The sequence below is a fragment of the Oncorhynchus masou genome, chromosome 13, assembly GCF_036934945.1.
Source record: "Oncorhynchus masou masou isolate Uvic2021 chromosome 13, UVic_Omas_1.1, whole genome shotgun sequence".
Classification (NCBI taxonomy): Eukaryota; Metazoa; Chordata; class Actinopteri; order Salmoniformes; family Salmonidae; genus Oncorhynchus; species Oncorhynchus masou.
Window position 1 is genome coordinate 37,376,955 of NC_088224.1, and position 58,759 is coordinate 37,435,713.

Here is a 58,759-nt window from a genome sequence, read left to right on the forward strand (position 1 = left end):
TAGAGACCACAGCTAACTCTGGTGTGGAGAGATAAGAGACGCATAGAGACCACAGCTGACTCTGGTGTGGAGAGATAAGAGACGCATAGAGACCACAGCTGACTTTGGTGTGGAGAGACAAGAGACGCATAGAGACCACAGCTAACTTTGGTGTGGAGAGATAAGAGACGCATAGAGACCACAGCTAACTCTGGTGTGGAGAGATAAGAGACACATAGAGACTAACCTAACTTTGTTGTGGAGAAATAGGAGACGCATAGAGACCACAGCTGACTTTGGTGTGGAGAGATAAGAGATGCATAGAGACCACAGCTGACTTTAGTGTGGAGAGATAAGAGATGCATAGAGACTACAGCTAAATTTGGTGTGGAGAGAGAGATAAGAGACACATAGAGACCACAGCTGACTTTGGTGTGGAGAGACAAGAGATGCATAGAGACCACAGCTAACTTTGGTGTGGAGAGATAAGAGACGCATAGAGACCACAGCTAACTTTGTTGTGGAGAGATAAGAGACGCATAGAGACCACAGCTGACTCTGGTGTGGAGAGATAAGAGACGCATAGAGACCACAGCTAACTTTGGTGTGGAGAGATAAGAGAGGCATAGAGACCACAGCTGACTTTGGTGTGGAGAGATAAGAGACGCATAGAGACCACAGCTGACTTTGGTGTGGAGAGATAAGAGAGGCATAGAGACCACAGCTGACTTTGGTGTGGAGAGATAAGAGAGGCATAGAGACCACAGCTGACTTTGGTGTGGAGAGATAAGAGATGCATGGAGACCACAGCTGACTTTGGTGTGGAGAGATAAGAGATGCATGGAGACCACAGCTAACTTTGGTGTGGAGAGATAAGAGATGCATGGAGAGCACAGCTGACAGTGTGGGCTTAGACGGAGGTAATTGAGAGGAACACTACAGTGTAGTAACAGATTGATCATTGGGGAGGGACAGTGCCAGTCTATTCATTTGTTCTCGAAATAGGGAGGACATTCTTGAGCATAGCCTTTGTATTTATAGCTGCAGGAGAGACTCCATAACGTCATTGACGTGTTGTGAAGACCTTCATCTCTCAAGAGATAGGAATTTCACGTGTGAGGTAAGCGAACTGTCAAGCAAACTGCTAAGTATGAAAGTATAAACGTTTTCATAGTTGTTAGACAAATGTTTGACCATCCTGACGCAAAATTGGACTGGTGATCTGTCAATTGTCTTTTTGTAATGCGACCTATTGTGGCGCAGAATGGTCTGTGGTTGGATTATAGTTGCGAGTGCGACTGATTACATAGCGCACTTGCAATAGGTCTGTCCTGCTTTGCGTGTCTATGGGAGTGCCAGTGCATCTCACACACCCACTGGCATTTCTTTCACACGCGGAGTGGTGTGGAAAGGGAGAGGGACCACAGCTGGGCATAGCAGCGGAGGGAGACAGAATCCGAATATCGCTAACCAAGACGCTCGGCTCTTCAATTTCACCTGGTATCATTTTCACGTCATACAGAGCAACGCTTATTGCTAGGATGCTTATAATTGTATATTACACATAAAACGGCCCCTTTAATTCGTTTTTTTGTGTGTGAGTGTGTGTGTGTGTGGGGTGTGTGTGGGGTGGGGTGGGGGTGGGGGGGGGGGCGAATACAACTTGGCATAGGTATTCAATGAAACCTTGCCTTCTCACGTATTCCTATGCCGTTCCTCTTTTAAACGACATCTGATCATTTATTATTAGAGCAAAAGCCAATTGTGTCAGGAAGAAGAGCGTTTGTTCCTCAAATTTGTCGAGTTACAGTTTCCTCTTCTGTTTTTATACTACAGCCTACTATCAACTATTCGGCTTTGAATCCAGCCTAAAACAGTTTCATCTGCTGAGGATACCCGACTGACTGAGATGGGGGTAAGAGCTATTTCCATTCTAATTGGTGTGCGTAACAATGAGTTTATGAATGGGTAGCTGTAACCTATGTGGAATGTGTAACGCTCCTTAAAGATAATAAATATCATATTAGAATGGCATAGTCCACTATAGTATTTCGATGGCTTGTGATATCATGGCAAATTGGTGTGACTTTACTTGCATGACTGTTAAACGTGTGCAGTGTAGCTATTTATGTCTATGTTGATTCAATACAATTGCACGAATTACAGTCCCAATTCCTTTAATTACTGTCTATTCTTTCGTTACATTATATTTTCTTGCCATGTGTGTGTTAAATAGCAACATTACTGACTTTGTTATAATCTGCTATCTGCCCTGTTTTCCGAATTGCACCCGAACCGATCCGCGACACACTTCCACTCTTCTCCTCTCCAGACGCCAGTCGGTGCGTTATAATGTAGTTACTGGGAGAGGGGAATCTGTTGTTTCATTCCTGTTCCAAAATGGACATTAATAACGCTAAACATATGTAGGCTATCGATGGATGGACCTCGTGCCAAATTGAAAACAAGCTGTTCTCTAAACCCAAATCCCAAATTAGCCTGATGTTTTTTTGGGCCATTCACTATTTGGATACTATATTCCATTGAATTTGAATGGTGCATATAGATCTTGCCAATAAGAATTACAATATTTAGGCTAGGCTACCGAAGAAAGGCAATTGTGATGCAGTAAGGATGGCGGACAACTTTATCAATCCTCGACATCTCATTTAAACTTAAATATGTCTAATTCCATTACATTATGAGTCTGGTTGTCATAATTTTGTTTCACGTTTTGACCCCTTGCTTTTATTGCACACTGATGGCCTCCGTGATTGTAATTTGGAATTGATGGAGAGGCGACGGGGACATATTCAGAGGGTGGGTGTGGGATACTAAATGCCGATAGATAATATTTGAATTTTCGACCACTTGTTTTATACCCATCCTACAGAGTAATATTTTAACTCGCGGAAGCTGTGAAAGTCGTTGCTTATGGATATACCGAAAGGGAATTAGTGGAGAGGTTCGGTTGGGGTACCAATCGGCGCAGACAGCTGCGTCAAAATGGATGCCCAATTCCCCATTTCGATGTGGGTTAGGGAGGTTGTCGTAGCCTAATAATCAAACATGCCAGTGCATGATTCTAACAGAAAACCTTGCTCATTTCCAGTGGCGATTTTGGCATATAAATCTTGGTGGGGCAAAACAAAATTATGTGGGATGCATGCCAGCAAAGCCACAACACTAAATAATACATTAATTGCACTATACCATTGCTACACCTGGCTATCAGGGGAGCCTTCTCTGGCAACGAAACAGTTCATTCAGCCTCATTTACTGCCCATTAAAAATAAATAACTGATATGGCTGACTTGCTTAAACAAATGTGGTTTCTACTGACAATTGAGATGTACACGCTATGTCATAAGGGAAGACAAGCAGATGAGAGGCAATCTGTAATTTTGATTAAGACATTCATTTTGAAATGTACAGTGACAGAATTCAGAACATGGGCCGTTCTTATAGTGTTCTCCCTGTACACCAAGTCAGAACCGTAGGATAAATAAAGGGGGCATTTAAGCAGACAATGAAAGCTCTTAAAATATTCAATGATTACATTTCTCAAAAACAGGTTATAGGCTTCATGTGCACCACTAAGTCAGAACAGGCGAAATAGGCGAAATTAAAAGGTGAAAATAGAGTAATTTATTAGGGTGAGGCTACTAACAACTTACTACACAACATACACTTAGTATTACTTTCTTAGCTACAGTATACATAGAGTTGAAGTCAGAAGTTTACATACACTTCGGTTGGAGTCATTAAAACTAGTTTTTTAACCACTCCACAAATTTCTTGTTAATTAACAAACTATAGTTTTGGGAAGTTGGTTAAGGACATCTACTTTGTGCATGACACAAGTCATTTTTCCAACAATTGTTTACAGACAGATTATTTCACTTGTAATTCACAATTCCAGTTGGTCAGAAGTTTACATGTATGTATGTAAACTTCCAACTTCAACTGTATCTCCCTGGCATATTACATAATTTATGCAGCAGCATACAATACATGTTTGGACTCACCTTGTGATGAAGCCACATGGTCCTTGGGCAAATTCGTGGGCAAATTTTATCTTCAAACTTTGTCATCAACGTCCGACATTTCTCTGGATTTAAGGTGCTTTCAAGACAACTGGGAACTTGAAGAAAAAAAAGTTGAATCATGATGACGTCAGTGATCTCCAGGTAATAGCTCTAGAAAGAGGGCCGAGTTCCCAATTTACAATTCTGAGTTGGATGAAAGTTTAAAACGTATTTTCCCAGTCGTAGCTTGTTTTTCCAGAGTTCCCAGTTGTTTTGAACTCACTAAAGTCATATTTTGCTGTTCCAAGTTAACAGGGGTTTTGAGCGCGGCATAAATCATGCTTTATTTACAGCATGGCCAATTTTTAACTAGGAAAAGATACCCTTAATCTTAGACTTGGGACCACACATTCACTCCACTGATTCCTTCCAAACCACTCATTGTTGAAGTTGCAATTTCCAACTGTGATGTTTATGTCCAATGGCCGATGAGCACCGATACGTTTTATCTGTAATTTATCTTCCTTATTTCTCTTCATATGACGAGGATTAAAAAGGATTTGCCAGTAGATTGTCGACTTGATTCATGATGATGACTGCTAGCTAAGATTTTGAAAGTATGATGCCAGTCCAAAGCTTCTGTAGATATAACGTGATTTGACATCATTTCATCTGTGGTCAATGAAATTGAGCCTTCTTGGATGGGCATTTCTAATGTAACTCTATGGCAGCACCCAAAAGGGGCTTAAATTTTCGAGCTCTACCCTTAGACTTGGCGGTGACATAGTGTCCCCTTGAGTGACAGAACACTGAGGCAATCACGGCGCCATGCCCCGTATTTTCTGCTACCTTGCCCCACCACCACAGAAAGCACTGAGCTAGGCTGAAACACCTGCATTTTGGAGCTGCCTTACTCAAGAAAACATAAAAGAAACCATGTTTGTATGCGGCTTTATTAACTCAATGATATACAGTGCCTTGTGAAAGTATTCGGCCCCCTTGAACTTTGTGACCTTTTGCCACATTTCAGGCTTCAAACATAAATATATAAAACTGTATTTTTTTGTGAAAAATCAACAACAAGTGGGACACAATCATGAAGTGGAACGACATTTATTGGATAATTCAAACTTTTTTAACAAATCAAAAACTGAAAAATTGGGCGTGCAAAATTATTCAGCCCCCTTAAGTTAATACTTTGTAGCGCCACCTTTTGCTGCGATTACAGCTGTAAGTCACTTGGGGTATGTCTCTATCAGTTTTGCACATCGAGAGACTGACATTTTTTCCCATTCCTCCTTGCAAAACCGCTCGAACTCAGTGAAGTTGGATGGAGAGCATTTGTGAACAGCAGTTTTCAGTTCTTTCCACTAATTCTCGATTGGATTCAGGTCTGGACTTTGACTTGACCATTCTAACACCTGGATATGTTTATTTTTGAACCATTCCATTGTAGATTTTGCTTTATGTTTTGGATCATTGTCTTGTTGGAAGACAAATCTCCATCCCAGTCTCAGGTCTTTTGCAGACTCCATCAGAAAAGCAGGCCCAAACCATGATGCTGCCACCACCATGTTTGACAGTGGGGATGGTGTGTTCAGGGTGATGAGCTGTGTTGCTTTTACGCCAAACATAACGTTTTGCATTGTTGCCAAAAAGTTCAATTTTGGTTTCATCTGACCAGAGCACCTTCTTCCACATGTTTGGTGTGTCTCCCAGGTGGCTTGTGGCAAACTTTAAACAACACTTTTTATGGATATCTTTAAGAAATGGCTTTCCTCTTGCCACTCTTCCATAAAGGCCAGATTTGTGCAATATACGACTGATTGTTGTCCTATGGACAGAGTCTCCCACCTCAGCTGTAGATCTCTGCAGTTCATCCAGAGTGATCATGGGCCTCTTGGCTGCATCTCTGATCAGTCTTCTCCTTGTATGAGCTGAAAGTTTAGAGGGACGGCCAGGTCTTGGTAGATTTGCAGTGGTCTGATACTCCTTCCATTTCAATATTATCGCTTGCACAGTGCTCCTTGGGATGTTTAAAGCTTGGGAAATCTTTTTGTATCCAAATCCGGCTTTAAACTTCTTCACAACAGTATCTCAGACCTGCCTGGTGTGTTCCTTGTTCTTCATGATGCTCTCTGCGCTTTTAACGGACCTCTGAGACTATCACAGTGCAGGTGCATTTATACGGAGACTTGATTACACACAGGTGGATTGTATTTATCATCATTAGTCATTTAGGTCAAGATTGGATCATTCAGAGATCCTCACTGAACTTCTGGAGAGAGTTTTCTGCACTGAATGTAAAGGGGCTGAATAATTTTGCACGCATGACAATTGAGTTTCAGTTGTACAACCATTATGCATCAGGTGAATCTATGTTAGTTAAACATTGGCGTATACTAGAGTCCAACATTTACGTTTTTATGGACATCAAAGTAACACTTTCTGTGTAACCAAAAATCTCAATACAGAATTGTAAGTCATTCTACAGTTAGATTCTAAGATGTTTTTCAGATTGAGGCATGGTTTTGATGAAGATTTAGACCATGTCTAAAATTCTAACATTGCTGCAGGTATCTTATCATCATTACCAATACACAACCATACAGCCCCCCCCCCCCCCCCAAAATAAATAAAGTGATGACATTGCATTCAAAGTTGCTTTCAAATGCAGTGTTGTGTCAAGGCGTTGGTGACGGGGGGGAACTCCTTGTATGTATGAGTCACCAGTGCCAGTGAAGAGGGTGATTATGGGCCGTTGAATAATGCAGTCATCTCATCTGCATTGATGGGACCTCTTGTTTCCTGCATGTCTGGTTTCCAACAGCTGTGTGTGTGTGTGTGTGTGTGTGTGTGTGTGTGTGTGTGTGTGTGTGTGTGTGTGTGTGTGTGTGTGTGTGTGTGTGTGTGTGTGATCCATTCTGCTCTAATGTACGTCAGGGATCAGGGACATCCAATAAACCATGTCCTAGTAGTGAAAGGTCGTCATTGATTTCCAAGTATGGCGAACATGACATCACTTCCTGTCAGAGGTGTGAAGACGGGCTTTTACTGGTTTTCCATCAGGGTAAATAGAACAGCTCGGTGATGCATGAGTTAAAAGGTGGTCAGTTAGATTAATATTTCTTAACAGTCCAGGGATTGGCTGTTGCCAGGAAACCTGGCTCATTTGTGGCCGGGTCTGTCAAGCTCATTCAGTTAATAGTAGCCATTTTGGTCAGTGTGTTTGACCAGTGGGCTTTAGAGATATGAGGTGTCTTTAGGGATCAGTAGGATTAAAGCACGAGGAGAGATAAGTAGGATTTCTAGAAGTGAATGAGTGAAGTGAAATGCCATTCAACCCATATGCAGCCCAGTCTTAAAGCACAGTCAAACAGCGAGGGCGCTCAAACGTCAAACGTCATACGCTTAACGCAATCACATGCTGAACACGATCAAGTAAACAATGTACTTACATCAATGTATCTCATTTGACGGAAGCCCCTACCCCACCACACTGGATGAACCGATCACAGGAGAAAAGAGAGAAGACAGATGGGTGGGCTTCTGGGTAGGGGGCAATGTAGGGATGGGAGGGGGAGGATGGATGGATGATGGAGGGGGCGGTGGGGCGGGTCTCCGGTCAGTGCGCGTCAGTGATTTCTAGATCGATCCACTGATCGGCGTGTAGTGATGATCTGCTTCTCTGTGGAAGAGAAGTCTGTGGTCTACAGGATCTAGTCTGTGGCAAAGCACTCTGAAATATTCTAGAGCAGGTCTGCACTGGTACGGAAACTGTACTTCCTCTTTCTTGGGTATCAACACTTGGTTAAACACAGCTTCTGCCACCCCGTGGCCCATTTTCTAGCCTGTGGCATAAATTCTGAAATTGAATTTGACTTAAGGTAAAGTTAACTATATTTCCATGGTTCTTGGATATTACCATTTGTTGTGTAGGAAATTAAAGATTCAACAGCTTTAATCTGCAAACTTGTCGGCTACAAGTACCATAGGCTACTGCTGGTGCATTGGGATAAGGCATTATGCTCAGCCCAAAATCATAGTGTCTGAGACAAGGAGTTCTGATCTAGAATCAGGTCCCGCCTTTCAATGTAATCTCATTCATCAGGATCTAAAACTGATCCTATATCAGCACTCATACTCTGAGAATTTGTTCTTAGAAATTCCTCAGGTTGAGCCTGTACCAAAGTGCAGGCAGTGGTTAGTGCTGAGCAGGGGTCCTTCTAATGAACAAGTCGGGCTAGTGTGTGCCTGAGTGGAAAGACTCTTGGGCATCAGCCTTGACTGTGAATGGATGTGTAGGCTACACGTGTGTGTGTGTAGTGGGCTGGGAGCAGAGAGGGAATAGCCAATGGAATTGAGCGAGGAACAGTCAATATCATGAGTGGATGGTTGTATATTCAATTGTCTGTATTGGTGCGTATGTTATGAACGCACAGAATGACTGGGTAAAAATGGATGTGTGTGAATGGGTGAGTAAATGACTCAGTGACTGGGCTTGTAGTGCTGGATTTAGGTTCCAGTCTGAAACCTGTGTTCAAATCCCACCACTGCCACAAACGGTATGTGGCTTTGAGATGAATCCCAACATGAGAAAGGTTTACAGAGCTCAAAGTTTCCCTTGAATCATGCACTCCTTTCAGAACCATTCAGCTCTTTGTGAGCAAGGGAATGAGTGAATACATGCAAGTGATAGAAGATAGGGGAGAGAAAAAATAGAGTCGAAGGTGAACGTGATTAAGAGAGAGAGTGGTAGAACACCAGAATGATAGAAGAGAGAGAGAGAGAGAGAGGGGGAATAAAAGAGAGTAAGGATTACTATATTGTTCAGTGAGTTTGTCCTATACTGTAGTAAACAGTGGTAATCCCATCTCCTGCTCCAGATTTTCACACTATCCCTCCTTTATGACAGATGGCTTACAATCACATCACTCACTCACGCACGCAAACACACACGGGGACACGCTCACACATAGAGCTTCACACCGGCCCAACATCATACTGAATCACATACACACACACTAAATACTTCATATACGAATAAGTAAAGGTACACATACACACACACTAAATACTTCATATACTAATAAGTAAAGGTACACATACACACACACTAAATACTTCATATACGAATAAGTAAAGGTACACATACACACACACTGTATACTTTATATACGAATAAGTAAAGGTACACATACACACACACTAAATACTTCAAATACGAAATAGTAAAGGTACACATACACACACACTAAATACTTCATATACAAATAAGTAAAGGTACACATACACACACACTAAATACTTCATATACGAATAAGTAAAGGTACACATACACACACACTAAATACTTCATATACGAATAAGTAAAGGTACACATACACACACACTAAATACTTCATATACGAATAAGTAAAGGTACACATACACACACACTGTATACTTTATATACAAGTAAGTAAAGGTACACATACACACACACTGTATACTTTATATACAAGTAAGTAAAGGTACACATACACACACACTGTATACTTTATATACAAGTAAGTAAAGGTACACATACACACACACTAAATACTTCATATACAAATAAGTAAAGGTACACATACACACACACTAAATACTTCATATACGAATAAGTAAAGGTACACATACACACACACTAAATACTTCATATACGAATAAGTAAAGGTACACATACACACACACTGTATACTTTATATACAAGTAAGTAAAGGTACACATACACACACACTGTATACTTTATATACAAGTAAGTAAAGGTACACATACACACACACTGTATACTTTATATACAAGTAAGTAAAGGTACACATACACACACACTGTATACTTTATATACAAGTAAGTAAAGGTACACATACACACACACTAAATACTTCATATACAAATAAGTAAAGGTACACATACACACACACTAAATACTTCATATACGAATAAGTAAAGGTACACATACACACACACTGTATACTTTATATACGAATAAGTAAAGGTACACATACACACACACTAAATACTTCATATACGAATAAGTAAAGGTACACATACACACACACTGTATACTTTATATACAAGTAAGTAAAGGTACACATACACACACACTGTATACTTTATATACAAGTAAGTAAAGGTACACATACACACACACTGTATACTTTATATATAAATAAGTAAAGGTACACATACACACACTCTTACACCTACCATTACAATAACAGCCATACTGCACAACAACACCTCACACACAATATGGCCTAGTATCTTGGTCGCTATATCATCTTAATGATTATCAGTCATGGCAAGTGGATTCTAATAGAAACCAGAACGCAGAATAACAGGATGTTGGTGGTTTAACAGCAAACCACGAGATATGCTAGTTTACCAAAATAGAAAACAAACACAAACCGTTGCCATAGCAGACAAAAGTCTGGATTAAACCTACAGATAAGACCCCTCCCAAATGTCCCTTCTCACCCCCTCCCTCTGCCTTTTCAAAACTAATTTGAGAGCAAAGGGATTTAAGTGGATTATCAGCATAGTCAGTCAGTGGTAGGCTAGGCAACTGAGGGGTTTAGTGGATGACATTTTGGCTCTACTGTGGAGGACTGTGGAGGACTCCTGGGGTACTTCCTGGTTTGTGCGTGTTAGATTCTGGGAAACAGAAGCAGATGTAGTAGGAAGATGAACCACCAAAGGCTCTTGTGATGCATATCTTGTAAAATGTCAAGCTGGGGGATTTAGCTCTGATACAATGATTTGGAGTCGTCTCATAGGACAGGTTATATATCCATATCTGCAAGCTTTTGAATCTCTCCCCTGAGTGGCAATGTCTAGTCTTTGATCAAGCGATGCAGACTGTAATTCAGCCATGAAATGTGGTTACCTTGTGGACTGCACAAGATGGATACAATGTGAATGTATCAGGGATGAAACCCAAGGCCCCGCTCATGGTGTGTTTTACTGTCTTACTGCGATTGAATAGAGACCCTAAAGTTGAGACGATACATTGCCACTTGTATATATTAGGACCATATGGCACAGATAGGCACATACAGTGCATTTGGAAAGCCATGATGTGGTCCAACTCCCCAACCGGCTCGGGGGGCAAAGGTCGAGTCATGCGTCCTCCGAAAACATGACCCGCCAAACCGCGCTTCCTATAACACCCACCCGCTTAACCTGGAAGCCAGTTGCACCGATGTGTCGGAGGAAACACCGTTCAACTGACGACCGAGGTCAGCCTGCTAAGGCGCCTGGCCCGCCACAAGGAGTCGCTAGAGTGAGATGAGTCAAGTAAAGACCCTGGCCAAACCATCCCCTAACCCGGACAACGCTGGGCCAATTGTGTGCCGCCCTGTGAGACTCCCAATCACGGCCGGTTGTGATACAGCCCGGGATCGAACCCGGGTCTGTAGTGACGCCTCTAGCACTGCGATGCAGTGCCTTAGAAATCTGTTCGACTCGGGAGGCCCACCATTTAAAAAAATATTTAATACATTTGCAAACATTTTTTAAAAACAACTCATTTTGCTTTGTCAGTCTGGGGTATTGTGTATAGATTGATGAGGGAAAAAACAATTGAATCAATTTTAGAATAAGGCTGTAACGTAACAAAATGTGGGAAGAGTCAAGGGGTCTGAATACTTTCCAAATACACTGTACAAAGACATAATGTATGTGTGTTTCTTTGAAGAGTGTAACTGCTTGTTTAAATCATTTTGTATGGTATTATTCCATCTGTCTTGGGTGTCATTGTACACTGTGACATTTTCAAACCCATCCATAACAACAACTTTTGGTCATGTAGTGTAAAGAGGCATGTAAACACACACATGCACACATAAGGCAGATAGTTTAGTAGGTCTATCATTGACCAAATCTCCTCTCAGGACGTTCCTAGGACTTGCTGTGGTCCGTAGTCTCCCTGATCACCATGGCCCCCTGGAGCCACAGGGCCACTGTCATGCGCTTTCCATAGAAACGACCATGTGAGGTCCCGCTCACTGCTGCCACTGTGGCACTGTACTCTCACAAGGCTGGCATTGTCCACGGAGGAGAGAAAGAGGGAGGGATGTGAAGAGAGTTTGGGAGAGAGAGAGAGAGATGAAAGGAGAGAAAGAGGAAGGGATGTGAAGAGAGTTTGGGAGAGAGAGAGAGAGAGAGATGAAAGGAGAGAAAGAGGAAGGGATGTGAAGAGAGTTTGGGAGAGAGAGAGAGAGAGAGAGAGAGAGAGAGAGAGAGAGAGAGAGATGAGAAAGACACAGTAAAATAGAGGGTGGGTGTGGAGGGAGTAATTGAGGGAGGGAATGGTAGAGGAAGAAAGCATGTTTGGGTGCCTTTTCATTAGGTAGGAAATCATTAACTCATCACTTACAGTTAAATAGGGAGCTTGAGGCAGTCTTAAGGGAAACAAAGCAGCAGAGGCAGGTGGGTCGAGGTGGTTAGATTCATTGACAAAATGGCGCCAATGTTCCAAAGTGACGTTGCTCACTGTACGCATTTACAAAGTTCCCACTTCAGACTTCAATATTTAAAAGAAAAAGCCTTCAATCAGGTTAACAAAGAAACAAAAAAAGATTTACCGCGAAAGACAACGGGCGGGGTCTACCTGGCACGAATGCAGCCGTTCACGCGGAGATACCAAGACAAATAGGACAAGAAAATCCCAGTAATGGGTGTTTACCGGGAATACACTTGGTCACTCCTTGGCCCATACCTTGTCTCAATGACAGGAATTCATTTTAATGTTGGGAAACATAAACATTTTCAACTGGGAAATGAAACGCTCTCAAATGGTGGGAATTTGGATAGTTTCACTACCTATAGGAGACGCCTAGTAAGGTCGCCGAGTTTTAAACCATAACCAATTGGTCCTGATTAGACAAAACCTTCCATTCTGGACCATGTTGTACACACATCCTCCTGGCTGTTATCCTTTGATCCTTTTCATGTGAAATATACAAAGCTAGAGTGGAAAATATTTAGGGAGCTTTGCCCAATCGTATAATTACGGCAGCCTTGCACTTCAATCTCTGTTTGCTTGTTTGATTGTGGCCTACACTCAAGTAGCTAACAGTGATATTGTGGGTTATCTGAGTCCATGAATTCCTATGTAATTGTGGCTTTGGCTTGTGGTGCACGTAGGATACCAGCTGGCACCAGGAAGCCCACTTCACTGCCATAGTCAAAGTTACTATGGCAGCATTGAGGCATTTACAGCCTAACATGGTGGTTTTGGGATTAGCTGACACACACCGTTTATTAGCCCAACCTTTTTCTATGTAAAATATGGACGAGTCAGGGATCTGTGTTCTGAGGACTCTCTTTGTTTGTCTTGCAGTACGGACGGTCAGATAGCTACCGTGTGGCCACCACGACGGAGAAGGATGAGAAGGAGTCCCCCAAGAAGGCGGACTCCAAGAAGGCGGACTCCAAGGCAGACAAGAAGACCAAGGACATGGAGGAATTGAAGAAGGAAGTTCCCTTGGTATGTGGTGCATCATTCCTACTTCCTGTTTCCTGTCAGTGCATCGTGGGCCTAGAGCAGTGTGTCCTGCGACCGGCACTGGTCCCTGGGATGTTGCTAACTGTTCCCTCAGATGGCTTGCTGAAACCTATTTAGATTCATCTAGGGTGCGAGTTTTAGCCGAAGAAGAAAGGACCATAGCTTGCCGGACACTGGTATAATAACAGTTTGAGAAACACTATCCTAAAGAGCACCCACTGGGCACAGACGTCAATTCAACGTCTATTCCATGTTGGTTCAACGTCATTTCATTGAAATGACGTGGAAACTACTTTGATTCACCCAGTGTGTTCCCAGTGGGCGGTCTTTATGTGTTCTGTTTGGGACAGCGACAAAGTTGTTAATAAATGACTTCTCAGATGTTTGGACAATGGATTTTGACAGCCTGTATTCCTGAAAATCTATTTTATTGTTGGCAGTAAATTCATCTCATGGGTGTCAAGCAAAGGAAATAGTTTTTTTGTTGTTGTTGGTACGAATAGTAGTCTCTGGCGAGAGGCACTTCCAATATAAACTAATCCTGTTTGAAGAAGATTTACTCTGTTCTGAGGTGTACCAGTATAGCTTCCGTCCCTCTCCTCGCCCCAACCTGTCTCCGGCGTTATTCACAATATGAATTTGCAAGAATATAGTTAAAACTAGAGATTTATTCAATGTTTTCAACTTTTCTCTTTTAGACGGAACACAAGATGTCCATCGAGGAGGTATGCCAGAAGTACTCTACCGACATAGTCCAGGTAAGTTCATCGCCTCAAGACTTTTCCCAAAAACCTGTTGGGGCTTTTAAAATGAAACATGTTAGAACATTAATGGTAATATCAGTTGTCGCACACAAATATCAGCCAATCCCTTTCCCTCCTCTCTCACCCCCTCTTCAGGGTCTGACCAATGCCAAGGCCGCTGAGTACCTGGCTCGAGACGGCCCCAACGCCCTCACGCCTCCCCCCACCACCCCGAGTGGGTCAAGTTCTGTCGCCAGCTGTTCGGTGGCTTCTCCATCCTGCTGTGGACCGGCGCCATCCTCTGTTTCCTGGCCTACGCCATCCAGGCCGCCACCGAGGACGAGCCCGCGGGAGACAATGTGAGTGACAGATCCCCCCCCCCACAACAGGGCCACCATTATCACTTGGCAGGGGACAAATGGATGCAAGGTTAAAGATGGCCTTTTGGGTTCAGCTTAATGTAGTGTTTCCAAAACGTAGCATTAGGATTCAACTTGGGAAGTTGTGTCTGGTTCTTGCTTGGCACTAAAATATTTTGGAAACTCTATGACTTGGCAAACAAGGAAGTGTCTAGTGTTGAGATGAGTCAGAGTCCCATGTGTTCCTTAGATCCAGCTATATGGTTCAACCAACCCTAAATGAATGTGAAGTATAGACACCATCTAAAATGATAAATGGTTAAACAATATTTCTCTCTCTCCTTGCTCTCTGTCTCCAGTTGTACTCGGGTAATACTAAATAAGGCATTTGAATTTCCACGAATTTCATTGAATTTATCAATGATTTATTTCCTATCCTATGTATGTTCCATGAATTCAAAGTCAAATTCAAATTATTCTGCATCCTGTGTACTATTTCAATCAAAATTCAAGAACTGAATTGGAATTGATCAGCCATTCTCAATTCAATTCTGAATTGACCCCAACCCTGCATGGCATGTGGCATTTTAGATCCAGCCATATAGTTCAACCAAACCTAAACAAATTAAAAAGCTCGCCACCATATTAACATGATCAAACAATGAAGTTAAATTTTTCCCCAGCAAACAGTGAACGTTCCTGCAATGTTAGGCAACGTTCCAACGGAGTCCCAGTTTGGTTTTCAGATCACTTCAGCATGACAACATCCCACGAATGCTTTTAAAATGTCCTGGGAAAATGTTATCTGATAAACATTAGTAGAAGGACATAATAGTTGTAAAGAACGTTTGTATCAAATGTTCCAATACTGTTTTTCTTTTTTAATTAACATTGTTTGCTGCGTTCTCTCTCCCCAGTTGTACCTGGGAATCGTTCTCTCGGCAGTCGTCATCATCACCGGCTGTTTCTCCTACTTCCAGGAGGCAAAGAGCTCCAAAATCATGGAGTCCTTCAAGAACATGGTGCCCCAGGTAAACAAACCTCTTCTTAGACCTTTGCCACCCTATCCTATTGTCTCCCTACATTCCCAACCGGTTAGAGCGGGTATCCTCAACTGGCGGCCAGCAAGCTGAATTTGGCCCAGCAGTTGATTTTATTTGCCCCCTCCCCAAGTTTTCTGACCCCAAACATATATATTTGTTTAACAAAATCGCGACATAAAAGACTGTAAAACAAATCAACTCCAAGTGATTTTAATTCTGGAAATGTCTTCCAAAGTATTCCCACACATAGTTTAGAGATATGTGTGATCCTATACAAATGTCGGCAAGGTTTAAGATGATCATGTATTAGTCAAATGTTATAACTGTTTGGGCATCTTGCGTTCAATTTGCAGTGTAACAAATGATTTATAATCATGTTCCCGGCCCCCAGGCCATCCTCTCTCGAGAGAAAAAAACGGCCCTGAATCTAGTTGATGATCCCTGACCGTAGGACTCAGTGTCTGTAATACTCATTCCAATCCTATTAGTCTCAATCATATGTGTTTTACAAATGAATAATACAAACTTGTTTTTCTAGATGACGATGGGTGGGGTAGTTGTGGCAGTGACTCAAAATAACCTTTGACCCTTATCCATATGTTCCCCCTCAAAACACACGTAGCCGACAGGGTTTTGGCCACTGTAACCAGTGGTTAGTCTATTCTATTCTACGTCTTTGTAAGTGAACATGATGCATATGGTCATTCAGTGGTGAGTTAATAGCTGCTCAGACATCGGCTCAAATGTTCAGTCTCTATGTAGTCCATACGTACAGACCATAGGTACACATTTTCTATCCAGAGTCTTTCTATGGCCAGTGTCAATAGTCAGTCAATGGTTAGTTGGTTACTGTACGGTCTACTATTTATCTGCCTATCTCTATGAAATTATATAGTTAGAACATAAAAACCATTACTAGTTAGTTTATGGTCAGTGATAGCGTTTAGTGGGTTTTACTGTTACCCCAGTGTTACACCTGTATGCATAGTCACTTAATGGTTGGTTCATGGTTCCTACTTCACCATTGGGGTTTCCTCTATCCACAGCAAGCGCTGGTGATCCGCGAGGGCGAGAAGATGCAGATCAACGCTGAGGAGGTGGTGGCTGGAGACCTGGTGGAGGTGAAGGGAGGAGATAGGATCCCCGCCGACCTCAGGATCGTCTCTGCTCACGGCTGCAAGGTAAACCTACACACACAGACACACACACACACACACAGCATAGGTTTAACTATCCTTGTGGGGACCAAAACATTTATTTCCATAAAAAAAAATATTTAAAAAACCTAACCCTAATTCTAACCCTACCCCTAATTGTAAACCTAACCCTAATTCTAACCCTACCCCTAATTGTAAACCTAACCCCTAAACTTAAAATAACCTTTGGAGAATGTTCCTTGTTTTACTATCCTTGTGGGGACTTTTGAGGATTTCCTGTACCCACGAGGATAGTAATACAAACTGATCAATACAAATGGATCACACACACACACACACACACACACACACACACACACACACACACACACACACACACACACACACACACACACTACACTACACTACACTACACTACACTACACTACACTACACATTTTACATACAAGCTTTTTTGGATTTTGTCCTTCTCCTATAGGTGGATAACTCCTCCCTGACTGGTGAATCGGAACCCCAGAGCAGGTCACCTGACTGTACCCATGACAACCCCCTGGAGACCCGCAATGTCGCTTTCTTCTCCACCAACTGTGTTGAAGGTACGGTCGCCTTGGCAACTGCATCGTCCCCATCCCCCTCTTCCTCTTGGCCCATTTCCTTCTTCTCATCGCCATCATCATCATCATCATCATCATCATTGCTGTCGTCTTAACCATCATTGCCCCTTCACTCTACATGTCGTCTTTCCATTCCTGTGTTTTCTTTCTGTTTCCTCTTTCTTCTTCTCTTTATCCACCTCTGAGCGGGTTTTAAGGTGGAAAATGCTGGCTGCCATGGCAACAAGTCACCCACCATTTTAACAAGCACCCAACCCAACGCCCACGCACACTCTGTCTCGCTCTCCTTCTTTCTTTCACCTCTCCCTTCCTCCCTTCTTCTTTGAATTCCCCGGCTGCTCCCTTTTCCCTTTCCATCTGCCCACAGCGCTTCGTCTTTGAGAACCCTCCATCTGGTGTCAATATTAGCTTAGCGTCCACTTATGGCTCAGTGGTCTAATGGAAGTGTCAATAGAGGAGGAATGGAGAATATTCAGCCAGTTCAGCTTTGACCTGCGGTAAGAGACAACTGCAGAGCATATATTTGTTTTTGTTTTAAGGCGACGTCGGAGGCGTAACTGCGTTGGAGCGGTCGAATCCACGATCAGCATGTGTGTTAATACCTGCCGCGGACATTGGATGCATTAGTGAAACATCCCATGCGGCCATGTTGCAACGTAATCCACACCTCGTTTCGGCTCGTATAAATACTTTGTTGACTGATTTTTCTCAATTTGAGTGTCATTATTTTTTATAGAGCCTACACTTTCTCTTTGGAAACTTCTAAAAGCGAGTGGGATGGCTGTGGCTTCGTGACGATGACCGCGAGAGCAGCCGCTCACCGGTTTGACAGCTCCAACGCAGTTACACCCCCAACATTGCCTAAACAAAAAAAAACGATGATATGGAATGCAATTGTCGGTTACGGCAGGTTAACGCTGATCTGATTGACTCTAGGCCTTGGTTGTCTGATGAAGCTAAGGCCAGGCACTGGTTACCTGTAGGCCCCAAATATACTAAAGAACTAGGATTTACTTCATAGAATGGTATATGCCGCCCCCGTGTGGTCAGAACAGTGTATGGCACCTGCATTGGTGGCGATAAGAAATACTTCCGTGGCATTTCAGTAAAGAACACTTCAGCAGTTCAGTATTATATTTTTTTGAATGATTACTTTCGGGACATTTACTATAAGGGAGTGATACAAAAAATGATTATTAAACACATTTGATTTGCACTTTGAGTTTTTCCTCAAAGTGCTTTTCGCTGTATGGGGGAACTCATCATTTTACACATGGCACCACAAGTGGCATTCCTAATCTTTGACAATACACCAATTTAACATGCAAGTAAAGTCATCTAACGTCCGTCTCTTCTCCCCGCCATCACCAGGCACGGCGCGTGGCATCGTGGTGTGCACCGGCGACCGTACCGTCATGGGCCGTATCGCCACCCTCACCTCCGGCCTGGAGTCGGGCAAGACCCCCATCGCCAAGGAGATCGAGCACTTCATCCACCTGATCACAGGCGTGGCAGTGTTCCTAGGCATCACCTTCTTCATCCTGGCCGTCTGCCTGGGCTACACCTGGCTGGAGGCCGTCATCTTCCTCATCGGCATCATCGTGGCCAACGTGCCCGAGGGCCTGCTGGCTACTGTCACTGTGAGGGGATATTTTGGTGGATTTTAGTATCGTGTTGTGTGGTGTGGTGGATGGCGTTGCGAGGGGAAGTTGGGGGGGGTAGTGAAGAGTGGACTGTGTGTTTGTCTGTGTTCTGCTTTTTCCTCTGTGTCGGTGTCTTGTGCTGTACCTCTGTGTCTGTCTGTCTGTCTGTCTGTCTGTCTGTCTGTCTGTCTGTCTGTCTGTCTGTCTGTCTGTCTCTTACTCTGTGTGTTATATCTCTGCGCTAATATTTCCATGTGTTCCAGTATCGCTGCGTGGTTATCCGTTATCTGCGTGGTTATGTCTGTAATAATAGAGCCGCTTGTGTCTTCTTGATGGTTGTGGTGGTGTATCTCTCTTCTCTTTCTTCTCTCTCTCTTCTCTCTTCTCTCTCTCTCTCTCTCTCTCTCTCTCTCTCTCTTCTCTCTCTCTCTTCTCTCTTCTCTCTCTCTTCTCTCTCTCTCTTCTCTCTTCTCTCTCTCTTCTCTCTCTTCTCTCTTTCTCTCTTCTCTCTCTCTTCTCTCTCTCTCTTCTCTCTCTCTTCTCTCTCTCTCTCTCTCTTCTCTCTCTCTCCTCTCTCTTCTCTCTCTCTCTTCTCTCTTCTCTCTCTCTTTCTTCTCTCTTCTCTCTCTCTCCTCTCTCTCCCCTCTCTCTTCTCTCTCTCCCTTCTCTCTCTCCTCTCTCTCCCCTCTCTCTTCTCTCTCTCCCTTCTCTCTCTCCCCTCTCTCCACAGCCCTTTGATTTCTGTGTACCTGTATCTCTCTCTCTTCTTCTCTCTTCTTCCCTCTTTGTGTCTGTGTCTCTTTTTCAGGCTCTCTCTACACCTGCGTCATTCAGTGTCAGTGACTCCCTCCGGTCAGTTGTCTTCTATGACAACTGTTAAGAGAGACTGATAAATGCTAGGCTAATGTTCATGTAAATGCTGGGCTGTTGCCACTCTCTCTGCTTGGCTAGTAGCCTGTATGACCCATGATACGTTTTGCCATTTTGAAAGTCGCATGAAACACTGGCGCCTGCCTTTCCCTGCTTTTTACTCAGTGCTTGGCTTTCCTTCTCTTTCTTTCTATCCTTCTGCATTTCCCTTCTGGGCTGTGAAATATACTGTAGTATTTGTTTGGCTCTAGTGCATTTTAATGTAATGGGGAGCGGGGGGTGTGGAATGACGGGGGTTTGTACAACTCCAGGTCTCAAGGGTAAGTGTGTAGTTATCTTGTATTGGTTGGTCATGGGTTTCTTCTCTGCAGATGCAAGTAAGTTGTTGATTGGTTTGAGGGTCTAGGGCGTCTGCACCTGGAGTTGTGCATCCCATGTTTTCACTTTCATGATTCGGTACTAATCTTTTCTCTCATGTTCTCCCATTCTCTATTTGTTACTTTCTTCCAACCCTGTCTTCTTTTCGCAATCTCTGTTGCTTTCTCTGTCTCTCTCTTTTCTCTCTCCTTTCTCTTTTCTCTCTCTTTTCTCTCTCTTTTCTCTCTCTCTCTCGTCTCTCTCTTTTTTCTCTCCTTTCTCTGTCTCTCTCTTTTCTCTCCTTTCTCTGTCTCTCTCTTTTCTCTCTTTTCTCTGTCTCTCTCTTTTCTCTCTCTCTTTTCTCTCTCATTTCTTCCTCTCTCTTTTCTCTCATTTCTCCCTCTCTCTTTTCTCTCTCTCTTTTCTCTCTCATTTCTCTCTCTTTTCTCTCTCCTTTCTCTCTCTCTCTTTTCTCTCTCATTTCTCCCTCTCTCATTTCTCTCATTTCTCCCTCTCTCTTTTCTCTCTCTCTTTTCTCTCTCATTTCTCTCTCATTTCTCTCTCTTTTCTGTCTCTCTTTTCTCTCTCATTTCTCTCTCTTTTCTCTCTCCTTTCTGTCTCTCTCTTTTCTCTCTCATTTCTCTCTCTCTCTTGTCTCTCTACTTTCTCTCTCTCTTGTCTCTCTATTTTCTCTCTCCTTTCTCTGTCTCTCTCTTTTCTCTGTCTCTCTTCTTCTTCTTCTTCTCTCTCTCAGGTGTGTCTGACCCTGACCGCTAAGCGTATGGCTCGTAAGAACTGTCTGGTGAAGAACCTTGAGGCTGTGGAGACCCTGGGCTCCACCTCCACCATCTGCTCTGATAAGACTGGCACCTTGACCCAGAACAGGATGACCGTGGCCCACATGTGGTTTGACAACCAGATCCACGAGGCCGACACCACTGAGGACCAGTCTGGTAGGAGAGATGGGTTTAAGTTCACTGAACTCGTTGTTTATGTTCTTTACTATATAACATCAAAGTCAATACATCTTATTGTGATCACAGTTATTCATATGGTGGCACCAGTTTAGGTGATTTAGGTCTTGTAGTCGCTGGAATTAGATACAATTTTGCAAACCAGCAAAATGAGGTTTGCAGGCCTGATGTGGCACCCGAGTCAGAAGTTTCAGACCACTTTGTTAGGGAATAACTAGGCCATCAAAGATTGGCCTGATGTTGTTTGTAACATCTTGTATCAAAGGATTTGCATTTTCTTTGATGGTAGTACGTGTATTCATGCAGGCCTTGATGAAGGCTTCAGGGCTGCCTGTGAGCACAGGAATGCAACAACCATGTGTCTGCCACTAACAACTCTTCCTCCCTCTCTTCTCCCCAGGCGCCTCTTTCGACAAGAGCTCGGAGACGTGGTTGGCGCTGGCGCGCGTGGCGGCCCTGTGTAACCGGGCGCAGTTCAAAGCGGCTCAGGACCAGCTGCCCATCCTGAAGAGGGACGTGGCGGGCGACGCCTCCGAGTCCGCGCTGCTGAAATGTATCGAGCTGTCCTGCGGCAGCGTCAGGCAGATGAGGGAGAAGAACAAGAAGGTGGCCGAGATCCCCTTCAACTCCACCAACAAGTACCAGGTGAGGGACCAATATGGAGAGCAAGTGCGCACCCTGGATCCCTGGGGCTGCATGTATCCAATTGTCTCAGAGTAGGAGTGCTGATTTAGGATCAGGTTACACCTATCCGTGTGATCTCATTCGCTGTGTTATAAAAGGCAAAAGCGACCCTGAATCGTCTGGATGCACACGGCTCTAGGTCTAGGTGTGGGTCAGACCCTGGTCGTACCTGGGTCCGGGTTAGGGTCGAAGCTCGGGTCAGGGAAAACAAGGTTTTTTTAAATCCTTATATTAACAGTTCGTGTAAGGACTTTGTATAATAGGCTGAACAACAAGTGTGTGATTGTGCTCCACCCCTTGCCCCTCCCCCCCAGCTCTCTGTGCATGAGACGGAGGACGAGAACGACAACCGCTACCTGCTGGTGATGAAGGGAGCGCCAGAGAGGATCCTGGACCGCTGCTCCTCCATCTTGATCCAGGGCAAGGAGCAGCCCATGGACGAGGAGATGAAGGAGGCCTTCCAGAACGCCTACATGGAGCTGGGAGGACTGGGGGAGAGAGTACTCGGTGAGACAGGAGGGAGAGAGGACAGAGGAGGGATGAGGCAGGGAGTCCTGGGTCAACAAGAGGGTGGGAGAGAGGTATAGGAAGTCCCAGGGCGCTTGCACGGAGCCGGGAGGACTAGGAGGGAGAGTACTCGGGTAAGAGAGAGGGAGGGAGGGATGAGAAGAGGGTAAGAAATGGGAACCTAAAAAGGCCTTTCAGAATGCGTACACGAATACTGACAATAATACCAATTCTAATACTGTCCCTCCCCAGGCTTCTGCCACCTGCTAATGCCCGAGGACCAGTACCCCAAGGGCTTTGCCTTCGACTGTGACGACGTCAACTTCACCACAGAGAGCCTGTGCTTCGTGGGCCTCATGTCCATGATTGACCCTCCCCGTGCCGCCGTGCCCGACGCCGTGGGAAAATGTCGCTCCGCTGGCATCAAAGTCATCATGGTGACCGGCGATCATCCAATCACAGCCAAGGCTATCGCCAAGGGCGTGGGCATCATCTCCGAGGGCAACGAGACCGTGGAGGACATCGCCTCTCGCCTCAATATCCCTGTCAGCCAGGTCAATCCCAGGTAAGGAGAGAGAGAGAGAGAGAGTGTGTGTGTGTGTGTGTGTGTGTGTGTGTGTGTGTGTGTGTGTGTGTGTGTGTGTGTGTGTGTGTGTGAGCATACTTTATCTATCTTGCTTTCACACATACAGTGCCTTGCGAAAGTATTCGGCCCCCTTGAACTTTGCGACCTTTTGCCACATTTCAGGCTTCAAACATAAAGATATAAAACTGTATTTTTTTGTGAAGAATCAACAACAAGTGGGACACAATCATGAAGTGGAACGACATTTATTGGATATTTCAAACTTTTTTAACAAATCAAAAACTGAAAAATTGGGCGTGCAAAATTATTCAGCCCCTTACTTTCAGTGCAGCAAACTCTCTCCAGAAGTTCAGTGAGGATCTCTGAATGATCCAATGTTGACCTAAATGACTAATGATGATAAATGCAATCCACCTGTGTGTAATCAAGTCTCCGTATAAATGCACCTGCACTGTGATAGTCTCAGAGGTCCGTTAAAAGCGCAGAGAGCATCATGAAGAACAAGGAACACACCAGGCAGGTCCGAGATACTGTTGTGAAGAAGTTTAAAGCCGGATTTGGATACAAAAAGATTTCCCAAGCTTTAAACATCCCAAGGAGCACTGTGCAAGCGATAATGTTGAAATGGAAGGAGTATCAGACCACTGCAAATCTACCAAGACCTGGCCATCCCTCTAAACTTTCAGCTCATACAAGGAGAAGACTGATCAGAGATGCAGCCAAGAGGCCCATGATCACTCTGGATGAACTGCAGAGATCTACAGCTGAAGTGGGAGACTCTGTCCATAGGACAACAATCAGTCGTATATTGCACAAATCTGGCCTTTATGGAAGAGTGGCAAGAAGAAAGCCATTTCTTAAAGATATCCATAAAAAGTGTTGTTTAAAGTTTGCCACAAGCCACCTGGGAGACACACCAAACATGTGGAAGAAGGTGCTCTGGGTGAAACCAAAATTGAACTTTTTGGCAACAATGTAAAATGTTATGTTTGGCGTAAAAGCAACACAGCTCATCACCCTGAACACACCATCTCCACTGTCAAACATGGTGGTTTGGGCCTGCGTTTCTTCAGCAGGGACAGGGAAGATGGTTAAAATTGATGGGAAGATGGATGGAGCCAAATACAGGACCGTTCTGGAAGAAACCCTGATGGAGTCTGCAAAAGACCTGAGACTGGGACGGAGATTTGTCTTCCAACAAGACAATGATCCAAAACATAAAGCAAAATCTACAATGGAATGGTTCAAAAATAAACATATCCTGGTGTTAGAATGGCCAAGTCAAAGTCCAGACCTGAATCCAATCGAGAATCTGTGGAAAGAACTGAAAACTGCTGTTCACAAATGCTCTCCATCCAACCTCACTGAGCTCGAGCTGTTTTGCAAGGAGGAATGGGAAAAAATTTCAGTCTCTCGATGTGCAAAACTGATAGAGACATACCCCAAGCGACTTACAGCTGTAATCGCAGCAAAAGGTGGCACTACAAAGTATTAACTTAAGGGCGCTGAATAATTTTGCACGCCCAATTTTTCAGTTTTTGATTTGTTAAAGAAGTTTGAAATATCCAATAAATGTCGTTCCACTTCATGATTGTGTCCCACTTGTTGTTGATTCTTCACAAAAAAATACAGTTTTATATCTTTATGTTTGAAGCCTGAAATGTGGCAAAAGGTCGCAAAGTTCAAGGGGGCCGAATACTTTCGCAAGGCACTGTATATACAGTGAGTGGACACAACATTAGGAACACCTGCTCTTTCCATGACATAGACTAACAGGTGAATTCAGGTGAAAGCTGTGCTCCCTTATTGATGCTACTTGTTAAATCCACTTCAATCAGTGTAGATGAAGGGGAGTAGACAGGTTAAAGAAAACATTTTAAGCCCTGTGACAATTGAGACATAGATTGTGCATGTGTGCCGTTCAGAGGGTGAACGGCCAAGACAGAAGATTTCAGTGACTGTTAACGGGGTATGGTAGTCGGTGCCAGGCACTCCGGTCTGTGTCAAGGACTGTAACGCTGCTGAGTTATTCACGCTCAACACTTTCCCGTGTGTATCAAGAATGGCCCACCACCCAAAGGACATCCAGACAACTTGACACAACTGTGGGAAGCGTTGGAGTCAACATGGGCCAGCATCCCTGTGGAACGCTTTCGACACCTTGTCCAGATAAATTGAGGCTGCTCTGAGGGCAAAAGGGGGTGCAACTCAATATTAAGAAGGTGTTCCTAATGTTTTGTACGCTCGGTGTACTTTACCAAGCACTCAGTCAGTCAGATAGTCAGTCAGTCGCAGCCAATTACTGGCATAAGCGTATGAACTACAAACCTTCTGCAGTTCTGTGTGTGTCTGTCTCAGTGATACCAACCGTACTCCCACTCAAATCAAATCAAATCAAATGTATTTGTAACATGGTTAGCAGATGTTAATGCGAGGGTAGCGAAATGCTTGTGCTTCTAGTTCTGACAATGTAGTAATAACCAATGAGTAATCTAACCTAACAATTCCACAACTACTACCTTATACACACAAGTGTAAAGGGATAAAGAATATGCACATAAAGATAAATGAATGAGTGATGGTACAGAACGGCATAGGCAAGATGCAGTAGATGGTATCGATTACAGTATATACATATGAGATGAGTAATGTAGGGTATGTAAACAAAGTGGCATAGTTTAAAGTGGCTAGTGATACATGTATTACATAAAGATGCAGTAGATGATATAGAGTACAGTATATACATATACATATGAGATGAGTAATGTAGGGTATGTAAACATTATATTAAGTAGCATTGTTTAAAGTGGCTAGTGATATATTTTCCATCAATTTCCATCAATTCCCATTATTAAAGTGGCTGGAGTTGAGTCAGTGTGTTGGCAGCAGCCACTCAATGTTAGTGGTGGCTGTTTAACAGTCTGATGGCCTTGAGATAGAAGCTGTTTTTCAGTCTCTCGGTCCCTGCTTTGATGCACCTGTACTGACCTCGCCTTCTGGATGATAGCGGGGTGAACAGGCAGTGGCTCAGGTGGTTGTTGTCCTTGATGATCTTTATGGCCTTCCTGTGACATCGGGTGGTGTAGGTGTCCTGGAAGGCAGGTAGTTTGCCCCCGGGGATGCGTTGTGCAGACCTCACTACCCTCTGGAGAGCCTTACGGTTGTGGGGGGAGCAGTTGCCGTACCAGGCGGTGATACAGCCCGACAGGATGCTCTCGATTGTGCATCTGTAGAAGTTTGTGAGTGCTTTTGGTGACAAGCCGAATTTCTTCCTCCTCCTGAGGTTGAAGAGGCGCTGCTGCGCCTTCTTCACGATGCTGTCTGTGTGGGTGGACCAATTCAGTTTGTCTGTGATGTGTACGCAGAGGAACTTCAAACTTACTACCCTCTCCACTACTGTCCCATCGATGTGGATATGGGGGTGCTCCCTCTGCTGTTTCCTGAAGTCCACAATCCTCTCCTTTGTTTTGTTGACGTTGAGTGTGAGGTTATTTTCCTGACACCACACTCCGAGGGCCCTCACCTCCTCCCTGTAGGCTGTCTCGTCGTTGTTGGTAATCAAGCCTACCACTGTAGTGTCGTCCGCAAACTTAATGATTGAGTTGGAGGCGTGCGTGGCCACGCAGTTGTGGGTGAACAGGGAGTACAGGAGAGGGCTCAGAATGCACCCTTGTGGGGCCCCAGTGTTGAGGATCAGCGGGGTGGAGATGTTGTTACCTACCCTCACCACCTGGGGGCGGCCCGTCAGGAAGTCCAGTACCCAGTTGCACAGGGCGGGGTCGAGACCCAGGGTCTCGAGCTTGATGACGAGTTTGGAGGGTACTATGGTGTTAAATGCTGAGCTGTAGTCGATGAACAGCATTCTCACATAGGTATTCCTCTTGTCCAGATGGGTTAGGGCAGTGTGCAGTGTGGTTGTGATTGCATCGTCTGTGGACCCATTTGGGCGGTAAGCAAATTGGAGTGGGCCTAGGGTGTCAGGTATGGTGGAGGTGATATGGTCCTTGACTAGTCTCTCAAAGCACTTCATGATGATGGAAGTGAGTGCTACGGGGCGGTAGTCGTTTAGCTCAGTTACCTTAGCTTTCTTGGGAACTGGAACAATGGTGGCCCTCTTGAAGCATGTGGGAACAGCAGACTGGGGTAAGGCTTGATTGAATATGCCCGTAAACACACCAGCCAGCTGGTCTGCGCATACCTCTTGTGTCTGAGCCGTTGAATTGCGACTCTACTTTGTCTCTATACTGACGCTTAGCTTGTTTAATTGCCTTGCGGAGGGAATAGCTACACTGTTTGTATTTGGTCATGTTTCCGGTCACCTTGCCCTGGTTAAAAGCAGTGGTTCGCGCTTTCAGTTTCACGCGAATGCTGCCATCAATCCACGGTTTCTGGTTTGGGAATGTTTTAACCGTTGCTATGGGAACGACATCTTCAATCCACTTTCTAATGAACTCGCTCACCGAATCAGCATATTCGTCAATGTTGTTGTTGGACGCAGTGTCTTCCTGTGTGTGTGTGTGTGTGTGTGTGCGTTCCAGGGATGCCAAGGCGTGTGTGATCCACGGGACAGACCTGAAGGATCTGTCTCAGGACCAGATGGATGAGATCCTGAGGAACCACACTGAGATTGTGTTCGCCAGGACCTCCCCCCAGCAGAAACTCATCATCGTGGAGGGCTGCCAGAGACAGGTGAGGGGCGCACGCACACACACACGTACGGGCGCACACACGCGCACACACACACACGCACACAGAGACAGTCATGCAATGTGCACACACATGCATACAACCAGACACGTCTGGCTTCCTTGACATGAAAGGACTTTGAAGTGTAGAAATCTGAAGAAACAGATTCTCCACGACAGATTCTCATACAGTAGTAGATAGAATTTGAAGGCTTTTTCCAGGAGGCTTTTAACAATTTTCACTAACCTGTCTTTCAGGGTGCCATCGTGGCTGTGACTGGTGATGGTGTGAACGACTCTCCCGCCCTGAAGAAGGCTGACATCGGCGTCGCCATGGGGATCTCCGGCTCAGACGTCTCCAAACAAGCCGCTGACATGATCCTGCTGGACGACAACTTTGCCTCCATCGTCACCGGAGTGGAAGAGGGTGAGGGACAGAGGGAGAGGGGGAGGGAGGGAAGGAGTGAGGAAAGAAGGGAAGGAGGGAGGGAAAACGAGGGAAAGAAGCAGGGAGGAGAAAGGCAAGAGGGAAAGAGGTATACAGATGCAGGATCTTAATTTGATCACACTGTTGCAGGAGAACTTTTCTGTAGCGCAAGAAATGAAAAATTGAAATTTATTATAGATTTTTTTTTAAAGGCTTCTGAAGTTTGTAATTTCCACGTTGAAATGTCAGACTTGATTTTCCCTTACGAGAAATGTACCAACCCCTACAAAAATGCCCATTAATTATAATCCACACAATAATTCACATTTCCTGTTGCTGCTGGATTATTTTCCTGCTGTAGCAAACTGGCTCAAATTAAAATCCTACATCTGTATGCAGGATTAAACTGAAGGAGAGAAAGGGGGTGGTGTGAATGACAGGTAAGCTTTTTCTCTTGTGACCCTCCAGGACGTCTGATCTTTGACAACCTGAAGAAGTCCATTGCCTACACCCTGACCAGTAACATCCCTGAGATCACCCCCTTCCTCTTCTTCATCCTAGTCAACATCCCACTGCCCCTAGGGACCATCACCATCCTCTGCATCGACCTGGGAACCGACATGGTGACACACACACACCCACCCACACATGCATGGCACATACGTACACACACACACAGGCAAATTGTAGTTTGTTCAATTTATACCATTTCAAATCAAATCAAGTTGCATTCGTCACATGCCCCCGAATACAACAGGTGTAGTAGTGAAATGCTTACTTACCAACAATGCAGTTTTAAGAAAGTACCCCCCCAAAAAGTAAGAGATAAGAATAACAAATAATGAATTAAAGAGCAGCGGTAAACAACAATAGCGGGGCTATATACAGGGGGCACAGGTACAGAGTCAATGTGGAGGCTATATACAGGGGGCACAGGTACAGAGTCAATGTGGAGGCTATATACAGGGGGCACAGGTACAGAGTCAATGTGGAGGCTATATACAGGGGGCACAGGTACAGAGTCAATGTGGAGGCTATATACAGGGGGCACAGGTACAGAGTCAATGTGGAGGCTATATACAGGGGGTACCGGTACAGAGTCAATGTGGAGGCTATATACAGGGGGCACAGGTACAGAGTCAATGTGGAGGCTATATACAGGGGGCACAGGTACAGAGTCAATGTGGAGGCTATATACAGGGGGCACAGGTACAGAGTCAATGTGGAGGCTATATACAGGGGGCACAGGTACAGAGTCAATGTGGAGGCTATATACAGGGGGCACAGGTACAGAGTCAATGTGGAGGCTATATACAGGGGGCACAGGTACAGAGTCAATGTGTGGAGACACCGGTGTCCAGGTAATTGAGGTAATATGTAGAGTTATTAAAGTGACTATGCATAGATAGTAACAGAGAGGACAGACTATGACTGGGGTGGCTGGAGTCTTTGACAATTTTTAGGGTCCTTCCTCTGACACTGCCTGGTATAGAGGTCATGGATGGCAGGAAGCTTGGCCCCGGTGATGTACTGGGCCGTACGCACTACCCTCTGTTGTGCCTTGCGGTTATTTAGGTTGTCTGGTAGTCTCTTGTCACTGGGCAGCTCTTGGCTCTGCTTCCCTTTGTGATCTGTAATAGTTTGAGAGCCCTGCCACATCCAGCGTGCTTTGGAGCTGGTGTAGTACGATTCGATGTTCGTCCTGTATGGCCGCTTGCCCTGTTTGATGGTTCGTCTGAGGGCATAGCGGGATTTGCGGGTTAGAGACCTGCTCCTTGAAAGCGGCAGCTCTACCCTTTAGCTCAGTGCGAATGTTTCCTGTAATCCATGGCTTCTGGTTGGGGTATGTACGTAATTTGAGGTCAGTTGTCTCATCCAAGTGTGTGCTTTGGTCTGTTGTCCTTTGCACCACAAAGAGAGTCAGTCTATTGTAATGTGTACTGACATCCACCGTCTTCTCCTAACCCTACTGTATGCCTACAGGTGCCAGCGATCTCCCTTGCCTACGAGGCAGCAGAGAGTGACATTATGAAGAGACAGCCCAGAAACCCAGCCAGGGACAAACTGGTGAACGAGAGGCTGATCAGTATCGCCTACGGACAGATTGGTGGGTTTATAAAAGTCTATCCCTGTGTTCAGGTCGTTAGTCTGTGGTGGATTGACTCCCGGCCTAATTCTAATTCTAGTTCTATAGGCAGAGTAAATAAAGCGAAGACATCTTCCTCCCTCTGTCTCTGTAGGGATGATCCAGGCTCTGGGAGGGTTCTTCTCCTACTTTGTGATCCTGGCAGAGAATGGTTTCCTTCCCTCTTTATTGGTGGGCATCAGGCTAAACTGGGACGACCGCTCCAACAACGACCTAGAGGACAGCTACGGACAGCAATGGGTACGCGACCCTCCTTTCTCTCTTTTTTTAATTTTTTAATATACCGTAATTTCCGGACTATAAGCCGCTACTTTATTCCCACACTTTGAACCTCGTGGTTTATACAATGACGCGGCTAATTTATGGATTTTTCCCGCTTTCACAAGATTCATGCCGCCAAAAAACTGAGCACCGTCACATAATGTGACGTAAATCGAGCGCGCTCAAACTTCCCATCATTTATGTAGTAATGTAGTAATTTTGTCACCCTCATCATGGCAAAGACACGGAGAAATGCATATGATGCAGCTTTCAAGTTGAATGCGATCGATCTGGCTGTTGGAAAAGGATATAGAGCTGCTGCATGGGAGCTTGGCCTTAATGAGTCGATGATAAGACGTTGGAAACAGCAGCGTGAGGAACTGACTCAGTGTAAAAAGACAACAAAAGCTTTCAGAGGGAAGAAAAGCAGATGGCCCAAAGTATTTGCAGCCACTCGACATCAGTGTAAATCGTGCATTTAAGGTGGCGCTCCGTGTTCAGTGGGAGGCTTGGATGACAAGTGGGGAGAAATCCTTCACTAAAACGGGCCGCAGGCGAATAGCATCTTATGGTCAAGTCTGCCAGTGGGTCCTGACAGCGTGGAGCATTGTCAAAAAATCCACTATCATCAACGGGTTTCGAAAGGCTGGACTGCTGCGTGTTGAAGAGGCAGCATGAGCTCAACGGGGCATTTGCCTCCGGATGAAAGTGACGAGAGCGACAATGAAAACGATCCAACATCGGATGAAGCAATTCTGAGGCTATTCAACTCCGACACCGAAGGAGATGACTTCAGTGGTTTCAGTGCACAGGAGGAGGAAAATAGTGACCAATGACTTTCTTGGTAGGCTACTGTTTTAATTTTTGTTACAAGCCGTGTTTCGTTAAAGCCTATTTATTTTTGTTACAAGCCGTGTTTCGTTTAAAGGCTGTGTAAAGTTCATTTGTTTCAATGTACCGGTAGGCAACTGCTACTTATAGACATGTGCGGCTTATTTATGTACAAAATACATATTTTTTAATAATTCAGTGGGTGCAGTTTATATTCAGGTGCGCTTAATAGTCCAGCAATTACGGTATTGTTTTAAACTCTTTTTCTTTCTTTCTCTCGTCTTTACTCACTCTGACTTTTTTTTTACCCCTCTGTCATCTTGTTTTCTTTCATCCAGTCCTCATTAGTCTCATTAAATGAATTGCTCTCTGAGTCATCACAACTTTCCACTTAGTCATCACCACAACGTTCCACTTAGTTACCTCTACTCCACTTAGTTACCTCTACTCCACTTAGTTCGCTCTTTAACCCTCCCTCCTTGTGATTTCCTCTCCCTCGCACGCCAGACCTATGAACAGAGGAAGATAGTGGAGTACACCTGTCACACAGCCTTCTTCGTCAGTATTGTGGTGGTACAGTGGGCTGATGTCATCATCTGCAAGACCAGGCGCAACTCTGTCTTCCAGCAGGGCATGAGGTCAGAACCCTTTATCTTTGCACCTGTCCTCTAATGACACAGACGTTAGGCATGATTCAAAAGCAGACCTCTTCTTTTATCTATTCAGATTTTGTAAGGTTATGGAAGCCCCTCTACTTTATGTCTCTCTCATAGATAATAAATAATATAGATAAATGTTGAAATTCATTATTTGTTTACAGGAATAAGATCCTGATCTTTGGGCTGTTTGAGGAGACAGCTCTGGCTGCTTTCCTGTCCTACACCCCAGGCATGGACGTGGCTCTCAGGATGTACCCCCTCAAGTGAGTACTCCAGCCTCTGTTCTCATTCACACAGAGCAACAGCACCCTCTACTGGGAGACGTTTATATGACAGTTACTTGACAGTAAAGTACCACTGTGTGGACTGGAGACTATTTCAATCCATTCTATGGGGAAATGATTTCCTCTTTTAAGGAGAGTTATTCACTCAACTGAATGGCCCTCTGGCTTTTTCTTCCTTTTTCTCTCCATCCGTCTTTTTCTCTCTTTCTCTGTCTCAGGCCCAGCTGGTGGTTTTGTGCGTTCCCGTACAGTTTCCTCATCTTTGTTTACGATGAGATCCGAAAACTCATCCTGCGCCGAAACCCCGGAGGTACGAGTCTCTCACAAACACACTTACTGTACTCACTATAGACTTATGTATGACGTACTACAGTACCCATAATAACATTTACTATGATAGAACTGGGTATCTTTCACAGAGCATTGTGGGTACTGTTGTACATCATGCTACAGAAAAATGTAAAAACAAGAAAATGCTGCTGTCAGGTTTGCTTAATATAAGGAATTTTAAATGATTAACCCTTTTATACTTCACTTTTGATACTTAAGTATATTTGAGCAATTATATTTACTTTTGGTACTTATGTAGATGTAAAACCAAATACTTTTAGGGTAGTATTTTGAGAGACTTTCACTTTTAGTCATTTTCTATTATGGTATATTTACTTTTATTCAAGTATGAAAATTGGATACTTTTTCCACCACTACCTCTGATACAAATGTTTGCTGTTTTGTTAATAATTTGTCTCTCTCTTTCTCTCTATTCCCTTCATTTTCTCCTTCCTCTCTCTTTAGGCTGGGTGGAAAAGGAGACATACTATTAAATTATCAAACCATTCTTTACATCTCACCCCCTTACCTCCCCCTCTTTCTCCTCCTCCCTACCTCCACCCGTCCCTCTAATCACATACAAACCATACAAGAAACCGCATCTGAAAACTCATCCATTCCTCATCCCGTATTTTCATCCAACATCGCCTTGAGGACAAGAGGACCAACCACCGAGAAGGAGAGGAACAGGACGGTCACGCCAGATCCCTGCGCCCCTCTTCGTCTCTGCCTTTTTTTTTTTTCTGCCAAAAGACTACAGCATAGTCAACACTGCCAATACTCTTCGAATGTTTACTACACTGTTATGACACTGTTTCTAAATGTGCTAATACACTGTCATGTACAAAATACCGGTATCGCTCTCCTCTATCGACAACAAAATGGCAGCTGCATCTAGATTCCCCCGGCGAGCGGTGTGGCGTCGTTTTCACCTGTTCCACCCCGCCATCCTCTCGACACGCTCCCTCCCTCCACCAATCTTCTACTTAACATGCCCCTCAAGCCACTCCCACCACTCCCTGGCCCAATGGGTATAACAGAAAGATCCCACCGCTGACACCAGTAAACGTGGAATAATCTCCCACGGCCTCTACAGGGGTAAAAAAATAAAATCCCCCTCCTTCCTGCTCGTGTTCTCCTCCTGTTCCCCTCCCTCCTCTTCCTGTTTTTCTGCCAATGTTGTTGTTGTTTTCTAAACAATTGTTCGTAACACTACGGTGTGTTTTTTAATGTTAGGAGTGGGTCTGGGAACTGCTCATCTGTCCGTCCCTGTTTATCCGTCTGTTGGTGAGCACCGTGCGACTTCCCCTGTCCTTGTAACCCCCCCCCCCCCAAACTCATCCCCGCTAATAAAATAAAATCTCTCCCATGTCATTATTTAAATAAGTGAGCAATGGAATAAGACACTGTACCTTACATGCGAAACAGCAGCAAGAAATGAAATAAAATGTAAGGATCTCTCTTTTTTCCCAGTTTGGCCTCAGTTTTGTGTGTGGGGTTTGGCAGAGAAAGGCAATACTGTAAATACATCTTTCACACTATCAACACTCCTGATCCCACTTTAAGGCAGACAGAATGTCTCGAGTTACATACCAGCAGGATTGAAGTGTTGTCTGCCATGAGGTGTGTTGGGAGCGCCGATAGTGAGATGATCATCACTTTTTACTACACTTATTTTCACACCGCTCACAATTATTCTGCTCTACCTACTCACTCATCATGGTTGGGAAAATAATAATACTTATTTTTTATTTTATTTTTTAAATCAAGGTAAAGTAACATTACATAGGTATTCATTCACCACCTCAGTGGAATACATACGGGCGATAATGATGACGCTGTCACGCCCTGAACTTAGAGAGCATTTTTATTTCTCTATTTGGTTAGGTCAGGGTGTGATTTGGGGTGGGCATTCTATGTTATCTGTTTCTTTGTTTTTGGCCGAGTGTGGTTCCCAATCGGAGGCAGCTGTCTATCGTTGTCTCTATTTGGGAATCATACTTAGGCAGCCTTTTCCCCAGCTGTGTTTTGTGGGTAGTTATTTTCTGTTTAGTCTCTGTTACCTGACAGAACTGTTCGCTTTCGTTTTGTTACTTTGTTCGAGTTTCTTTGATCAATAAAATCATGAACACTTTCCATGCTGCGCTTTGGTCCACTCATTCCGACGAGAGCCGTAACAGAACTACCCACCACAAAAGGACCAAGCAGCGTGGCCAGGAGGAGAAGGGATCCTGGGCACAGGAGAGAAGGGAGTTTAGGACATCGTGGACATGGGAGGAGATCATGGCAGGCGACATAAGCCTGGCATGGAATCAGGCGGAGGCTGATGGAGAGGAGCGGAGAGATCAGGAGTTACGGCAGAGACGAGAGCACGAGAGGCAGGGGGAGGCACACGGGTTGGCGAGCGGAGTTGGTCACGGTTCCAGTGCCATGTTTTCCGGTTTTACGCACCGTGCCTTCAGTGCACAGTCACAGCCCGGTACGTACAGTACATGCTCTCCATACCTGCCGCGTAAAGAGGGGTATCCAGCCAGGAAGGGTGGTGCCGGCTCAGCGCTCCTGGTCTCCAGTGCGCCTCCTCGGACCAGGATATCCTGCGCCGGCTCTGCGCAAGGTGTCTCCAGTGCGCCTGCACAGCCCAGTGCGTCCTGTGTCTGACCCTCGAACGTGCCGGGCTAAAGTGGTGATTCTGCCAGGAGGGGTTGTGCTAGCTCTAAGCTCCAGACCTCCAGTGTGCTTTCACAGCCCAGTGCGTCCTGTGCTGGTGCCCCGCACTTGCTGGATTGAAGTGGGTATCCAGCCAGGACGGGTTGTGCCTGCTCCACGGACCAGGCCTCCAGTGTGTCTCCCCAGCCTGGTGAGTCTTGTGCCTGCTCCACGGACCAGGCCTCCAGTGTGTCTCCCCAACCTGGCGAGTCTTGTGCCTGCTCCACGGAACAGGCCTCCAGTGTGTCTCCCCAGCCTGGTGAGTCCTGTGCCTGCTCCACGCACCAGGCCTCCAGTGTGTCTCCTCAGCCTGGTGAGTCCTGTGCCTGCTCCACGCACCAGGCCTCCAGTGTGTCTCCCCAGCCTGGTGAGTCTTGTGCCTGCTCCACGGACTAGGCCTCCAGTGTGTCTCCCCAGCCTGGTGAGTCCTGTGCCTGCTACACACACCAGGCCTCCAGTGTGTCTCCCCAGCCTGGTGAGTCTTGTGCCTGCTCCACGGACCAGGCCTCCAGTGTGTCTCCCCAGCCTGGTGAGTCCTGTGCCTGCTCCACGCACCAGGCCTGCAGTGTGTCTCCCCAGCCTGGTGAGTCTTGTGCCTGCTCCACGGACCAGGCCTCCAGTGTGTCTCCCCAGCCTGGTGAGTCTTGTGCCTGCTCCACGGGCCAGGCCTGCAGTGTGTCTCCCCAGCCTGGTGAGTCTTGTGCCTGATCCACGGACCAGGCCTCCAGTGTGTCTCCCCAGCCTGGTGAGTCCTGTGCCTGCTCCACGCACCAGGCCTACAGTGTGGCTGAGTCCGGAGCCTCCGGCAACGATCCGCAGTCCGGAGTCCCCAGCGACGATCCACGGTCCGGAGTCCCCGGCGACGATCCGCAGTCCGGAGTCCTGGCGACGATCCACAGTCTGGAGTCCCCGGCGACGATCCGCAGTCCGGAGTCCCCGGCGACGATCCACGGTCCGGAGTCCCCGGCGACGATCCGCAGTCCGGAGTCCTGGCGACGATCCACAGTCTGGAGTCCCCGGCGACGATCCGCAGTCCGGAGTCCCCGGCGACGATCCACGGTCCGGAGTCCCCGGCGACGATCCACGGTCCGGTTCCACAGAAGCCGAGGGATCAGCAGAGGAAGCGGGGACTACATCCCAAACCGGAGCCGCCACCGATGGTAGATGCCCACCCGGACCCTCCCCTAAACATTCAGGTTTGCGCCCGGGAGTCCGCACCTTTGGGTGGGTGGGTACTGTCATGCCCTGACCTTAGAGAGCCATTTTTATTTCCCTATTTGGTTAGGTCAGGGTGTGATTTGGGGTGGGCATTCTATGTTATCTGTTTCTTTGTTTTTGGCCGAGTGTGGTTCCCTATCGTTGTCTCTGATTGGGAATCATACATAGGCAGCCTTTTGCCCAGCTGTGTTTTGTGGGTAGTTATTTTCTGTTTTGTATCTGTTACCTGACAGAACTGTTTGCTTTCGTTTTGTTACTTTGTTCGAGTGTTTCTTTGATCAATAAAATCTTGAACACATTCCACGCTGTGCTTTGGTCCACTCATTCCGACGAGAGCCGTTATAGATGCTCACATCCTCTCTGTACACCACCAGGCTCTCACATTGCTGTACATCCATTGTTTTCTTTTTCCTCCCATTTAGATCCTGCTGCACTGTAGCTAGTAATATGGAAACCATATAAGTCCTAACAAAACGAACATATACTCTGGTAGTAAAAGTACCCAATTGTCATACTTGAGTAAAAGCAAAGATACCTTACAGTTTTTTTGTTGTTGCGATTGCTCACACACTTGTTGCGGAATTTGGCTCATTGTGTCAAAACTCTACACACAAGCCAAATAAGACACAACCCTTGGAGATGAACATCTCACTTCTATGTCAGAACGAAACTCAGCAATCAAAACCTAACAATACTTTTTCTAAATGGCATTTTTGCAACAAAATGATACGCACATGCACCATTTGAATGACTCTAAGCGGCAACAACACACTGATGTACTTTATACAAAACACTGCTGTCTTTAGTACTTTGTATACCTTTTTGATGTTCTCATACAGACTTCTGTGAAAGATGGTTCCAGTGCAGTACATCTACTCACATTTTAATGAACGCAAAAATAGAAAGGCTTCAGAAAAACATATATGCAACCATCGCAGGTTTTTAGAACAAAAAAAGCACAAAGAAAAGTAGAATTACAGTAATCGATACAATATGTTACTGTAAACTCATGGAAACAAAAATAATTACAGCCAAGCTCTATACACCAATTGGCAACACCAACTTATCTCAGATGAGATCAGGGCCACATTGGTTGACCATGTGCTCAACCATGGATTGAGTATGAGGGAGGCTGGGCAGAGAGTTCAGCCCACCTGAGCCGCTACACGGTTGCATCTATCATCCATTCAGAAATGACAACCGGTAGTTACCTACCATCTACACTATGTTCATTATGTACAGTGGCAAGAAAAGGTATGTGAACCCGTTGGAAATACCTGGAATTCTGCATAAATTGGTCATAAAATTTGATCTGATCTTCATCGAGGTCACAATAGACAGTCTGCCTAAACTAATAACACACAAACAATTATATATTTTAATGTCTTTATTGAACATGCCATGTAAACATTCACAGTGCAGGGTGGGGAAAGTTTGTGAACCCTTGGATTGAATAACTGGTTGACCCTCCTTTGGCAGCAAACCAAACGTTTTCTGTAGTTGTGGATCAGACCTGCACAACGGTCAGGAGGAATTTCGGACCATTCCTCTTCACAAAACTGTTTCGGTTCAGCAATATTATTTGGATGTCTGGTGTGAACTGCTCTCTTGAGGTCATGCCACAGCATCTCAATCGGGTTGAGGTCAGGACTCTGACTGGGCCATTCCAGAAGGTGTATTTTCTTCTGTTGAAGCCATTCTGTTGTTGATTAACTTCTGTGTTTTGGGTCGTTGTCCTGTTGCATTACTCAACTTCTATTAATCTTAAATTGGCAGACAGATTGCCCGATGTTGGTGTGTTGTGCCTTTTTCCCCCCACACACGGTGTTGTGTTTTCCTTCCAAAGAACTCAACTGTAGTTTCATCTGTCCACAGGATATTTTGCCAGTAGCGCTGTGGAACATCCAGGTGCACTTTCACAGACTTCAGACGTGCAGCAATGTTTATTTTGGACAGCAGTGGCTTTTTCCGTGGTGTCCTCCCATGAACACCATTCTTGATTAGAGTTGTACGTATAGTAGACCCGTCAACCGAGATGTTAGCATGTTTCAGAGTCTTTAACTGACACTCTAGGATTCTTCTTAACCTCATTGAGCATTCTGTGCTGAGGTCTTGCAGTCATCTTTGCAGGACAGCCACTCCTAGGGAGAGTAGCAACAGTGCTGAACTTTCTCCATTTATAGACAATTTGTCTTATCGTGGACTGATGAACATCAAGGCTTTTAGAGATACTTGATACTTGTTAACCCTTTTCAGCTTTATGCAAGTCAACAATTCTTAATCTTAGGTCTTCTGAGATCTCTTTTGTTCGAGGCATGGCTCACATCAGGCAATGCTTCTTGTGAATAGCAAACTCAAATTTTGTGAGTTTTATTATAGGGCAGAGCAGCTCTAACCAACATCTCCAATCTCGTCTCATTGAGGGTTAGCTGACTCCTGAATCCAATTAGCTTTTTGAGAAGTCATTAGCCTAGGGGTTCACATACTTCTTCCAACCTACACTGTGAACGTTTAAATGATTTATTCAATATAAGACAACAAAAATACAATAATTTGTGTGTTATTAGTTTAAGTACACTATGTTTGTCTATTGTTGTGACTTAGATGACGATCAGATCAAATTTGATGACTAATTTATGCAGAAATCCAGATAATTCCAAAGGGTTCACATACTTTTTCTTGCCACTGTGTATACAGTGCCTTGTGAAAGTATTCGGCCCCCTTGAACTTTGCGACCTTTTGCCACATTTCAGGCTTCAAACATAAAGATATAAAACTGTATTTTTTTTGTGAAGAATCAACAACAAGTGGGACACAATCAGGAAGTGGAACGACATTTATTGGATATTTCAAACTTTTTTAACAAATCAAAAACTGAACAATTGGGCATGCAAAATTATTCAGCCCCCTTAAGTTAATACTTTGTAGCACCACCTTTTGCTGCGATTACAGTTGTAAGTCGCTTGGGGTATGTCTTTATCAGTTTTGCACATCGAGAGACTGAAATATTTTCCCATTCCTCCTTGCAAAACAGCTCGAGCTCAGTGAGGTTGGATGGAGAGCATTTGTGAACAGCAGTTTTCAGTTCTTTCCACAGATTCTCGATTGGATTCAGGTCTGGACTTTGACTTTGCCATTCTAACACCTGGATATGTTTATTTTTGAACCATTCCATTGTAGATTTTGCTTTATGTTTTGGATCATTGTCTTGTTGGAAGACAAATCTCTGTCCCAGTCTCAGGTCTTTTGCAGACTCCATCAGGTTTTCTTCCAGAATGGTCCTGTATTTGGCTCCATCCATCTTCCCATCAATTTTAACCATCTTCCATGTCCCTGCTGAAGAAAAGCAGGCCCAAACCATGATGCTGCCACCACCATGTTTGACAGTGGGGATGGTGTAGTCAGGGTGATGAGCTGTGTTGCTTTTACGCCAAACATAACGTTTTGCATTGTTGCCAAAAAGTTCAATTTTGGTTTCAGCTGACCAGAGCACCTTCTTCCACATGTTTGGTGTGTCTCCCAGGTGGCTTGTGGCAAACTTTAAATAACACTTTTTATGGATATCTTTAAGAAATGGCTTTCTTCTTGCCACTCTTCCATAAAGGCCAGATTTGTGCAATATACGACTGATTGTTGTCCTATGGACAGAGTCTCCCACCTCAGCTGTAGATCTCTGCAGTTCATCCAGAGTGATCATGGGCCTCTTGGCTGCATCTCTGATCAGTCTTCTTGTATGAGCTGAAAGTTTAGAGGGACGGCCAGGTCTTGGTAGATTTGCAGTGGTCTGATACTCCTACCATTTCAATATTATCGCTTGCACAGTGCTCCTTGGGATGTTTAAAGCTTGGGAAATCTTTTTGTATCCAAATCCGGCTTTAAACTTCTTCACAACAGTATCTCGGACCTGCCTGGTGTGTTCCTTGTTCTTCATGATGCTCTCTGCGCTTTTAACGGACCTCTGAGACTATCACAGTGCAGGTGCATCTATACGGAGACTTGATTACACACAGGTGGATTGTATTTATCATCATTAGTCATTTAGGTCAAGATTGGATCATTCAGAGATCCTCACTGAACTTCTGGAGAGAGTTTGCTGCACTGAAAGTAAAGGGGCTGAATAATTTTGCATGCCCAATTTTTCAGTTTTTGATTTGTTAAAAAAGTTTGAAATATCCAATAAATGTCATTCTATTTCATGATTGTGTCCCACTTGTTGTTGATTCTTCACAAAAAAATACAGTTTTATATCTTTATGTTTGACGCCTGAAATGTGGCAAAAGGTCACAAAGTTCAAGGGGGCCGAATACTTTCGCAAGGCACTGTATATTGTTGAATACTGCAGTCCGACATATCAGTAGGCCTATGTTACTCCGTGATTGTTGGCCAATGTTACAGTAATATAATTTCATGTTGAAAGAAAATAGATTATTTTAGCTTACTGTAACCAATCATATCATATTTGTGGATCTTCTGCAGAACTGAGAGACGGCCAGACCGTGGTGGAAGACACCGGCTGTTCACACCAGAACAGGAGACCGCTATTGTGAACATGGTGGTGGCAAACAATACCATTAGACTACGAGAACAATCCCGAACCACATAATTGCAGACAACACCATGTTCAATAACATTCACTAGGTGGGCTTGTCTACATTGGACCGTGTTTTTCGGCGAAACTCAGAGAGGGTTAAAGAACAGCGCCATGAATATGGGCAAGTAAGTACTCCACTGTGAATTTATTATCATATCAGCACTGTATATACACATTACAATACTGTAATCCGGTGTATTGTGCCTCACCATTTTGACTGCTCTAGGTCTATGTCACATATTGTCTGTTTCAGGGAGTCTTGGAGCTGGAAGCGGCTGCAATTCAGCACGTTTATATTTACATTGATGAGGCTGGCTTCAACAGCCAAAAGGTTGGTTGGTAGACAGATCTAATCATTTGACGCGAGTGTGTCATTTTGATGCAACCCCCCCCCCCCCCCATTTTAGGTAGAGAAACAGTTTTGAATGCAGTGTTTGCTTTTGCGAGAGATTTACAGTTCTGCGTTTGTGTTTTGGGAAAATGGGCCAAAGATTCAGCAAACGTGTGTAAACAGTTGTGGAAAACTGTAATGTATATGTATTGCTCAAATATACTTAAGTATCAAAAGTAAATGTAAGACTACAGATCATTTAAAATGGCTTATATTAAGCAAACCAGACGGCATCCGCTTGTTTATTTGTTTACGGATATCCAGGGGCACACTCAACACTCAGACATCATTTACAAACTAAGAATGTGTGTTCAGTGAGCCCACCAGATCAGAGGCAGTCGGGATGACCAGAGATGTTCTCTTTAAGTGCGTGAATGGACAATTTTAATGTCCTGCTAAGCATTCAAAATGTATCGAGTACTTTTGGGTGTAACGGAAAATGTCTGGAATAAAAAGTACATTATTTTCTTCGGATTGTAGTGAAGTAAAAGTTGTCCAAAATATACATAGTAACGTACAGATACCCCCCAAAATGTTTTACTTAAGTACTTTACACCACTGTACAGTACATATAATAGACATTTATGAAGATATGAGTCCTGAATATTTGTGAAGATTAAGTCAATAGATATAGCCTATAAATATATGACATTCCTGAAAAAAATACATTTCAAACGACACACTTTGGAATGTACTATGGGAGATGAATACTTAAGGAACCACAGATCAAGAGTTTGATTCTAGTATATTCAATAGTACCTTCCACTCACAAGGATCATAAAAACAGTCATACTTCATCACTTTATTTGAAAGAGTATACGACGGTCCCTTGTTATTGTAGAGCCCACAAATGATTTGATCCAAACATGTATTAGTATTCTTGAATCTTAATGAATGACCTATTGTTATTGAGATGTATTACATGAATGTTAATTTGAACATTATATTTGACATCTGCCTTGAGGGGGCAGTGTTAGGGGGTTTCATTTCTAAAGGTTTCAACTGTATCGCATAGGTTTACAGAGATGGGTGTGGGTGTGTGCTTGCTTTAGTAATGGGCTTCTGAACGTGTGTGTGTGTGTGTGTGTGTGTGTGTGTGTGTGTGTGTGTGTGTGTGTGTGTGTGTGTGTGTGTGTGTGTGTGTGTGTGTGTGTGTGTGTGTGTGTGTGTGTGTGTGTGTGTGTGTGTGTGAGAGAGAGAGAGTGGGGAGAGGGAGAGTTTGTATTTCATGAATACAATTACAGGGCTGAGGAAGCCAATGATGGCTTGCCCATTGCGCGCGCACACACACACACACACACACACACACACACACACACACACACACACACACACACACACACACACACACACACACACACACAACACACACTCACACACTATCCTGGGGATATAGGTCAACCCGTTTGCACTGGATCCAGCTTTCTAGACCTTCTCTCTCATGAGACTGACTGCCTTCTCTCTCTCCATTGTCCATCAATTACTAGAAACCAGTTTTACCCAAATAGGCACATAAAACCCTTGATTGTTACAGCACATAAGTTACTGTAGCAGCTCCTGGGGCCAAGGGCCTTTGTGAGCCTTTGAAACGCAATACATATCTTTAATTATTGAGCTTACACTATCTCTCCCCGTCCCTCATAACAGTAAAACACAATTCACAAATGCAAACAGTAGCATCTGCTTCATAGAATAACAAAACATGCCTTGAAGCTAGCTACCCCTCAGCACAGCACAAATATGTCAGCTCATTATGATGCGCACACACACACACAAACACACACACAGGGGCTCTCTTTGGCAGCCGTCCCCCCTGTAATCTCCCCACAACGTGCCCCCCTCTCTCCCGCTTCACTGTTCTGTGTGATAGAATATCGATCGCTCGCCTCGGCGCGTCATTGAGGGGGGGAAAAGGGAGGGAATGGTCAGACATGCTCCAAGGTTGTTTCCTTGGCAACAGGAGGATGGGTCAGAGTGTTGCCATGGCTCCTAGGTCGCCGGGGTCAGGTGGTGGGGGAGGGGTCAGTGGGTCGGCCAAATCTGTTTGGGTGTTAGTTAATGGGTAAGGGAGATTGGGGTTGGGGAGAGCTCCTGCAATATTGCAGTGTTGTTAATGAATGTGTGGATACAGGGTGTGACACCGTCATGTACATGTTACATTGTAGGCACACACTCACACACACACACACACACACACACACACACACACACACACACACACACACACACACACACACACACACACACACACACACACACACACACACACACTAACACAAACACAGGAAAATATAAACAGGATATGGATATGTCTGATTACATAGTTCAGAGTAGTCTGACGCATACAGATGTAGGATCTTAATTTGAGCCAGTTCGCTACAGCTGGAACATTTACCCGCAGCAACAGGAAGTTGCAATGGCCACACGTGATTTACAGTAAAAGCTTTGAGAACAAGCATCGGAACAGTATACAAATATCAGTTTTTATTTTCACAATGTAGTATTACAATCTCATTTGCATGCACAAAGACTGAAACCCACCCCCCGTCACTTTCGATGTTATGGTGCTGCTAATGAAGTATAAGGGACTCGCACTCTCACTTCTCGTCGCTATGGATTTTGGCTGAAGAGTTTTCATCAGTGTATGAGGACCATTTTCAGACACAAATGTGAAAGTTCACCGTCTTCACTGTGACTTCTTCTATTTCTAAAGGGATGGTCCCGCTCCGTTCTATAGAGAGCACAGCACAGCGCAACCACTGCAAAATGGGATCTAAGTAAGGGTAACTGTTTGGGGATGTGAAAGAGACAAGAGACACAGATCAAATATGGATACTCAGTGGTTTAATCCTGATATGTAATAAGGGTGTGTACAAATATTTTGTAGGTTTACAAAATCAGGATTGTGGTTTGTCTTATAAGTACGAAAGGACATTAAATGGCACAAGATGGAACCCCTCATTTGGACAGTAGATATAAAAGGAATGGGGGATACTGGGTTAACAAGCCAACATGGCTAACAGGGTGAAACGCATGACTATCCATAGCTGCACAATTATGTGCCCGCAATAATGACCCTGAGGATGGAAAAAAATGAATGGAAAAAAAAGCTATTTCTCTAAAGCTCTGATCATATACATACATAATGTATCATTTGCTTAGACACAGCAGAGTTTAGGTTTAATTTTTATTTATTTCACCTTTATTTAACCAGGTAGGCAAGTTGAGAACAAGTTCTCATTTACAATTGCGACCTGGCCAAGATAAAGCAAAGCAGTTCGACACATACAACAACACAGAGTTACACATGGAGTAAAACAAACATACAGTCAATAATACAGTATAAACAAGTCTATATAGGATGTGAGCAATTGAGGTGAGATAAGGGAGGTAAAGGCAAAAAAAGGCCATGGTGGCAAAGTAAATACAATATAGCAAGTAAAACACTGGAATGGTAGATTTGCAATGGAAGAATGTGCAAAGTAGAAATAAAAATAATGGGGTGCAAAGGAGCAAAATTAATTAATTAATTAAATACAGTAGGGAAAGAGGTAGTTGTTTGGGCTAAAATATAGGTGGGCTATGTACAGGTGGGCTATGTACAAGCATTGTACATACGCATTGTACAGATACCAACACGCCTGGAGATAAATTATCTGAAAACGTATTCCATCCTAAAATGGTTAAAAAATAAAATAATGTCAAATGCAACAGACAGAACCATAGACAGCTACATTTTCTCGGATGACATCTAAGATTGAAGGGTGCTTTTTGTAGACTTTTAACGGAAGGGATAAATGAAAGCGCTCACTAATGTTGCCAGCCGTATGGGGTAAGTGAACCTACGAAATAGGACGATAAAGAGAGATAATCCATTCCATGCGTGAGGGTAAATGACAATCCATTTGTCGTCATACAATTAAACCCCAAACCATAGCAGTTCATAACTAGGACCTTATTCATTTAAAAAACAAGAACAGGTAACAAGTCGTGAAAAGTGCCCAGTTTCTCCAGCATCCTAATGATCACGATGCCGAGCATTGACACAGTTAGATTCGTCCAGTCAGATTGCAGAGAGGGTCTGCAGCCAGAAGATGGCACTGACAGTCCTAATCCCAAACCTCCTCTTGCTTTGAGTCTCCGAGTAAAAACCTTGAACATCACCTGTTCATTCTCAGCCCCCCCCCCCCCCTCCCCAAAAGGCAGCGCTTTACATGATTCCTTGTTCCAGGGTAATAACAGAGGAGTCATTGATGGAACGACATCGTAACAAGTGAAAGTAGCGAGTTATATAGTAGGAAACGAACGGCTGTTCATTCCAAATGTAGGCTATAAGAGCTGCATAGTCGCTATTTAAGTCATTGCACAAATATTGACTTATTACCGAGAAATTATACAAGGTGTTCATCTGATAGATTTACTATCAGACTCTACATTTTTTATATACAAACCTGAATCGTATACGAAGTACATTTTAATAGCTTCTCCACAAATCAAGACAGAAACTAAATAAGATTAACCGTTCAAAACCAAGGTTATTTGAGCCTTGAAAGCAACAAAGCAAGTTTTATATTTTTGATAATAAACGTATTTAAGTTGTATAACCTACCCAACAATAGTCATAATTCATTAATTGGTCGTGTTTCCCTGCTCAGACGTTGAATGCATCAACCAATGGATGCATGCCACATCATCGACTGTGTCATCAACTGACAGATTACTAAAGCATATGATGAGGTTAGTTGATGTGTCAAATACCTATCTAGGCGTTGTAAGATCTGGCAGGCATCTGCCATGCCTGGGCAGAGGAACCCACCCATTGTTTTCAATGCAGATATTGGGCATGTCCCTCTGAACAGGCGTTGCATACGCATGCCAGATCTTACATCGCCTGGATAGGTATTTTACATATCATCTAGCCTGTTCATATGTTATAGCAATCAGGTGTCCGATGGCACAGTCAATGACATGCACGCAACCATTGGTTGGAGCATACAAAGTATGAGCAGGGGAACACGACCAATACCTGACTGATTGCTCCAGATATGGTGATAGGATGTATATTTAAATGTCTCGAGCGCGCGGAGTGTCTCTTGAGCAACTTTTGCAAGGTGTCTGACTGCAGGACGTTGGTTCGTCGGGCCAAAGTTTCTTCATTCAAAAAACGAGAAGAAAGGTAACATTGCCACAGATTTAACTTTCTTTGTGTTGTTAGACAATTGTTCACGACAGTTTGCCAAATTAACCACCAAACATTTTACGTTTTCCCCCATCGGCAATCGCAGGCAATCTGCTCTACCAAAAGCTTAGTTTCCCCCTCAATTGATACCACAGACCAATTCAGATATATTTGACCTTTCTCTCAGTTGTGATGGTAGCCTAGCCTAAAATAACTTAATGTCTCAATTTTAAATTGTGTTCCGTATTTCTGTCTGTAGGTATGCTCCTAATCAGGCTATCACAGGTGAAGTCGTCTTCTTCTGCTGGTTTCCCGTCCGACTGGATGCTTTGTTGCGTATTGCTGCCTTTCACTGTTTGGAAAATGCAATGCACATTTGTTCACAAAAAAGGGAAAAAGGGTAATTGCACCACCATCTAACACTACATACTGTATATATACCACCATCTAACACTACATACTGTATATATACCACCATCTAACACTACATACTGTATATATACCACCATCTAACACTACACACTATATATACCACCATCTAACACTACATACTGTATATATACCACCATCTAACACTACATACTGTATATATACCACCATCTAACACTACACACTGTATATATACCACCATCTAACACTACACACTGTATATATACCACCATCTAACACTACATAATGTATATATACCACCATCTAACACTACATACTGTATATATACCACCATCTAACACTACATACTGTATATATACCACCATCTAACACTACATACTGTATATATACCACCATCTAACACTACATACTGTATATATACCACGATCTAACACTACATACTGTATATATACCACCATCTAACACTACATACTGTGTATATATACCACCATCTAACACTACATACTGTGTGTATATACCACCAACTAACCCAACACACTGTGTATATATACCACCAACTAACCCTACATACTGTATATATACCACCATCTAACCCTACATACTGTATATATACCACCATCTAACCCTACATACTGTATATATACCACCATCTAACCCTACATACTGTATATATACCACCATCTAACCCTACATACTGTATATATACCACCATCTAACCCTACATACTGTATATATACCACCATCTAACCCTACATACTGTATATATACCACCATCTAACACGACACTCTTTATATATACCACCAACGAACCCTACATAGTGTATATACCACCATCTAACCCTACACACTGTATATATACCACCATCTAACACTACACTGTATATATACCACCATCTAACACTACACACTGTATATATACCACCATCTAACACTACACACTGTATATATACCACCATCTAACACTACACACTGTATATATACCACCATCTAACACTACATAATGTATATATACCACCATCTAACACTACATACTGTATATATACCACCATCTAACACTACATACTGTATATATACCACCATCTAACACTACATACTGTATATATACCACCATCTAACACTACATACTGTATATATACCACCATATAACACTACACACTGTGTATATACCACCATCTAACCCTACACACTGTATATATACCACCATCTAGCACTACATACTGTATATATACCACCATCTAGCACTACACACTGTATATATACCACCATCTAACACTACACACTGTATATATACCACCATCTAACACTACATACTGTATATATACCACCATCTAACACTACATACTGTGTATATATACCACCATCTAACACTACATACTGTATATATACCACCATCTAACACGACACACTTTATATATACCACCAACGAACCCTACATAGTGTATATACCACCATCTAACCCTACACACTGTATATATACCACCATCTAACACTACACTGTATATATACCACCATCTAACACTACACACTGTATATATACCACCATCGAACACTACACACTGTATATATACCACCATCTAACACTACATACTGTATATATACCACCATCTAACACTGCATACTGTATATATACCACCATCTAACACTGCATACTGTAAATATACCACCATCTAACACTGCATACTGTATAAATACCAGCATCTAACACTACATACTGTATATATACCACCATCTAACACTACATACTGTATATATACCACCATCTAACACTACATACTGTATATATACCACCATCTAACCATACATACTGTATATATACCACCATCTAACACTACATACTGTATATATACCACCATCTAACCCTACACACTGTATATATACCACCATCTAACCCTACACACTGTGTATATACCACTATCTAACCCTACACACTGTATATATACCACCATCTAGCAATACATACTGTATATATACCACCATCTAGCACTACACACTGTATATATACCACCATCTAACACTACACACTGTATATATACCACCATCTAACACTACATACTGTATATATACCACCATCTAACACTACATACTGTATATATACCACCATCTAACACTACATACTGTGTATATATACCACCATCTAACACTACATACTGTGTGTATATACCACCAACTAACCCAACACACTGTGTATATATACCACCAACTAACCCTACATACTGTATATATGTACCACCATCTAACCTTACATACTGTATATATACCACCATCTAACCCTACACACTGTATATATACCACCATCTAACCCTACACACTGTATATATACCACCATCTAACACTACACACTGTATATATACCACCATCAAACACTACACACTGTATATATACCACCATCTAACCATACATACTGTAAATATACCACCATCTAACACTACATACTGTATATATACCACCATCTAACACTACATACTGTATATATACCACCATCTAACACTACATACTGTATATATACCACCATCTAACACTACATACTGTGTATATATACCACCAACTAACCCAACACACTGTGTATATATACCACCAACGAACCCAAAACACTGTGTATATATACCACCAACGAACCCAACACACTGTATATATACCACCAACTAACCCAACATACTGTATATACCACCAACTAACCCAACATACTGTATATACCACCATCTAACCCAACACTGTATATATACCACCATCTAACACTACATACTGTGTATATATACCACCATCTAACACTACATACTCTGTATATATACCACCATCTAACACTACATACTGTGTATATATACCACCATCTAACACTACACACTGTGTATATATACCACCAACTAACCCAACACACTGTGTATATATACCACCAACTAACCCAACATTGTATATACCACCATCTAACCCTACATACTGTATATATACCACCATCTAACCCTACATACTGTATATATACCCCCATCTAACCCTACATACTGTATATATACCACCATCTAACCCGACACACTTTATATATACCACCAACGAACCCTACATAGTGTATATACCGCCATCTAACCCTACACACTGTATATATACCACCATCTAACACTACACACTGTATATATACCACCATCTAACACTACATACTGTATATATACCACCATCTAACACTACACACTGTATATATACCACCATCTAACACTACACACTGTATATATACCACCATCTAACACTACACACTGTATATATACCACCATCTAGCACTACACACTGTATATATACCACCATCTAGCACTACACACTGTATATATACCACCATCTAACACTACACACTGTATATATACAACCATCTAACACTACATACTGTTTATATACCACCATCTAACACTACACACTGTTTATATACCACCAACTAACCCAACACACTGTGTATATATACCACCAACTAACCCAACACACTGTGTATATATACCACCAACTAACCCAACACACTGTATATATACCACCAACTAACCCAACATACTGTGTATACCACCATCTAACCCAACACTGTATATACCACCATCTAACCCTACATACTGTATATATACCACCGTCTAACCCTACATACTGTATACATACCACCGTCTAACCCTACATACTGTATATATTCCACCATCTAACCCTACATACTGTGTATATATACCACCATCTAACACTGCATACTCTGTATATATACCACCATCTAGCACTACATACTGTATTTATACCACCATCTAACACTACATACTGTATATATACCACCATCTAACACTACATACTGTATATATACCACCATCTAACACTACATACTGTATACATACCACCATCTAACCCTACATACTGTATACATACCACCATCTAACACTACATACTGTATACATACCACCATCTAACACTACATACTGTATATATACCACCATCTAACACTACATACTGTATATATACCACCATCTAACACTACATACTGTGTATATATACCACCATCTAACACTACATACTGTGTGTATATACCACCAACTAACCCAACACACTGTGTATATATACCACCAACTAACCCTACATACTGTATATATGTACCACCATCTAACCTTACATACTGTATATATACCACCATCTAACCCTACACACTGTATATATACCACCATCTAACCCTACACACTGTATATATACCACCATCTAACACTACACACTGTATATATACCACCATCAAACACTACACACTGTATATATACCACCATCTAACCATACATACTGTAAATATACCACCATCTAACACTACATACTGTATATATACCACCATCTAACACTACATACTGTATATATACCACCATCTAACACTACATACTGTATATATACCACCATCTAACACTACATACTGTGTATATATACCACCAACTAACCCAACACACTGTGTATATATACCACCAACGAACCCAACACACTGTGTATATATACCACCAACGAACCCAACACACTGTATATATACCACCAACTAACCCAACATACTGTATATACCACCAACTAACCCAACATACTGTATATACCACCATCTAACCCAACACTGTATATATACCACCATCTAACACTACATACTGTGTATATATACCACCATCTAACACTACATACTCTGTATATATACCACCATCTAACACTACATACTGTGTATATATACCACCATCTAACACTACACACTGTGTATATATACCACCAACTAACCCAACACACTGTGTATATATACCACCAACTAACCCAACATTGTATATACCACCATCTAACCCTACATACTGTATATATACCACCATCTAACCCTACATACTGTATATATACCACCATCTAACCCTACATACTGTATATATACCACCATCTAACCCGACACACTTTATATATACCACCAACGAACCCTACATAGTGTATATACCGCCATCTAACCCTACACACTGTATATATACCACCATCTAACACTACACACTGTATATATACCACCATCTAACACTACATACTGTATATATACCACCATCTAACACTACACACTGTATATATACCACCATCTAACACTACACACTGTATATATACCACCATCTAACACTACACACTGTATATATACCACCATCTAGCACTACACACTGTATATATACCACCATCTAGCACTACACACTGTATATATACCACCATCTAACACTACACACTGTATATATACAACCATCTAACACTACATACTGTTTATATACCACCATCTAACACTACACACTGTTTATATACCACCAACTAACCCAACACACTGTGTATATATACCACCAACTAACCCAACACACTGTGTATATATACCACCAACTAACCCAACACACTGTATATATACCACCAACTAACCCAACATACTGTGTATACCACCATCTAACCCAACACTGTATATACCACCATCTAACCCTACATACTGTATATATACCACCGTCTAACCCTACATACTGTATACATACCACCGTCTAACCCTACATACTGTATATATTCCACCATCTAACCCTACATACTGTGTATATATACCACCATCTAACACTGCATACTCTGTATATATACCACCATCTAGCACTACATACTGTATTTATACCACCATCTAACACTACATACTGTATATATACCACCATCTAACACTACATACTGTATATATACCACCATCTAACACTACATACTGTATACATACCACCATCTAACCCTACATACTGTATACATACCACCATCTAACCCTACATACTGTATATATACCACCATCTAACACTACACACTGTATATATACCACCATCTAACACTACACACTGTATATATACCACCATCTAACACTACACACTGTATATATACCACCATCTAGCACTACACACTGTATATATACCACCATCTAGCACTACACACTGTATATATACCACCATCTAGCACTACACACTGTTTATATACCACCATCTAACCCTACACACTGTATATATACCACCATCTAACCCTACACACTGTATATATACCACCATCTAACCCTACACACTGTATATATACCACCATCTAGCACTACATACTGTATATATACCACCATCTAGCACTACATACTGTATTTATACCACCATCTAACACTACATACTGTATATATACCACCATCTAACACTACATACTGTATATATACCACCATCAAACACTACATACTGTATATATACCACAATCTAACCCTACATACTGTATACATACCACCATCTAACACTACATACTGTATATATACCACCATCTAACCCTACATACTGTATATATACCACCATCTAACCCTACATACTGTGTATATATACCACCAACTATCCCAACATTGTATATACCACCATCTAACCCTACATACTATATATATACCACCATCTAACACTACATACTGTATATATACCACCATCTAACCCTACATACTGTATATATACCACCATCTAACCCGACACACTTTATATATACCACCAACGAACCCTACATAGTGTATATACCGCCATCTAACCCTACACACTGTATATATACCACCATCTAACACTACACACTGTATATATACCACCATCTAACACTACATACTGTATATATACCACCATCTAACACTACACACTGTATATATACCACCATCTAGCACTACACACTGTATATATACCACCATCTAACACTACATACTGTATATATACCACCATCTAACACTACATACTGTATATATACCACCATCTAACACTACATACTGTGTATATATACCACCAACTAACCCAACACACTGTGTATATATACCACCAACGAACCCAACACACTGTGTATATATACCACCAACGAACCCTACATAGTGTATATACCGCCATCTAACCCTACACACTGTATATATACCACCATCTAACCCTACACACTGTATATATACCACCATCTAACCCTACATACTGTATATATACCACCATCTAACACTACATACTGTGTATATATACCACCATCTAACACTACATACTGTGTATATATACCACCATCTAACACTACATACTGTATATATACCACCAACTAACCCAACACACTGTGTATATATACCACCAACTAACCCAACACACTGTGTATATATACCACCAACTAACCCAACACACTGTGTATATATACCACCAACTAACCCAACACACTGTGTATATATACCACCAACTAACCCAACATACTGTGTATACCACCATCTAACCCAACACTGTATATACCACCATCTAACCCTACATACTGTATATATACCACCATCTAACCCTACATACTGTATACATACCACCATCTAACCCTACATACTGTATATATTCCACCATCTAACCCTACATACTGCATATATACCACCATCTAACCCTACATACTGTATATATTCCACCATCTAACCCTACATACTGTATATATACCACCATCTAACACTACATACTGTATATATACCACCATCTAACACTACACACTGTATATATACCACCATCTAACACTACACACTGTATATATACCACCATCTAACCATACATACTGTAAATATACCACCATCTAACACTACATACTGTGTATATACCACCATCTAACACTACATACTGTGTATATACCACCATCTAACACTACATACTGTATATATACCACCATCTAACACTACATACTGTATATATACCACCATCTAACACTACATACTGTATATATACCACCATCTAACACTACATACTGTATATATACCACCATCTAACACTACATACTGTGTATATATACCACCAACTAACCCAACACACTGTGTATATATACCACCAACGAACCCAACACACTGTGTATATATACCACCAACGAACCCAACACACTGTATATATACCACCAACTAACCCAACATACTGTATATACCACCATCTAACACTACACACTGTATATATACCACCATCTAACCCTACACACTGTATCTATACCACCATCTAACACTACACACTGTATATATACCACCAACACTACATACTGTGTATATATACCACCATCTAACACTACATACTCTGTATATATACCACCATCTAACACTACATACTGTGTATATATACCACCATCTAACACTACACACTGTGTATATATACCACCAACTAACCCAACACACTGTGTATATATACCACCAACTATCCCAACATTGTATATACCACCATCTAACCCTACATACTATATATATACCACCATCTAACCCTACATACTGTATATATACCACCATCTAACCCTACATACTGTATATATACCACCATCTAACCCGACACACTTTATATATACCACCAACGAACCCTACATAGTGTATATACCGCCATCTAACCCTACACACTGTATATATACCACCATCTAACACTACACACTGTATATATACCACCATCTAACACTACATACTGTATATATACCACCATCTAACACTACACACTGTATATATACCACCATCTAGCACTACACACTGTATATATACCACCATCTAACACTACATACTGTATATATACCACCATCTAACACTACATACTGTATATATACCACCATCTAACACTACATACTGTGTATATATACCACCAACTAACCCAACACACTGTGTATATATACCACCAACGAACCCAACACACTGTGTATATATACCACCAACGAACCCAACACACTGTATATATACCACCAACTAACCCAACATACTGTATATACCACCATCTAACCCAACACTGTATATACCACCATCTAACCCTACACACTGTATCTATACCACCATCTAACACTACACACTGTATCTATACCACCATCTAACACTACACACTGTATATATACCACCATCTAACACTACATACTGTGTATATATACCACCATCTAACACTACACACTGTGTATATATACCACCAACTAACCCAACACACTGTGTATATATACCACCAACTATCCCAACATTGTATATACCACCATCTAACCCTACATACTGTATATATACCACCATCTAACCCTACATACTGTATATATACCACCAACGAACCCTACATAGTGTATATACCGCCATCTAACCCTACACACTGTATATATACCACCATCTAACACTACACACTGTATATATACCACCATCTAACACTACATCCTGTATATATACCACCATCTAACACTACACACTGTATATATACCACCATCTAACACTACACACTGTATATATACCACCATCTAACACTACACACTGTATATATACCACCATCTAGCACTACACACTGTATATATACCACCATCTAGCACTACACACTGTTTATATACCACCATCTAGCACTACACACTGTTTATATACCACCATCTAACCCTACACACTGTATATATACCACCATCTAACCCTACACACTGTATATATACCACCATCTAGCACTACATACTGTATATATACCACCATCTAGCACTACATACTGTATTTATACCACCATCTAACACTACATACTGTATATATACCACCATCTAACACTACATACTGTATATATACCACCATCTAACACTACACACTGTATATATACCACCATCTAACACTACACACTGTATATATACCACCATCTAACACTACACACTGTATATATACCACCATCTAACACTACACACTGTATATATACCACCATCTAACACTACACACTGTATATATACCACCATCTAGCACTACACACTGTATATATATACCACCATCTAGCACTACACACTGTATATACACCACCATCTAACCCTACACACTGTATATATACCACCATCTAACACTACACACTGTATATATACCACCTTCTAGCACTACATACTGTATATATACCACCATCTAGCACTACATACTGTATATATACCACCATCTAACACTACATACTGTATATATACCACCATCTAACACTACATACTGTATATATACCACCATCTAACACTACACACTGTATATATACCACCATCTAACCCTACACACTGTATATATACCACCATCTAGCCCTACATACTGTATATATACCACCATCTAGCACTACATACTGTATATATACCACCATCTAACACTACATACTGTATATATACCACCATCTAACACTACATACTGTATATATACCACCATCTAACACTACATACTGTATATATACCACCATCTAACACTACATACTGTATATATACCACCATCTAACACTACATACTGTGTATATATACCACCAACTAACCCAACACACTGTGTATATATACCACCAACGAACCCAACACACTGTGTATATATACCACCAACGAACCCAACACACTGTGTATATATACCACCAACTAACCCAACATACTGTATATACCACCATCTAACCCAACACTGTATATACCACCATCTAACCCTACACACTGTATCTATACCACCATCTAACACTACACACTGTATCTATACCACCATCTAACACTACACACTGTATATATACCACCATCTAACACTACATACTGTGTATATATACCACCATCTAACACTACATACTGTGTATATATACCACCATCTAACACTACACACTGTGTATATATACCACCAACTAACCCAACACACTGTGTATATATACCACCAACTATCCCAACATTGTATATACCACCATCTAACCCTACATACTGTATATATACCACCATCTAACCCTACATACTGTATATATACCACCATCTAACCCTACATACTGTATATATACCACCATCTAACCCGACACACTTTATATATACCACCAACGAACCCTACATAGTGTATATACCGCCATCTAACCCTACACACTGTATATATACCACCATCTAACACTACACACTGTATATATACCACCATCTAACACTACATACTGTATATATACCACCATCTAACACTACACACTGTATATATACCACCATCTAACACTACACACTGTATATATACCACCATCTAACACTACACACTGTATATATACCACCATCTAGCACTACACACTGTATATATACCACCATCTAGAACTACACACTGTTTATATACCACCATCTAGCACTACACACTGTTTATATACCACCATCTAACCCTACACACTGTATATATACCACCATCTAACCCTACACACTGTATATATACCACCATCTAGCACTACATACTGTATATATACCACCATCTAGCACTACATACTGTATTTATACCACCATCTAACACTACATACTGTATATATACCACCATCTAACACTACACACTGTATATATACCACCATCTAACACTACACACTGTATATATACCACCATCTAACACTACACACTGTATATATACCACCATCTAACACTACACACTGTATATATACCACCATCTAACACTACACACTGTATATATACCACCATCTAACACTACACACTGTATATATACCACCATCTAGCACTACACACTGTATATATATACCACCATCTAGCACTACACACTGTATATACACCACCATCTAACCCTACACACTGTATATATACCACCATCTAACACTACACACTGTATATATACCACCTTCTAGCACTACATACTGTATATATACCACCATCTAGCACTACATACTGTATTTATACCACCATCTAACACTACATAC

The 58,759-nt window shown here is 42.7% G+C and overlaps 1 pseudogene; it reads left to right on the top strand.

Moving 5' to 3' along the window:
- The first annotated feature begins 1,642 nt into the window (after positions 1 to 1,642).
- Positions 1,643 to 34,835, top strand: LOC135552239 (sodium/potassium-transporting ATPase subunit alpha-3-like; annotated as a pseudogene).
- The last annotated feature ends 23,924 nt before the right edge of the window (positions 34,836 to 58,759 follow it).